Source organism: Excalfactoria chinensis, chromosome 13, assembly GCF_039878825.1.
Source record: "Excalfactoria chinensis isolate bCotChi1 chromosome 13, bCotChi1.hap2, whole genome shotgun sequence".
NCBI classification, from domain to species: Eukaryota; Metazoa; Chordata; class Aves; order Galliformes; family Phasianidae; genus Excalfactoria; species Excalfactoria chinensis.
The window spans coordinates 3,171,433-3,242,890 of record NC_092837.1 but is presented as its reverse complement, the minus strand read 5'-3'; the positions used below and the strand labels follow the sequence as shown (position 1 = coordinate 3,242,890).

Genomic DNA, 71,458 nt, shown 5'->3' with positions numbered 1-71,458 from the left:
ACCTTGCCACTCATACGTCCTGCATTACTGCCTTAATCTGCTCCAGCAAGGCCAAAAATGGCAAGCGCGTGGAAACCCTGAGCATGAAAATCGCAGCTCATTCTGGATGCACAGATCTTCGCCCATACTGAAACACATAGAGGTAGCACAGAGGGACCAACACTTGCCTAAAACCTAGAATAACGATGGAATTTTACCTCTGAGGGCTCAGCAATCCACAGGAGGAATAAGTATCTCATTACCCAAACCCCGTGAGATCTTACATTGTTTTTCCTTTGCAATTTCAACACCTCCAACATTTAATGTAAGCTATATCCCAAACATTCACTGTGTTCTTCAGTTTATGTTGCTTTCCATCTATTTTTAACAAAAAATAAACTCAAATGCATGTTGGAGAAGGATGTTTTTTCTCTTGAGTATCATAAGGCTGCTTGATCACATCTTTTCCTTGCACTCAGTTTGTTGGTTTACGAATTATTTCCTTACACTGAGTACATAGTTGATAGTTTAATGGTCGAAAGCGATTGTTCTTGAAATATGGATGGAGTTGTCATGGCAATACATTGCTAGGAAGATTAAGGCATGCTTAAATTAAAACATGCATCGAATTCTCAGTTGTTTTAGCTACTATTTCCTTGCCATGTTTGGAGAACATCACATCTAGTGAAATCCTCAAGGCGTCTTAATGGATTACCCGTCAAGTAGTGACTAACCAGTGCCTTGAGTCACCAATCTGCCATCCCTGGAGTCAGGCCAGTCCCGTGCAGCACGCTCTGGGCTTCAGGGGCAGGCAGGACAGCCATTAGGCTCCAGCACTGTGTTTTGCAATTCCAGAGATTCTTTCCACCCCTTTTGAACTGAATCTCAAGCAGACAAACGCTCTGCTGGAGCATTTGGCTCCAAGACTCACAGGAAGATTTTTGAGAGCAAAGTTCAGACAACGAGAAGAGCTGGGTTGTTGGGTTTTTTTTCCTTCTTAAAGGGTTTTAAGAGCATCAATAGCAATAGAGGGGGCATAGGAGACTTTTAGAATTGCTTATTGAAAGCATCGCCTCCAGGGTTGCCTCCTACACACCTTACACAGCAATTTGTTCAGCAGCTATCATCGTTAGTGATCTCTATCAGAAACTCTGATGAAGAAGATACTTAACCCAGCGCCTCGGTGTTTTTGCTAGCCCGATAGCATTTCCGCTTCAAAACACTGATGCCAGCTGAACATCTGCTCCTACATGACCTGTCACTGGGGATTTTCACACAGTGTGCTTTTGCACAGGCTCAGTGACAGCCCGAGGTCGAGGTGGGTAGGTGGGGAAGGCAAGGCATTGATTCCCAAAGCTCCCTGCAAGCAGCCCACCTGCATGTTCCTTCACAGCAGCTTAGTCTGTGCCTCCCCATCCAGGCACAGTGCTGAAGAACACATGGAAGCCTTATCCTTTACAATGTTCAAACTAGAAAGGAGCATTATTGCTAGTACAAGATCTCAAATCCACACTGGTAGATGAAACACGAGTTAATGAGAAATCTCCAGACAATAAAAAAATATAAAAGGTTTGTCTACTTATGAATGGAAATGCAATTTTCAGAGTGGACTAAATGAAACAGAAGCCCGGTATTTATTTCTGAAGCACCAGTCTCTATAGACAAAGCAAATCCACAGTGATAAGCATTTGCAAATAGAAGTTTGTTGTCAAACCCACCCATATGCAGTAATAACTTATTGCAACTGCCATAAACACCTCACTTGTCAGTCCAGCAACTAAACATTCACTGCCTGTACGTGATCTGCAGCCTGCAGCCAAGATGACCCCAGGCACATGGGAAAAGGATCAAAACAAAAGTCATGTGATGGTTCTTAACAGAAACTACATTATCCGTAGAAGAGACAAACACACATGGCCTTCAGATTCTTGTGAAACAATACCAGGGCTGCATCGGGACTGCGGCTGGGAAAAGCAGATGCTGCCCAAAGGAGAATACAGTGGAGAAGTTTAACATGCACAGCACATTGCAGGAAATGGTAGTGCTTTTGTGTGAGCAGAGAAGAGCTCATTGCGAGCTCATTTCCAGATTGCACTGATGAACCTCACTTGGGAGAGACTGCAGAGGCAGAGTGCAGAGCAGGGTGGTTGAGTTCTCTGAGGCTGGGTGGCTGCCCTCATGTTCAGCTGCTCCTGCAGGCAGGGGTCTGTGAGGATGGGGCTGCCTTCAGGTCAGGAGCTACTTAAAAATGTAGGAACATTTCTGCAGCATTTCCTCTTAGGAGAAGCTTTTATCCACTGCAATGACTAGACAGCTTCAGTTGGTGCTCAGTCATAAGATATGAAAGGCACAGAGCAAGAGGGTCCCTGAGACATAGTAAGGAAAAAATTTACCACATTTCTGACCACCTCAGAGGTGTATTCAGTTCACCTCCTGAGTTTGTTTCTACAAGTGCAAGAAAACTCCCTCTACTTAATGGTAGGCACCAAAACTGTTGTTTTGAATAGGACCTCAAGTCAGATTTGGGCCAGTAGGACAGAATACATGATCTGCTGAAGCTGTTTTTGCAGTGGCTCCCATAGTTTTGCACTCTACAGACTCATGCAGACCACATGGAAGCTAGCAATGTCATTTCTAAGGATGAGTACATTGCAATCCTTTTTGCTGCAGTAGAGCAGCCATTACCAATGTTCACAAACACACGTGAAAAATTTACAATGTGTTTATGGTTGATGTAGAAGTAAGACTTGGTTTATGGTTCAACCAGGAAATCTCATTAGCTGAAGCGGACATACATACGTGAGGTTCATATGAACCGTGTGTCTTCCATAGAAACATCCTCTCCTTAAAGCATTTCTGTGGTCCTCACCCCATCTCACTTCCAGCACTCCTCCAAACTCCCATACAGCACCATGTGAACAGTCTCAAGTGGACAATGGCCCAGCTCAAGCCAGAAGTGACGTTGCTGCTGGCTGCGTGCCCTGCACAGGGCAGGCACAGCATCATGCAGGGAGCAACAGGCAGCAGCTGCCTCGATCCTGGATGCGATCTGTCAAGGTGAAGGAAAGCAGCTTGTGCCCTCAGTCTATCCTCACCCTTCCTTCTTTAAAAAAAATAGATGAATTAAAACTAGAAAAAACAGACTATTACCACAATGGGGCTGACGTTTGCTCTGAAAGAACTCTTGAGATTTATCCTATGGGCATCTCACAAAGCTGAAAGTCCCCTCCTCGCTCAGAGCGTGACCATGCAGTGACAGACCCCACTGAGTGCTGGCACAGCATGAGAGCTGCCCGCCGGACAAACACGCGAAGCAGCCACTTGAAAAACAAAATTCCCCACTTTCTTGTGCATGTGGAATGAGCATGATTTATCCGGGAAGGAATTTGCCCTCGGCGTTGATCTCCTTAAAAGAGATGGTAACTAAAATAGCTACAGGCTGCTCGAAAATTAACCAGTTGTCGTGAGCAGGGACTTTCACAGCTTTTCCCCTCATCCGAAGGCTCCTTCAAGCACTGGTGCTGATGCCTCACAACCGGCAGCAAAGAGTGGCTCTGAGCTGGGCCAGCACTTCAGAGTGGTTTCTAATTGAGAGGTCCCAGGACACAAACATGCCCCCAAGACGAAGGAGTGCTGCAATGAAGCAGAGTTAAAATCACAGTTTTGCACAGCTGCTGTTGGCTTCGGAGCATTTGTGAAACCTGTTGTTAGTCACAAAATCTTTGTTTCAGTCTTTTATGGGGGAAAAAAAAATACACAAGTTTACTGTAGGGTTTAATGAATCATTGAAGACTGCAAGGATTGCCAAATTAACCTGCCAAACCAGCATTACTGAGCTCCTGGAAATTCATGACAAGGAAACTCGTGTTTAATGTGCCTCATTTAAGTCATCTTATTCAGAGGAAGCAGCAGGTGCGTCTCTCTGAAGCTCCAAGATGCTAATAGAGACAGCGTGCAGTCATTCCATGCCTGTGCCTTTCTAGAACTGAAGGAGAAGTCAGAAAGAACTCTTTTGCCCCAAAGGCTCCAGTGGGCATTCAGCTTCTCTTTAAAGATCCATCGCTTTCATTTTTTTCCCATAGCAGAAACCAGCATTTATCTCCCTCCTGCTTTGTGTTTCACCACAGCTCAGATGCCGAATTCCAGCAAACTTCCTTCCATTCACACTGCCTTAAACACAGAGCTATTCATGTACTGCGTTTGCAGTGTGGGGGGGTAAGGAATAAGTGACAAGTTCCTAGAGCACAGCTCAAATACCTGCCCTTAGCAGCTGCTCTCCGCAGATGTAGCACAGGCAGCCACAGTGGCACAAAGGCTCACAGCAGCCAGTACCAGGAGCACATCACTTAATTCAGTTGATGTTTATATATTTCCCCCTTGCTGCAGCTAGAGACGCACACACAAATAACTGAAAGTCCACTGATGCAGAGGGGATGGTGCTGTAGCTCACTGCCTGGCAGGGTGGAAGAGCAACCATTCTGGCCCTTGCTTCCAAAACTGCTCCATCTGACGGCGAGTTGGTGTAAGACACATCCTTAATACTACAAGTGAGAGTTCAGGTCCAGCTGAGAAGCTCCCCTCATCCACCCCAACAGCAGCTTCTTCAGCAGCATTGCAGCAGGCTGCAAGTGCTCACACCGAGACTCACATCTTCAGCACCATCTGCCTACATGACCCCCCCCCTGCACTCAGCTCCCAGCACCTCTACATCAACTCTGCTCCTCTATAGCAGAACATTTCTAACACTGTGAACAGTACATTCACTAAAGAGCTGATATCTTGCACAGAGATGGAACAAAGAAATGGCCTGTATCTGGGTGAGGAAAAAAAAAGGCTTAAAAACCTACAAGTTGCCCACCAATATATCTTCACTAGAATATAGCCACACGTGGAACTGACTTTCCAAGGCCACTGGGTCCACTCTGATATCCCCAGGGCAGCAACCCAGGAGCTGGACAAGGCCTTCAGACAGAGAACATCTCCATCCCTCCAGAACAGTCACTGCTGAGGCTGCAAATAGCCTGCAAACAACAGCAGCATCCTCTGGCTTTGCAGAAGGTACATGCTGCTGGGTGTATGAGATGGTGTTAAGACAGTGAGAAATCTTAAATGATCAGCTTCATAGTCACTATGGAAAACAGCACTGGGAAGCTCCCTCCAGCTAGCACTGGGCTGGAGCTCAGCACCCTGATGGCAGCAAAGACTGGGATTCCAAGCAGAGCCTCTCTCTTGCATTGTAACATAAGGTGATGGAGGCCACTAGCAGCAGCAGCAGCAGCGCCAATAGGCACGAGCTCCCAGCTAGCCGCCCTCATGCTACGGGGTTCTGGAAACAATGCTGGATTGCTCCTGCTTACTAAAACAGGAGTCGTTTTTACAGCACCATTTAAACAACTTCCTCAGGAAATTTCACAGGCACGCTGGAAGGCATTGATTTCAAGCAGAAAATATCCCAGCAGGAAACTCCAAAAGGAAAGATGTGCTGTAATTATATCTCCTCTGTGCTTGCAAGACAGAGGAAGACAAGACAAGGTAGCACGCGCACTGAAGCTATAATGTGAAACAGTGCTGCAATTAATACAATCAAAGCTCTCAGAATGCTTTTCTTGCAAGCCGATTTTCGGAGCCTAAGTGCACACTTTTCCATTTGGTTACACACACAATCGCAGCAGCATCGCCACCAGTGGGCACAGCCCATCGCAGCTCCACCATCAGTTAAACAAGCCCAAGCAATTAAGGACCCGTGATGGTTTCTGGTTCACAGAAAGGGCCTAGGATGCAAGCTGAGGCTTTCAGTCAACGTCTAGAAATAATAAATGCTTTAACAGAAGGAAAACAACAGCACAATAAACATGGATAATGGCTCCGAGGTCTTAAAGGGTTTCAGACTGCCACAACTATCGACATTCCTTTTATGCAGCTCCTCTGAAATGAGCCTTTCTCAGCTCATTTAGGATCTGCACACACACTTTCTCTCCGTAGTAAACTGGAGATTAACTCATGGCATCTTTTTGCTTCAGAGCTCACACGATTCACCAAGCATGGATGGGTTTTAGGGTAATTACTTAAGTAACTATTTTCTGGATATCCAAGCAAAATTGCCAATACAGAAATAAGGGATGGAGGAGGGACTAAATACACGACTTTCGGTTTGTTTGTTTCAATGAAACATTTCAGGTCCTGTGCTGGAGACACCAAGTATCTTGCTGTAGGTCTCCCAAAGGGCCTGCAATGGAATGATCCCTTGATCCCATCAGCCTCCACTTTACCTGCAGCACTTCTGAGATGCTGATGTAGGCAACACGGTTAGAAATTCTCTTGGTGTTATTTTGCACTCAGTCCCTCCATTGCAACAACCCCACCAAGACCTCTCCAACGTCCTAAAGCCATCACGCTGTGCAGGCAGGAGACAAACCACCCGGCTGTTTATTTAACAAGGGGCTGACCCTTGTGCCGAGGTCAGCCACAATGAGGTCACAGCCACAGACCATGCAGTGCTGAGGAACAATGACTGTTCTCACTTTCAACCACCCGGGCTGCCCTTGAACTCCCAATGCACGAGGCCATCACCCCCTGTAGTGCTCCCGGTGACTCCCCAAAGCATTCTTTCATCCAGTGGAAGAATACAAGGAGGGGTTTGGTTTCGTTCAGTTTTGACCACACCACTGAAAAAAAATCAAAGGAGAGGAAAAACAAAAAGAAAATAATCTCCACAAACAAAACCCATCATTACAACCCAATTCCTGCATCTGAAAGTTTGTCAGATTTATTTCTATAGACCTGATTTTGCAGGAGTATTATATAGGCTTTCATCTCCCACTACTGCGATTTAGTGCCCACTTTGCCTTTGCCACATACACATCAGATTTACTTATAAAGGGGGAAGTCGCACTTCTTTCCTCACATTTCTCCCCAGAGCATCTCTACCTATTGCAGCTTGCAGAACAAACAGAAGAAGACCCATTTTACTGGTGTAAACACAGAGCTTAGTCCTAACTTTGCATGTGCTGTGCTGATGGCTGAACACAATGACCTAACTGGACTTTTCCAGCCGTAACAACTCAGTGATTCCAAGTTCCACATACCCACCCTGCAGGCCGGGTGCCCCTGCTTTCCCCCATAGCAACTTGTCCCACTTTCCTTGCCTCGGAGCCAAACAAGGGCTGTGCTCTCACCACAGGGCTCGGCTTTGCGCTGCTGCCAGCAGGGCTATTAATAACCCTGAACAATAGCTGACCTTGGCCCGCGTGAGCTCTCGGCTGCCCTGAGCTCTCTTTGTCCTGCAGCTCCCACCCTGCTGCCCCGAGCACAGCCCTGCCATGGCCACCGAGCCCATGGGTACTGGGTAGGGACAGCCCCACCATCACTGCTGCAGTCGGGGCTTGGCCACAACGTGCCCAAGTGGACGCAGCCACTGTTCCAGCCCTGTAAGCACAGAGAAAAGGTCACCAGCTCCCCACCGAGCTCTGTAATTAGGCAGAAGCAATTACCGATAGCAAAGCAAACTTTGAAACACAAAGCAAACGGTTCTCCCTAGCGGTTTGCTTCCTTTCTTTCTGGAACACCGCACAGGTGGCTCGGTTTTCCTCCTCGGTTATTTTTACACGATCTTCCTCTGCTTGCTCCGGGCTCAGCCGGCCAAATCTTTTATGCTCCCCCTCTTTCCCCGCTGGGTTGCTGTTGCTGGGAGCGGCCCCGGGGTCGCCCAGCAGAGGGACCTCTCGGCCAGCGCTGCGCTGCGGCTCCCGGCCCTGCCCTGCTCTGGCAGTGAGTGTAAGGAAGGAGGCACAGCATTGATGGGATGCTCCTGAGCAAAGCTGCCTGTCCGTCAAAAACCGAACCTGGCCAAAAGAAAGCACGCGTGCATCTTTCATTGGGAATCGCGTTCCTTTTCTGACCGATTTTGCCCAGAGAGCTGAGCTTACACCTTAAATCCAAGAAAAGAACTTTTGCTCCCCCCCCACATGAACACTTTCAATTAGGAATTCAATTTAGTTCTTCCTGAATTTGAGACTTCCCAAAAAGAGTAAAACCAACACATTCCTGTTAAACCATCCGAGAGTCTGGGTTTCCCACCTCCCAGTATAAACCATTCTCCCCAGGGAACAGCCCACCACACGGGCAGGGAGGGACAAGCAGGTGCCCCTGTATGCACGCTCAGCCCCTCCATAGGCAGATCTGAAGCCTGCACAGAGCAGTGGGGCTTTATCAGAGCAGCTATTTGAGGCTGAATAATTTCCTCCTCCCTCTTCTAATAGCATCTTCAGCTGGCACGAGGCCCGGGGGCAGGAGGAACCTGCCAAGGAAGTAGTTCTGAGCTGCAGCAGCTCTGCTAGGAGATGGTAATTTCTCTCTAACATGACTCTGGGTATAAATAAGCTGCAACAACAATTGGATTAGAGGTTAGCTTGCCTCCAAAATCCCCAAGAGTGCAGCAAGAAAACAAGGAGAGGATACAGAGCTGCCCAACAGGCAGCTTGTGCCAGCATACAACCTCAAACTCACAAACAAAACCAGTCAGGTCCCAAAACACCAGCAGGATGCAGCACCCAGAGCAGCCACTTCTCCTTTGGGGCCATGGGAAGAGCAGAGCAGCAGAACACCTCCAGCCTGTGCTTCTCAACCCTGGGAAGTGGCAGACCACCCCACAGCCTTTTTGTTTTTTTTTTCTTTGCAAAGCTTGCTCCAGCTTTTGCAAAAACCAAGTGCATTTTGGTGCTCCATTGGATGTTCCTTTGCTTTTTCATGTTTGCCTGTGTTAGCACAAGCAGCCTCAAGGCAGAAATCCCTCAGAGGAATTTTACTGCTGACACTATTTGGAGGAAAAGTTCAGGGGCAAGTAAACACATAGAGCCATTTACAGGCAGAGACCTGCGATTAACCCCGGCTTCCTGAGGGTTTCCTTGGAAGTTCCTCAGCATTGCTACTGTGTGAGAATACACACAGTGTGACAGGGAGCAGCACCGCATTGCTACAATGAGAGGTAACGGCCTGAAGTTGCACTGGGGGAGGGTCAGGTTGGATATTAGGAACAATTTCTTCTCTGACGGAGGTCAGACACTGGCACAGCTGCCCAAGGAGATGGTGGGGTCACTGTCCCTGGGGGTGACCCAGAACTGTAGAGATATGGCACTTGGGGATGCGGTCAGTGGGCATGATGGGGGTGGGTCAGGGTTGGACTTGGGGATCTTAGGGGCCTTTTCCAAACTCAGTAATTCTATGATTGCACCAAGAGCCCCAGGACAGCAGCACTTACTATAAAAAAAGGTTGTTGTCTGGTTTAATTTTTCCACATCATAGAATCTAAAACCCCAGGAATGAAACCAGAGTGAAGAGCAAGAACTTTCCCTTTGAGGAGGAGCTGGAAGCAGACGGACTCATCTTGGATTGGTTTGGGGGTGGCTTTTTTTTGGAACCACGATGCCATGGTGATAGCTGTAAGAAAACCTCCCACAGTTTGGACACAGATCCCACTGACTTAAGCAATTTCAAGGATTCCCAGTACATTGTTGAGGCCTGGAATGAGCTTGGCTATGTTGGTGGTTTGCTCCATTGCGCAAGCAGGTCCATCCCTCATACCCACTGAACTGCAGCCACCTCCTGCTCCCACAGCCAAGCCCCATAACTGCCCCTGCAGTCCCTGTGGAGTGAGCTCTTTCTGAGCATGATCTCTTCACTTCCATTCCCTTCTTTCCATTCACGATTTAACTTTTCCTTCTTTTCCCTTCTCTTCAGCCAGATCTTTCTGTTTTCAAATACATCTCCATGCACCTTCATTACATTTTTCCTCCATTTACTGGTGGGAAAGATATTCCCAGGAGCAAAACCAAACCCAAAAGGCCCCAACAAACACTTCATTCCACCATTACAGCCCTGATAACACACTGAACTGGTTGGTCTTGCATCACATACCCCTCTCTCACAGTATCTGTGTGTGTTATGATGTTGCTTTTGTTAAGCCTCAAGTTTACATGGCATTCTTGTATACTCAAAAACAAACAAACAACCCCCCCAAAACCTATTCCTATCAGCTTTTAAACAAATTCCTGCAGCTCTCACAAACAGCTCTCACTTATTTGCACACAGCAGCAAGGCCAAAAGTAAGTGGGAAACGATGACTGCAAGCCAAATCACAAGCGCTCTGAATTATGTGCAGATTAATTCTCATATTGATGTTAAGGGGGTTTCCTTTCTTGATATGATCATTTCCTTTAACTGCTGAACTTGGAAAGGAGCCGTCCCCTCTGCCATTGTGCAGGGCTGAGCGGTCCCTGGGCGTGTGTTCTTATGTGTGTGAGTGCTGCCAGGTTCATCACTGCTCCCTGCCCCAAATGTGGCTCCCCATGGGCACAGTGCTCACCGTGCAGTGGCAGCCACCAGCCCCCTTCCCCCCCCCCCCCCCCCCCCCCATGCTTTGTTGCCCAGAGAAAATTCTTTACTCAGAATCATAGAATCATTAAGGCTGGAAACGACCTCTAAGGTGCCCCACCCTTGGAGGTGCCCAAGGCCAGACTAGACGGGGCCCTGGGCAACTGAGCTGGGGGTGAACCAGCCCATGACAGGGGATGGAACTGGATGGACTTTAAGGTCCCTTACAACCCAGCCATTCCACGGTATGTACTCTGGTTTCACCTCTTTTTGCTCACTGGTACAGGCATGCCTATCCTGTTCTGATGGGCCACAAGCATCACCTCCCCAGAGCAGGCTCCAGACAGCACCTCACTGACCCTGCTTTCCCAGTGTCCCAGACGTGATTTCAGCACAAAGCAGTTTCATCATCAGCAAGAGCTACTGTGCTCTAGGAATTCCTTGTCTGCCTCACCACGCTGCCACTGATTAATGCACCACAGTCTTGGAGGAAACAATTAAAAACAAAAATAAAAATCAAGGCATTACAGAAGGGAAAGATATTCCTTATGGCCAACTTTAACACCCACTGAAATTCCCGTAACTCTCCCCACTGGAGCCAGGAGGAATTGGACCAGTTTGGGAGACAACCTATGAATAGATGAGGTGTCTGTTTGAGTCATCTGTATACACACAGTCAGATATAGCTCCTCTCTCTGCTGGATCTCTTGTCTCATAAACAGCACTGATGTAAGGAACACTGCCCTCCCATCACCCAGCACTGCTGAGTACAAAGCATCACCTCCTGACCTTCTGTTGGACTACAGACTCAGTTTTTCCTCCATGTCAGCGTTTACATACAAGCATCAATTTCACAGCAAAATCTTCTCCCTCCATTTTGAAATAGCACATTGCCACCACTGCAGAGCAGGAGGGCTTCAGCAGGCTGTGCCCTCCTTGGTACAAGTTTGTGAGGGCATTGAGCCAGATGGCACCAACCCCTGCCCAGAATCACTGCATTCCCAGCAGGAATGTGCCATCACTGAGCCTACAGCAGTATAGGATTTAAGCAAGCTGAGGCCAGAAGAGCTCTTCAAGAAAAGCAAGGGAGTGTAGGAAGGTTTCCGCATCCAAATCCACCCTAGTCTGCCTGACCAAAGGACTGCTCAGGTCAATTGAAGGAGATTAGAAGCATCCTAATCTTTGTTTTAAGAATTGATGGCTGAAGGCACTGGCATAGAGAAGAAATACATAATGAAAGAGAAGCCCTTAAAAAGCACAGATGCCGCCCTCGCAACATGTTTGAGACGAGGGAACAACCCAAAGCTGTGTTTACTAGAAGGAAGCATTCCCAGAGCCAGCAGTTATTAACACAAAGACAGATATATACAAAATAGACCAGAGGGCAAGCAGCCAGTCCGTGTCCTCAGATCCCCCTTAGTATCAAGGTCAGACATGGCCATAAGGTCATTGCTTCACACTATGGAAATGGGGTACACAATGGCCTGCCACCATCTCCCAGGATCCTCCCTATGCATCCCAATGTCTGTGCTCTACATCTCATTCATTGGTCATAGAAATCTAATTGTCCTCACCTTAAAAGATGGGAGAACAGTTACAGCCTGCCAGTTCAGAGGGAAAGCAGACTGAAACATAAACACTGACGTAACGTTACCTCCCCAAAAGTGATTGAACTAAAACTGCTTTTTCTCCTGATGTAATTTTCAGCTTTTCAAAACCCTGTTTAACTAAATTCATTTCTAACAGCAAAATCAGAATCCGGATTATTGAGGAAATTTCCTTTCATTTCCAATTTTTCCACTCGTTTTATTGCTTGGCCCCAAAGCAAGCAGCACTTTCCTTATCAATCCTCCACACTTTCTACTTTTCTTCTATAAGCTGAACTCCAGATGCCTTCTCAGTAAAAGCACGCTGGAATTTACAGTGGCACCAAGTTGGTGCAATAACGCCTGCAGAAACCAAGCGGATTGCATTACTGTCAGCGTGTTTTTCACATCAGAGGAAAAAGGATGGTTCAAATGTCACAGAAAAGGTGGCTTCATTTCACTCAGAGAGCTGGAGGATCTCTGTCCCTTCGCTATTTCAGCAGCTGAGGGGGAAACTTCAGGAATCTGCAGAGAAAACACTGAACCAAAACCTCTCTCGCTTTCACCAGGATTCAGATGGGCACAGGTGTGCAGCAATAAGCTTGTTCTGAGTCTCACTCGGCTCATAGAGCAGGCTTTGGTTCCTATTTTAATCTGTTGCTGGGTAAGACAGGTCTGGAAAGAGGTTTTCCAAACTGATGGAGAACTTAAAACACCTCCTAAAGAAACACATCCTGAAGGCCAACATCTGAATTCCATGTTAATTCTCCTTGCGCACCCCCCAAGACATTCATCCAAGAGCTCTGGGATATTAGATCTTTCTTTTCAAATCCTATCAACGCTTCATTATTAATATTACTATTTTCCATTTAATGTTTAAGCAAATCTCTTTTCTCTTGCCATTTTCTCCTATGAACTTGTTGGAATGTTTGGGGGTGGCAAGACTGGGTCCTGCTGACCAGCCTTTCTTAGTTGGTGTGGAATGCTGCAGCACAGGAATAACAGACATCAAGAGCCCTTCGTGAACACAATGCAATTTGGAGGAACTAATGGAAGGAAAAGAAACCCAAAAAGCAACCAAGAGGCTATAGGAGAAACCCAGCACATGGTATATGGGAATATGGAAATACATATTTTATCCTCACACAAGAATACAGGCTCTTTCAATCTGCAGTCACTAACGTGGGCAGGCAAAGTCATGAAGACTCCTTAAGATTAAAAGTCCATTGGTAAAAAAAGCAAAAAGGTTTTGTATCTTAGTGAAGGAAGCCAGGCTCTTCGACCAGGCCCAGGTGTCATTCTAACCCCTGTGGGGACTGATGACCTGCAGAACAGCATTGATCCCATGTTCTGGCCAATAGTTTGCTTTCATCAGTATACAAAATGCAGGAATAATTCAGGTAATTCAGAGGTTAAGTTCAGCATTGATGTAAATGGGATCATCACCAGTTAAGTATGAAGGCCTACATCCATCCACCAAGAAGCTGGATTGATTTGCCACCATTCCTGTATCTGGCTCTATAGAACTGGAGGCTGAGGAAGGACCTCATTTCTTCCACCTACCAACCCACACCCATGTTCTTCCACTTCTCAAATGAGCACAGGAAATCCAGAAAGTTCTGACACTGTTATATAAGTAAAAACCATATTAATTACACAGCAATGGACATGTATTTATGGTGACATTAAGCAGATGATGAAGAATTGAAACTTGAGCTCTAGAGTTGATTAAGGAATATATGACAAGACCATGTGCTGACTCCAGGGCCTTTCAGTCCCAGAGAGACTAAGGCTCCTGTGTGCTTTAACATTACTACAGTGATTGCTAGAACTGTCAGATTAAGAGCCAGCTGGTGTGTGCATGGCTCATGGTCTGCACTAGCATTCCAGATTACACAACCAAAGGTGAAATAACAAAACCATCTGGAGAATCAAGCCATAGAAAACCACAGGATCCAGACAAGGGCTTACTGCTTTTTTTTGGTTGCAAGAGAATCACTATTGTCTGAGTCAAATCAGAAACAAACACGTTCTTCAAGACACTGGGAACAAGCTTAGAATTCAGCCTTTTGAATACAGCTAAGGTAAGGATGGAGGAAGTGTGGTCTTAAATGGCACATGGTAGAACAATAATCAGAAATCCTAATGATGGTTCTACACTCTTGTTTCTGACCATGAATAAATGCTCTTTGTCTCAACATCAAAGTAGTTCTCAGTTACTTTCTTTTGGTGTTTTTAAATTAGACTTAGCTAGGGAAAAAAAGGAATTAATATGCAAAGCACCAGGCACGTCTTTGCACTGCCACCACACTGAAGAGCATTTGTCTGACATTACTCCAAAGTGATTTGCTCCATGGGCAGCAAAGGTGATAGGAATGGCAAGACAGTCAGATGATGCTGACAGACCTATGCAAGATGTTGTGCTCCACTCAGGACCCTCTGGAAAGTTCACAGGAAAGAAAACTCCAGTCATTGCCTGCTCTTAAAGTTAGCTCTGAGGCCACCAACCCTGCAAGGCCAAGTGGGACAGGTTGGGCATCACATCACAGCTTAACACAGGGCCAGGTCTATCTCTTGCCCAAAGGGTGATTCCACTTAGATGACACCAACATCTCTGCAAAGACTGCAAGGTGGGGAAGATCTTGGGTCAAAGACTCCATTCTGGTACTGCACAGCCCAGCAAAGGCACTTTTACTACTTAGTATGAGGCATCAGTTATTGAGGAAATGGATCAAGGCACAGTAGCACATTGAAAACAACTTTGCAGATGGTGAGTAGGCTGCAAAAGAAACTTAGGCACACCATGTTATAGGCAAAACGAAAGCCTGAAACAGCAATAAATTTAAGGAAATGATTTTTGAAATCCCTAGACTGTCTGGATACAGTCTGGCCATATTAAAATGACTACGTTCATTCCACAACTAAAATACTTGACGTGCCTGAAGGAACTTTATGTAAGCAGGCTAATAATCTTGCTTACGTTCAATACAGCAAATTGGCGTCTGTTGTGGCACCGTGCTCTTAACGTTGGCACAACAATTAGCTTGCAGTTTCAAAAATGGAACAGAAAAGCGGAACAAGTAGTGGGAGAGACCCTCCCAGGAAAACCACACCAAAATACCCCGACCAGAAGGACTCTGCAACACCCCTGCTCTGCTTCTGGAGGAGAAACTGGGATGTCTGGGAAGAACGACCAGTTAACGTCCTCGGTACTAAGTCAGAAATGATCAAAATCAATCAGGCTGTGCACTGCTTGCCTTCCTGCTCCTTAGCTCATAATCCCTCTAGAGTGAAAACACCTTCATGATCTCTCTTTCTAAGGGTTTCAGATATATGCATTCCTTTTCCATTAGGTGCTTACTATTTACAGGAGATGGTTGCTTTGGAGAAAGCAGCAGCACATCAGAAGCCCATCCAAGAAGCTATGGTTTGGACAGCACAAGGAGAGAATAGCTTTCAGTATTAAAAAGCTATTTTCCATTAATATTTGGATGTCAAGTGAGTAATTTCAGCATGTGGAAGCTACTGATGGGAAAGGATGTTCATGTGTTAGTTAATGAGCAAGGGTCATCTATTCCACGCAGCCTCTCTGGAACAGGCCAGCGGCTGGAGAGGGGACAATTGGAGCTTGTATGGCCTCAACCCAAGCTCTGCTAATGAGTCATTCTGAGCTGGGAACATTTCTTCAGTACATCTGCTTCCAGATCCAAGTGTTGACATGCATGGTTGAAGCCTTCAAAGGCGTAGGAGATTCGGGCACTGTTTCCAACACCCCCCTCAAGAACAGGGAGTTCAAGTACTCCAAACATCAGGCTCCATGCACGGAGCCTTTTTCCTCAAGTGCCATGAGTGCATCCACAGATATTTCCTACACAGAAGTTAAAGAGGGCGTGAACAGTCAACATCTCAGATACTTAGGGAATCTGAGAACTTGGCCATCTCCCTGTAGTCAGAGTTTCAAGCAGCAGTAGCTCAGCTGCATTCCAAAGTCTCCGCACAAGAAGGACATTGGTAAGACCACAATCAGAGGGAGAGAGGAGGAGGACTGAAAAAGAGAAGAGATATGAAAGGAAGGACAATAAATTTGGCCAAGAGAATAAAGAAATTTAAAGTGGGTATTTTCTGAGGTGAACATGGGAAGAAAAGTGTGAAAAGCTGGAATGTGATTACAGATGAATTGGTGGATGCTTCTCAAAGCAAAGGTGCTCAGCCAACCCAGCTGGAGGTTGCTGAGCTAGCTCAATGCCATGCTCAGCACTCTCATTGCACACTGAGGCAAGAAAGAGGATGAGAAGACTAAACAAATGAAGGGAAAGCAGAAGGGCTGGCATTTGTAAAGCAGAACAGCACAGACACAACAGCAAGGTGAAGAAAGCTGCACAGCCGGTTCTACTTCAGCAGCCACAGAAGGCAAACTGAGGACCTGTTTTCAAACAGCAAGAGACCCCTGGAGACCCAAATGACCCATTTAAGAGAGCTTTGCTGCTACAAATTAAGAGCTGCCCTGTGGCTGACAAAGGTCTGCTCTACTCAGTCTGACTAGATTAGTTGTACCTATGTTCCCATGACTTAATGAAAGCAAGAGTAGGAGGAAAAACCCCAAGAACCTCCTACATTCACCCAAACCTTCCATTTGTCCTGACATTCCTCCTTTCCCTTCTCCCTGTGGCCTCCCAGGGAAAATAACATTTCCATGCTGCAAGCTGGAAACAATTAATGCAGAGACAACAGAAAAACATCCTTTACAGGTTTTAGCTCACATAAGTAATTGCATTAACGTTCTCAGCAAAGCTGTGTTGAAGCCAAAATGCTCCTGGCTTCAGTGAGTGCAGGTGGTTCCAATTATAATAACCCTCTTCAGAGGGAAATCATGAGCCTGCTTAGAGTGATGGCAGTTCTGTGCCCACAGTAAATGTGTGACACCTTGGATATAATTGACTGCCACAGACATGGCTATCTAATCTCCAGAAACCGATTACTAGAACCAGGAAAGTGTTCAGACAGACAATTATTCTTCTACCTTACAGTGGTGGTTCATTTTCTACATAAGGCTCATAAAAAGCAACAAAAATTCGCTTTAAAAGCCAGCAGATGAAGCACAGAACAAATTCCAGAGTCTCTGCCAATGCAAAGTGAGCAGTACTTACAGCCATCAAAGACTAAAACCCTGCAGCAGCCTGCATCCCATAAGCACACAGTTGAAAAAGGACAGATCATCTTCCACAGGTAGCTCAATTGGATACGGTGAATGGCATACAAATTCATTTAGGCAGTCTACTTAAATAGAGAGGTGGACCTGTGTGGCTGATAACATCAGCTGAGCTTCAGCATCATTCCAAGCCAAAGTCTGCAGCAGAGTGCTGTGAAGTTGGGATGGGGCAGAGATGGAGCTAGCCAGGAGCTGCCTGCTACCAGGCACGGCCATTGGAAGTTGGGCTGTGAGCAGGTGCTCTGCCTGCTACCTCACTGAATTCCTGTCCTGACTGAAATTAACAAGGGAAACAGAAGGTACAAGCTTCTTTCCATGATGGAGTGGTCTGGGAGTAGATAACTCAAGTACATGGAGTGTTGCATCTATTAGTAGATACCTGGTGGGTGGATGTCTTTTGCCACAGCAGCATTAATAAATATATTATACAGTTGCTTTTAGCCAGTGTGTGGCACGTATTGGTCCTCAAAGAGCATTACTGTTCAGGCTAGCCCAGCAAGGTGTACATCACAGTCCGGGTTATTAGTGACAAGACCAGAATTGCCAGGATGGGGGCATTCAGGCTGTGGCTTAGGCAGAGACCACAACAGTATCGTTCTGCCTTTGCTCCCAGGCCCATCTATCCTGCCCTACAGCCCAAGCTGCATATTGTTGTCATCGGGATGTGAGTAGGTGAAACTACAGTGTCAGCTGAGCAGAGCCTCACTCTTTCTAATGGGCACAGTTCTGAGAGCCTCGATTAATCTATAAGAAAATCTATTTCAAGGTGCAGTCTCACTTTCAGCAGGACAGACTCACTTGACATAGCACAGAATGAAGGAAGCTACCCTTTGCAGAGCAGCTCAAAACCAGGAACTGCCATTTCTTCCCCTTTCCCATCCTTTTCAAGGCAGTTACAATTGCTGGTGAGCACATGGTACAGAAATCAGGGAAGGTTGAGGTGAGCTTCTTTCTAGCCTAAATTCAGCCTGAAATACCAACCTCAGCTTCTCAAACCCAAGTGGGAGTTACGCTGTGATGGTCTCCATTCCTCTTACCTTGGGTGGAAAATTTGGTATAACAAGAGCTTGTCTCATATGTTTCACAAAGTTACGGTTTCACTGAATCCACGTTTCCCAGCAAAGGAAGGTTTGACTGGAAAATTCCTTAACCAGATCTAATTTGCTACTAAGTGTAGTAAAGATTCCAGGCCAGCTCAGTGCTGTAAGCCCAGAGCCTGAGGCATGGTGGAGCAATGCCGCCTCAGCAGGGACTTGGCACACAGGGCTTTGGCCAGTTGCTTTCACTCTTTATGGGCATTCCAGTTTGCGTTTACCTTAAACAACCCATGCTACAGTGGACAGCTGTAGTATTAGATCTGTAGCTTGTCCCTCTTTTCACGTCTCTCTATTCAAACTGTCATGGTGATGTCTTACACTGAACCATCTGTAACCTGATGTTTGGCAGTGGATGGTGCAAGCCAATGCATTCATGACTCAATGTTTGTCTCGGTTTGGAGTGAGTCAACTTTGCTTTTTGAGACACAGTTACCCACTTCCACGTGTTTTTTCCCCAAAAACCTGAAGAACAGACTCAGTTCCGCTCTATCTTTGCCATTCCCTATTAATCATGCAGAAATTGAGAGAAGCCCGAATAACACTGTCACACTTATTTACATTAAAATAAATAAAGAGGGGGGCTCAGGCAATGCCCTTTCAGGCTGATGGGCAGAGATATAAAAATAACCCCAATCCAAACAGCATTATGGGGGAAAAGCAAAGCTCTTAGAGCTTAATAATAGGCAACCGGAATGTTCTCATCAGTTATGCAGGAGGAGCATCTCACTGATAGCTTTACAAAACTATTAACCAGGCCTCCTCCTTGCCACAGTCCTGGTGCCTGACCTTAGCTCAGCTGCTTTGTCTTGCATCTGCATGTTGCTGAGTCCCTGTAGTCAGGGGATGAAGCTGACCCTGGGAACACCTGAACACAAACAAGAGGCAAAGAACAGCCAACTGTGAGGAGCTGAGGCTATCCCAAGGGCTCTGATGCATGAAAGCAGAGGAACAAATTCAGTCATCTCACCTGCACATGGTTGCAAGATCTACAGCAAGGCATCACACAAGGCATTGACCAGCCACCAACTGTCATCGTTGAAATGGATAAGGAATGGCTACCAAAGGAATTTCAAAACAATGACATCTCAGTATCAAAAGACTTCAGCAAACCTCTCTTTCCATTAAGACACTACCATAAGAGTTTACTGAAAAGCAAGCTTTTAGGAATAGTTGTGCATGAAGGCGATGGCAAAGATGGAAGACAGCCAGTTATTTCCAAGCACTCCTGGTATAGTTTATCCCTAAGCTGATTTGGAGAAGATGATTTCAGAATACGCACAGTGAGGACATCTGCTTCATTTCATCTCTATTTCAACACCTTTGTCTGTGAAGTGACACAAATCAGTTTTTAAAAGCTTAGTAACGCCTCTCGTCTGAAGAAGGAATTCGGTGACTTCATAAATGGCAGAAGTTGTTTAAAGCAAATAAATCCACTAAGATTTGGTGTTACATTTTTCTATGCCTTAACGCTCCAAAATATCACCTCGAACCCAACTAACAAACCAGCAGAAACCAGAAAATCCTAGAAAATAAAAACAGCTTCAGGGAAAAGAGCTCAAAACATGAAGGGCTGGTTTCCTCCTGGTGGTCGCTGCTCACACTTGGCTTCATCTCTAACTCATCATTTTCCACTCAAGTTCTGCATTGTTTTCACTAACAATTACATTAATAGCTCAGAATGCCAATCCACTGAGATGGGCTGCTACCACAAGAGCGTGTACAACACATACCACTACAGAAAGCTTCCCAACAGCCCATCTTGGGCCCCAAACAGCCCTAATTTATAGGCTGTATCGCTAGCTGGACTGCCACGCCATGCAGCACAAAGGCTTGTATAGAGGTCTGGTTTTAAGATATGTCAATCAAATAGCCACCTTCCACATCACTGTGCAGACACTGCTTACAGAAAGGCCAATCTGCAAGGCACAGAGATGTCAAGAATCATGAACCTTTCTGAGGATGTGGAAGTCAGTTGCTATTTAGACCTTTTTTTTTTTTTCCATTAAAAAGAAAAAAAAGATCTTAGCTACAGTTTACTTTTCTCACTTAGAAACGTGGAAAAGTTTGTTCAGCTTAAAATTTCCTGTTTGGCATTAGCAGCTGCTGGCTGCGGTATTTATAAATACTGCAGCAGACATTTCTTGGGGAGTCTGGTTACAATTAAGCAGGAACAGCGCAGCTCTGCAGCCCCCGTGCTGCAGGAGAAGAGGTTTTGCTGTGGGGTGAGCGTCAGCAGTGGGGTTGCAGCTTCGGGGGCTGTTTCTAAACAGGAAGGTGAAGTCACTTTGCTCGTGGTATCCAAATATAGTAGCTCAGAGGAACGTTTGGGCAGCAGGCCTGGGACCACCTACTCGGTGCATTACTCACTGTGCTCCCCAGTGCCCCTGAGCATCCCCAGGTTGGGGGTGCAGAAATACTTCAGCATGCAGAGCATCCCTCCCTGCCACCAGCCCCAAGCACCCCAGCAACCCACGCTCCCCATGAGTACAACCAAACTGTATCCCACAGTTGTCCCCTAAGTGACATATTAAAGCAAGAGCAGGAGGAAGAGCCCAGCTAAAAGCAGCACTTTGATTCTCCCAACACGTCCACCCACAGCTTTCTGAACAATCTCAGCACCTCCTTTCTCTTCATCAAGGCTTTTACACAGTAGGCACATGGCATCCTGACCCATTATGACCCTCAGTGCCTTCACCTTGGGACTGACAGAGGAAGAGCAGACAAACAGCTTCCCAATAGCTCAGGGGCATCAGGAAACCCAATAAGCAGTGAGGCAATGGGATTGCTTCAAGAACTGCTAAGACGAAACAGAAGCTGCACCTCTTGCTGTAAAGGTGCACTGGGTAAAGGTAACCAGACAGTAACTGTGAAGGTAATCAGACAGCTCCGAGACTGTCTGGTTTTCTGGTTATTTCTGGAGAAAGGGTATGTTCCTGTGTGTGTGTGTCAGTACAGCAGCCTGCATGACCCCATACGTGAGCTCACGGCGCAGTGCACCCCAGTCCTGGAGAGTTGCCTTGTTGGCAGGGTGCCCTTTCCCTGGGCTGGTGCTCTGCCATGGCCACTTGCCACCATTTTCCTACATTTCAAGCTAACAGCAGCAAGGATATGAGCTAAAAGCAGCCCTGCAGAAGAAAATCCACAAACAATCCTGCAGTCAAAAATCTATGAGAAATATGAAATATGACTTGAAGTTCCCTGTTTGCTGGATTTACGTAGAAAAAAGAAAAAATAATAAGGAAAAAAATAAAAGATGCTGAGCAAATGAAAGGCACAACTGCACCACCTCACCCCCAGTCTGTTTCCGGCCATGCACACTCATACCATGAACTCCACCAGGAGCAGCATTTCCTGACCCTGGAGTGCTCACAGATGGTGCTCCTAGAAGCGCTTTCTGCTGATGCTCCTTGGTTCCCTTTGCCTTGCGTGACTGCTCTGTGGCTTTGCTTTGTTTATTTCACTTTTTCCTGCTCTTTAGTTACAAGCTAAGGAAGGGAACCAGCCACATTTGCTGGTTTAATCACTTGCTGGTGCCAATCCACATCTGTGTGGGCAATCAGCAGGGTGTGTCCCCATCACCCATGGGAACCAGTGTTGCACAATCAGGTCCCTCCAGCTGGAGCACAGGGATGAATGCCCTGCAGTCAGGGACAAGCCTGCAGGTAGTTTGCTGTCTGCATGATAGGAGAAATGATGATCTGTTGCCTGCCCAGCTGTAGGATTACACTGAGCTAGTTGGGTGCTGGCCCATGTGTGCCAGCCCTGAGCTGGAAGCCATCAGCCTGTGAACCACATCCAAAGCAATGGACACTGCTAGAAGCATACACGCCATGCTGGGTACGGAGATCAGGAAGCCTGCAGCTTGCAGCAACTGGAGGTGCCCTCAGAACGGTGTTATAAAATCAGCTGTAATGGTAAGGTCATGGCTGCTAGCACCATCACTCTGCCACCTCACCTCTCCATGGAGCCATCCTCTGGTTCACAGCTCTAAGAGTGCTGTGAGGAAGAATAGCAACGCAGTATTGGAGGATCTACGGTAGGAGCCTTAGACACTGAAATGGAGCACCCATCCCCTTTGTGAAACCTTTGGACCAAAGGCAAAATGATGAAAGAGCTGCACAGGAAGCCCTGGTGCAAGTCCTGAATACATCCACCTGGATCCACGAAACCAAAAATGCAACAAGTGCCTTCTGAGGGCCAACAGGATCTGCAGAACTGATTTCCAAACTGGAGATCGTGATTCTCCTCCCAAAGGAGCAGTTATAATAAAACCAGGTTTGCATTTGTCGCAGACAATAGAGCTTGATGCACGGAAAAAAACCAGAAGGAAGTAGAGAAAAGGTGTAACTGAAAGAGGAAATAGGATGAAAAGCTGCAAGGTGCTGAGCTGCTCCCTCAGGAAACCCCAGCAGGAGGACCCTCCATGCCCTCATTGGCACCCTATACCTCTCTGCATAGTGCCAAGTGATCTTTCCTAGGAGCAGTTCCGGACTCCTGCAAACTGCTTACTCAAAAACCAAAACCATTACAAAACATGAAGGCATCACTAATCATTGCAAAGAATGTTTGTCTTCCAGGAAGTTACAGGTTTCTGCAAAGTCTCCCAGATGTGGCACCAGAAAGGGCTCAGAGACAACCCACGAGCTGCTGGAGTCGCAGCTGGCTGCCTTGAAGCCCATGTCTCAGTCGAGCCCATCCTTCCCCTGCACTGACATACTGACATCACACAAGCCTTTCCTTTACATGTCTCCTGAGACCACATCTTGCAGGTGTGATGACTTCCCATAAGCCATTTGCAAGCAAGCAGCAGAGCAGCAGCACGTTTCTAACAGTGTTGGCATGTGTGTGGCTCACCCCTGCCCTCGGCTCTGCCTTGGAAGGGTCACCCCACGGCGCATCTGGACGCAGTGCATGGCTGCATTCATCCCCTGCTCGCTCCGCCTGCCCTCTGACACGGGTGAAGGCTTTGCCCTTTCACACCCAGGTGGGTTCACACCCACCTCCCCCCCTTCTCCCCCCGACCACCCAAATTCCAGCACGGGGCGGGTTGGCTCTGAGCTCCTTTCATCAGCCAAACTCTGTGCTCCCAGATTTCCGTGCTGCTGGAGGAGCACATGTTTTCCACTGCAGCACTCCTGAGACAGAGCACAGCATTGCTTTTCATAAAAGAAATATATTTGCAGGAAGCCACCGGAAAAGTCTGACTTTTCTAGAAGGAAAGAGGCTCTGGTTCTTGTCTCAGGATGTAAATGCACAAACCCACTGCGCTAAGCTGCCCAAAATGAACCATTTCACATTCAGTGTGAGGCTTCCATCCCCTCAGTGATGCCGCTGCCCATCCCTGCTGGGACACTCACACCACTGTGCCCAGCAGATGGGATTTGCCCACTGCAGGTCAGTTTGAAGGCTGAGCACCAACAAGAAGTCAGCACCCAGCAGAGCAAGCACTTAAAAGCTATGATTGTCCACTTTGTTGAACTGAAGCCACTGCAACTGAAGGAGTTAGCATTATAGTAAAGTAAACAAGGGAGTCTGCACAGTCCTGAAAATATTCAATAGGAAAACACACTCTTATTTACATTTTTTTTTCCCTTTTAGACTAAAATCTCCTTGAGAAGGCACATACTTGCTCTCATTTTGTCTCCTTACTGACATGCCCCAGCCCTGGAAGGAGCTCTGGTACAGCACAGTCCTGCCTGCACTAGCTGCATGTACCCACACATGCTGGGTTTTGGGGTGGAAATGCTCCAACTTTGAGAACACAACAACACAGTGCAGCATGTCCATGGACTGCATACCCCAGGAGACCAATCTTACTGGTTGCTTTCCCATGGCACTGGTTGCAATGCCCAGGATGCTGCCAGCAGAAATTGCCCTAACAAGGCCCTTTTCTTCCCACCCCAGTGCTGCTGCCTGGAAGTGGGTGCAGAGGGGACTCCCAGCTCTCATCCCACTGCATCCCAGGCTTGGGACATTCCTCCATTTCCCTGCCTGGTGCAGCTCTGTGCCCTTCAGCCAGCTCTTCCCCACAGCAGTTATATTTCTCCACACCACCAGCGAGTTCCTTCCGCCTTTCACTTCCACCTTCCATTACAGTGCAAAAAAAACAACCCAATACAGAATTTCTCTTCAGAAAATGGCAGCTGAGTTGGACGTTCCCATGGCCTCAGCACTCCTCGTTTCCTCATCTCCCAGCTGCTTGTCTCTCGCTTCCTCCCTCTACGCCTCTGTCAGGGGAAGCAGTACCATCCCACTGTGGGACAGCTGCTGGCACTGCCCTGATTCTGCTCACAGAAAGAGGGGAAATGCTCCTGAATCGGGGCTGCTGATCAGGGCACTGGCTGCCCAGGGCTGTGGGTGCCCCATCCCTTCAGGTGCTCAAGACCAGGTTAGTGAGGCCCTGAGCAGTATGATCCAGTGGGGAGCAACCCTGTCCACAGCAGGGTTGGAACCAGATGATCTTTAAGGTCTCCTCCGACCTAAACTGTTTGTTCTATGATCATTGGAGAAGGGGACTATGTCACCTCCCGAATTCCCACCAATGCAAACCATTGTCTGGAGGCACCAAAGCATTGAGGGTTTCCAAGCACAGGGGCCACAGGAAGGCTCCCTAGAACCACTTTTCCCAGGGCATGGGATTCCAGGGAATCCAACAGACTGAGACAACAGACCTGCAGCTGGAATGCTTGGGAAGCTGCTGCAAGCACCACCACTGCTGGGATTCATAGAGTTTGCATCCCCTGCCAAGCAAGCCTGACAAATCAGGCCATGCACAGAACACAAAGACACCACCCCTATATCACCATTAGACCCAAAGCCTACCCATAAACCAGGAGGTGGGAGGCTAGAACTCTGTTCCTAGGAGATGAAGACTGCTCTCTACCAGCAGACAGGATGTTTATAGACACTTAGTGCATCCAGGAGAAGTTCATCCCTCTGTCTATTGATGGTTTCCTTTTTGCCAAGAAACACTCAGCATCACCAAGTCAGACACAAGGAAGGTACCAGCAAAAGGCACTCACCTGGAGGAGGTGCAGATCTGCATCCCAAGTGGTAGAGAGCTTTACATCACTTATTCTTGATGCATCAAGGGAGTAAACAAATGACACCAAACAAAACCAAACCAAACCAAAATGGGAAGACTGGCTCTATAACTACATGTTCTACTAAGGAACTTGCAGAAAGGCTTGTTTTCCTCTCTCAGGTTTTTGTATGAGCCCACAGTTAATCATCCTGATTGCAAAAAGCTGAGCCTCCCCCAGGAGCCTATCTCCTAGGGTTGGAATGGGCAGCTCCCAGCACTCCCCATCACTCCAGGCTTAAATGACAGAGGGCTGCATCACCCCAGGGAAACAAAAAGATGAGATGGGAGGCTGGGGAAGGGAAATAAGAGGCTGATTGTTTTTCACACATCTGAATTATGCAGATAGCTCCTGCACAGCAGATGGGATTTCAATTTGAGCTTTTATTGGAAGAAAAAGCACGTATCTCAGCCAAAGTGACCAAACCCAGCTGGGGTTTTGTGTTTTTTTTTGTTTGGGTTTTTTTTTTTAATGCTGCACTTGATACTCTTTGGTAATCACGGGTTTCACTACAGGTAATACCCACTCAGTGAATAAATACAGAGCCCCAAAAGGGGTGATGTGCTGCTTCCATTGTGATGTGGCCAATGGTGCCCTTGAGATGTAATGCTGCTGCTGGTTAGGGTAGGTGTGGGAGCACTTTAATCCTTAAATACATTTCCAGGACACCTTGAGCCCTCTGAGCTGTGTTAGATATCAAGCCCTGCAGTGCCTGGGGCTGCCCTGCATCCCTGCCCCCATGGAGGGGAGCACTGGAGCCAGCCCAGCCATTTCCAGATGCGGATGGCAAAGCCCAGCCTGCAAGGAGCCCCTCAGCTTGAGGGGAGGGCGATATTTTTGGAGATGTGAAATAAATGACTTATGGATTTACCTGCTTTCTGCTGCTATGGATGGTGGTTGCTCAGCTCTCTCTCTGCTCATCTGTTTGCCATACCCAAAATAATGCAGACACAGAGGGCAAGAAAAGAGCACCTCACTACTAGGTACGCAAACACCAATCTGCCCAAATGGAAACCTCCCTCCTCACCAACCACCACCAAACAGTTACACACGAACAATAGAAATCTCCCAAGGATTACCAGCGTTTCTCGTTATTTATATTTTTTGATTTTATTTTTAATTTTTTTTATTACAAAAGAGAAAAAAAAACCAACCCAACAACCATTATTACAAAGGCACCATTTAATGGAAGACTTCTGCCAGGGAGAACTCTCAATTCAATACTTTTTGTGAACAAAAATTAAAATCCAGAGGCATAAACAAATAAAAGAGAGATCTGTCCAATCCCATAGCTTATAATTACGCAGTTTCTTCAAAGTCAATAGAAGCTTCTGTTAGAAGCCATAGAATGAGAATCATATGGTTGACTTTTAAAGTAAAGGAGAAGGAGACCAATGTTTGTTAAAAAAAAAAACAACAAACCAACAAACTCACCAAAAACCAAACAATAAAATAATAATTAAAAAAATATAGAGATTGTTTGGGTACCGGGTATTAAATTCAACAAATTTACCTTCTCCAAACCAGTCGCCATTGGTGGCACAGTTGGCAATTCTGATGCCATTTGCTCAGAAAGCTGGACTTCCACAGACCATTCCAGCCAACATTTCCCACTTCTGGCCTTGGATTGGATGGGGGTTTCAGTGAGCTCATGGCCAGATTCCCACTTTGGGAGCCTGGTTTTTGCAGAGCCCATAGCTGACAGCTTGGAGCAGGGGGATTAATTCATCCCCAAGCAAGGCAGCCCCAGGGCAAGCATTAAGCATCTCTCTGTGCTGCTGAATCAGGCCTGAATTAGGCACCTGCCCTTGTCCATCATAGGGAGCAAGCCCAAAACCGGGTATATCAAAAAACCCCAACCCAACTATCCTCAAGGTGGAAACTTTGTGGTCAAAAACAAATAAAAACGGTCTTAAAAATATATACATATAGATATGGCTTTTCATTTTTTTCCGATGCATTCCATTGGAAACAAAAATAAACTTAAGGGCGATATTTGGTTTTCACCGATTCTGTCCTTCCCCCGTAACGTGGGCAGGGCGGGGGGATGGAGGCACAGGGCATGGTCAGAACCCACCCGAGTTCTCCTTCATCTTCGCCAGTAGCCGGGAGTAGACGGGTGCTGCAAAGGGGAAGAGAGAACGGGGTGGGACAGATGCATGGACACGCTCCCCTCTCGGGTATGCTGCATTTTGCTTGCAGCAAGGACATAGAATAAACTGTTCTTTAAGGGATGGGATATATGATGGAGCGAAGAAGTGGAGAAGTTGTCTTACCTAGCCGAGGATTCCTTTGAGAAACCTGCGTGGGGAGAAAACATTGTGTTTGAATAACTGCAACAAATCCCTGACATGGCTTTGCATGCCAGTACATTCACCCTTAGTCTCCAAAAAGATGTCCATAGTTACACGCAACATATAGAATATTTCTATTTCTGATGTTTAGCTACTTGCCAGTTCTCCTCACACTGCCAAAAGTGCTGAAGAAGAGGCGAACAAATGACTATTTGGTGCCATTTGCACTATTGGAGGTTGACATACACAGCAACGTGTCAAGGTGTACAAGGTATGCTATCAATGGTAGCCTTCATGTTGAAAAAGTATCACTTCTTAGACAATTAAATAAAGATGATGGATCAAATCAGAAAACATACACATTCACTCTCTTTGGAAGCCAAAATCTCCGTGTGACGTTATCTTCAAACCATGGTAACCAAAATGTTATTTCAGTAGCTCTACAACGGTGGATTTTTTGCTGTTTTTAACTTTTACCTTAGATAAAGCAGATGCCTGTTTGAAGATCTCTAATGCAGGGTCCGCGGGCTCATCACCTCTTTCTTGTGGCCTTGAAGCTAAAAGTGGGACAGAGACAGCACTGAAATACTAGACACATAAATACATATTCAGACATACAGATGGCATTCAAAGCACTCAGGCTGCTTCCTTAGAGTATCTCAAAGCACGTGCTGAAAATCCCATAACATCTACAATAAAGTAAAGTAATTGCTCCCTCCTAAAGCAGAGAGCACAGCTCCAACAGGACATGGCAGCAAAGCAGCCGCTCCAGCAAGAGCAGGCTGCGCTGTACACCCATCATGCATGCTCTTCTCCATGTTGTGATGTTGCTCACTTTACACACGAGGTAGTTTTGGTGACAGCTCTGCTGTGGTGGTGTGGCTCTAAGCACTTCCAAGCACCAACCTACCCTGAGGCTGCAGGACGGAGCTCACAGCATGAATCACACCATTTGTGGCCATGATGTCACTTTCAGCAACGGGCTCCTTGTTGACGTGTATTACGTGGTTTTTCTGTTCAGGAGAAAATAAAGACAAAAAGTAGAAAATGAGAAACTTTTGTCATCAGTGCTTTCCAATTTTATAAAACCTTCATTTGAACTCATTCATTTACTAGATGGTTGTAAGCATTTTCACTTCCCTTGCCAACCGAAAAGAGCATAAAACCAAATGATCAGAGCAGAGCAGCCAGCAGGTTTTGGAGCACAGGCTTTCTCTGTGGGCTGGGTGGAAACACTGCACATGCACCAGCATCCTGGCACAAGGAGGGATTACGATGGGGACTGCAGCAGGAGTGAGCAGACCATGGACATGGCAGAGGTCTGCCACATGGGTTGGCCAACTCAACACACTCTGGAACAGCAACCTTTCCATTTTTGTCCTGCATTTTCTTCCTTATGCACAGAGAGGGCTGTGAGTTACATATTTTCTGAGTTATATATATGTATATTTGTCCTCAATAGGGAATTCCACATTCTCTTAATGTAGTGCAGAATTTCTGAAATGAAATTATACATCTAAATAAATCCTGCTGTGTTAGAGGAGCCCATGCAGAGATCATTTTCATTACACTGAAAAAGACATGTTAGCTGAACAAGCTATTCATTTGATTTATTTATGTTTTTTTCCCCATGACTCAGGGTTAAATTTATAACAGCTCCTGGAAGTCATTTACAATTGGCCTTCTGGGGGGAAAGCTGAAGCAAACCACATCTCAAGGTTGCCAACTTGCTGACTTGAATACATGGCAAGTGTCCGTCCACTACAGCCCTAGAAACATGGCTTGGTGGGACTCGATGCACATGTAGGACAGGCTCCCACATCACCCAACTAAGCAGACATCCTTTGTGCCCTGACATGGGACTCTGGTCACAGACCACGTCCCGTCAGCGCTGACTCACCATGCTGACTTCCAGCTTGTCTCCCTGCATGGACTTGAGCCGAACAAGCGCGCTGACCGCGCCGCTCACCAGGATCTCATCAGCCATGTGGAACTTGAGGATGCTGGCAAGCTCTTTGGCATTACCTGGGGGAAGAAAACATTTACATTTACATCACAGCTTGCTTCCTGCGTTTCATCTGCTGGAATGACCCTACATGGAAAATATCATCATTTCCTAAAAGGGAAAGGAAACAACTTAAAACTAAAAAGAACTGTCGGAAACCCCATGGTTAGAGCTGGTTAGGGCACTGAGGCTGCTCCTGCCTGGGCAGGTCAGGATCCCTATAAGACCATCTTCCCTGAAAGCATCCCACCTTGACACATATCAGCCCTGCCCTACGCATGAAATCCTTTTCTCTTGGCGATGCAGTCTCCTGCTTTTCTCACCGTGCACTCTATGAACCTTTTTCTGTTGCTATTTTCACTTCTCAATGAAGTTTAGAGGGGAAAAATCTTCTGTTAATAGGAAATTACAGAGAGCACCCTGGTACTTGCAAACATTGATAGTTTCATTAACACTAATGATACTTTGCAATAATCTCCATAGGTGAAACTGCAAGATTCCCATGTAGGAAAGGGAAAAGTGCAGGAGAGACAGACCGAGCTTTGAGCAACCTGATTGAACTGTGGGTGTCCCTGCTCATTGCAAGGGACTCACACCAGATGAGTTTTAAGGGTCCCTTCCAACTCAAACCATCCCATGATTCTATCTCACTGACGGTACACAGACCGAGAGCCCGATCATCTCCCCAATGGGGTCTCTCTCTATTCTTTTAGCTGTCCTCTGAAACAGATCTTAGGAAAGCAAGAGTTTTTCCCACCACCACCTATTTTCCAAGAGGCAGCCATTTGCACAGCATGGGTCAGCAGCCCTCCTCCACATTCTCCTTTCCAGGCTGCAGCTAAAACCCAGAGCAAAACCCAGAGAAAGAAAAAAATGGCCTTCGCATAGGAAGCCTATGAAGTTCCTCCAGCAATGTGGACTTCCTGTTTTGCTGCCTATATCTGATATACACTCTGAGCTTCCTTCCCATTAAGTTTTTCTAGGGTGGTCACCACTCGCACTGCACAACCTCACCAGCGTGATTCACCTCTTCGTCAGAAGCATAAGCTAAATATTTGCATGAAAAAACAAGAACATCTGAAGTGCCCACATCTGGGATACTTCATTCCTGCAGCCGTTTATAATAGCTGCAGAACAGCTCTGAAATATTTATACATTAAGCCCTGCACTGGATGTGGAGTCTGATATCACCAATTCCTCATCCATGTACTTAAAAGGATAACCAGCCACCACGGGCAGATGCTTCCTGAATTATGACATCAATGTTTGGTTGGGTTTTAATGACGAGAAGATGTTACATTGAAATACCTGGCATTGTTTCCAACCACAGCCATTTTCCAGCACGAAGAAAATAAGAGATCCTGCTGCTTATTCAGAAGAAGGTTATTAAACACTCCCACGCTTTTCTCTACCACCAGTCTGCATGCCTGTGCTTTTCAGGATATTGGTCTCCATCTATGCTAGACCAGGGTACCAGTCAGACTTCCAGCTTTACCCGTGTATGCATAAATGGAACAACAGCTCCATTCTTTTAATAATTAAATTTCATAGAGCGCAACTTGAGGCTGACCATGGATGATGTTTGCTTTCTTTAGACACCCCAAGCCTGCGTTATTAAAAGCTACGTTCTCACTATCATCCCTGATGTGCAAGGCAGAGACCTCCTCAGTTTCTCTAGAAACACCTTTAAAGGTGTCTTGCTCACATGAGCCCAGCCAAACTGAAGTCATAGGAAGTTTGTAGCACACACTACAAACACATCTTCCCAGCACAAGTATAAGCCCATGGCCATGCTTTGTGTGAGGGCTCAGTTCCACTCCTTTCTGGGCACTCTCAGCTTTCTGCTGCACTGGGCTTTTCCAAACCAGTTGTGTAGGAGCTTCATGCTCCCAGCAGACAGGGTCAAAGAATGAGATATGGCAGAGAACCCAAGCTGTTCCTTCATACCACACCAACAACACACGGCAGCTGAATGCTCTAGAAATGCTCACCCATCAGTTTGTTGAGTTCCCCCTGTGGCATGGCTTGGAAAGCTTCGTTGGTTGGAGCAAACACAGTGAAGGTACCCGGCCTGTTCAAGTTCTCCATGAGACCTGCAGACTGGATGGCAGCCACCAACGTACTGCAAGACATGTAAAACATTGATGGCTTCACCAAAAACTACATTAGTTGGTCTTTGAGCTGTAAAGTTACAAATGCAAAATCCTGCTGGGGTCCAGAAAGTCAATTAATCAAGGAGTTGACCAGATAGGAGATGATCCTGCGAGGCCCAGCAGGAACAACTGAGAAATGACAAAGCAAGCTGGGGCTGCTGGACTGCTAGGGACAAAGTGGCCTGTAAGGAGACATGAAGGCTTGGCCACAGCAGTTCTGATAGCCGGAGGTGGCTACAGAGCTTCTTACTGTAATAATGTACTCACAAGGGGGACCACACACTCTTGGCTCACAATTCAAGGAAGCGTTATTTGAAGTCTCACTCCCTATAATTTCAGAATGAGACTGTGGTTTTGGGTGCTCTTCCCATGTTAAAAATGTTGTGTATAGTCAAGACTATGATCCGTAATAAATAGAATAGCAAATAGAAGCAGCTCTTCTGCTTCTAACTGGCACCCAGGAAGAGCAGAAAGGTCACCTGAAGCGATGGTCTGCCTTGAGAACATCCATCACTGAGCCAGTTGGTGGGGTCAACATCTTGTCCACACTAAACAGTGTCCCAAACCTTCCTCTCTTGTCGTGGGCAGCAATGCAGGCATTTTCAATGCACAGATTCTGCAAATGCAATTCCGGAAAAACAACTTTATCAGCCTATGCTGGGAAAGGGAGATTCGGGATAGGACAGAAGTCATCTGTGCGGAGCAACTGCCTGTATTTAGCATTGCAAGCTGCACAAACTCACGTTGCGGTACACAAACACTCTCAGTTCCTTGTCACCCAGCGTCTGCAGTTTCTGACCATGGTAGAGATATTTAGAGGAGAGCTGGTCTTTAACAATGTGGTTCAGCAGCAAGTTCTTCATATTGCTGTCAACAGTGGGACGTTTATCTGCAGCCAAGAAAATGAAGACAGAACTGGTGACTCACTCAGAGTGACCACAGAGACACTAAAAACGTCCACATGCAGATTACTACCCACACAAGAGTTTTTAATTTTGAAGCTACATGTCACCATCTACAGCTGAAGCATTTGAGAGAAGGTTTGCGTGCTTGAACACTGAAACTCAGCCAAAGAGTGGCAGCTCATAGCAGATGTGTGGCCCAGACCAATAGAAGAGTGGGATTTACCCCACATCTTACCTTTGAAGACCTCATTCACTGGGGCAAGGAGGGTCACTTGCTCATTGCCAGTTAGATGTGAACTTAGCCCAGCTTGTCTGAAAAGGTTCATAGACTCAGAAACTTCAGATTCCTGGGCCAACTCAAACAGGGTCTTAGCTGAAAAGAAAAGCAATGCAAAAGCAATGTAATATGTCATTAAATATAATCAACTCACTGCTACAAAAAAAAAAAAACAACCCTCACATACTCTAAATCTTCTTTGACAAAAAAAAAAAACAGACAGAAGAAAGGGAATGAGAGATGAAATAGCGACTCCCATACCTGAGTCTGGGATCAGCAGCTCATTGACAAAGTGGACAACACCGTTGGTAGCCAGGATGTCCTTGTTGGCAATGATGGGCTTCCCATTGAGCGTCAGCTCTTCCCCACTGCAGCCCACATCCAGGGTGGTTCCTTCCAGCGTCTCCATGGTCAGCCCAGCAATGATGGCCTCAGCACACATGGCTGACTTCAGGATGTGATGGTTCAGCAGGTCTGCGAGAGAATCAGAGTCTTAGCAAGCTGGAAATATCAACCCTGCAATTACTGCAGGTTTTTGGGGATAATATTCTAAAGATGAGGGCCTCTGAAGTACAGAGGGAGCACAGGGCTCCATGACACAGGACGTGCAGCTATTTCAGACTGTGCTGGTTTTAATTCAGCAGTCTGTGAAATGAAGTGTTCTAAATGGATGGTTTTTTAAATGCTTTTGTTAACTTCAGAAAGGTCTTGCGTGATTACTCAATTCATTTGCCAAAGGAAGTTACACTGATTAGATGCTAGCGCTCTTCTTGCTATAGACTGATAGAAATCATTACCACAAAGAGAAGTGCTAAGAAAGGACTTGGAATGTTACTTCTTTCTTTCCTCTGTATCTGTTAACACACTCTCTGCCATATCTACACAGCTACATCCAATGAAGCCTGGACTGTCCAGGCTTAAAAGATGGAGGATGTCAAATATGCTGACTGAAACTATGGTTAGACTGTACCAAGGAGTTGCTCAGATCTATTTGAAAAGGAATTCCAAAGAACTGCAGAATAAACTCTGATCTCTCTAAGCACTTACCCCTCAGGGCTTCTGGGTCCCCCAGGATCCTGTTCAGCATCTCTCGTGGGATCTTCTCAAAGGCTTCATTGGTTGGAGCCAGAAGAGTGTACTGGCCTTCGCTCTCCAGCAAGCTGTTGAGGTCAGAAGCAGCCACAGCAGCCTTCAGAGAAACGAGAAGAGAGGGTAAAATGCATCCAGCCAGAATGCAGAGGTCAGCAGCTTTGTCCAGGCAGTCACTGAGAGCCAGATTTATTACAGCTTTTAGAATTTCAGTGCACGTACAAAAGTCCTGAATAGCTTCTTTCAGCACTTTGGTCCCTCTATAAATTTGGCCAGGCCTCTTGGTTCTCTTGTGCTCCAGAAATTTGAGTACAAGAGCCTTTTTGGGCCAGTCTTAGAGCCGGTTCGAATACCCCAGTGTGCCTGGAAAGGGTCACTGCAGTTCCAGTAAATAATTCAGACCAGACTTTACAGCTGGCGAACTGCAGAACTCCTCTGCTTTCCTCTTTATTCCTTAACTAGGCAGATAGCAAAGCAAATATGTTGGTACGCATCAAATCTGAAGAGTTAACTGCTCCTAAGGCTGGTTTTGTGATACAAGAGAGAAGGGCTGGACTCGGTCTGTGTCTTCCTCCTGACAGCATCAGCAGGATGACAGTTATTCTCATAAAAATCAACTGATACTGAGCACTCTTCCTACAGCAAAACAAGCTCTATTGGTACAAGGATGTTATCAGTAGCTGTAGAGTTACAGCATTCACACACTGGCAGACTTCACTAGCAGTGGAATGAGTGAATATCTACAAGGGGCCCTTCAGCACACATGGGTCAGACTCACCCGAAGGGTCTCCAGGCTTTCCTCAGTCTCAATGATGTGCTGAATGCTGTTCGTGGTGGTGGAGATGACTTTGTCAATGACATGAACCACCCCGTTGGTGGCGTGGTGATCAGCTTTCAGCAGCCTGGCACAGTTCACAGTCACAATCTGCAGAGGGAAAGATGCACAGGGCGTTATGGGCACTAAAACAAGAAGGTGAAGCAGCCACCGCTGTTATTCCATTTCAAACACAGTGAGCACTCGAATATTGAACCAGCAGGAGCAGAAATGTGGTTTCCTAAGAAAAAAAAAAGACCACAAAGAATGAAAGTGCTCTTTCAAAAACCGTTTGAATGGTGTTGTGTTTAAAGAGCTCCGAAAACAATCAGTGGTTTTGTCTATGCAAGAAAATATGCAACATCAAATACCTACACAAGTATCATGTTATACAGCAACACAGGCAACTTCCCTGCAGCAGCATCTACCGAACCAACCACTTATAAATAGTCCTTTTTAGCTCCTTCTAAACTATCCTGAGTCAATAGTCTTCAGCCTAAGCATTACATAGGGCTGGAGAACAAAGAGCTGTACAGGAGCTGCAAGACAACACAACAGCAAGCCTGCTGTGGGCAGGTTGAACGCCAGCATCTTACCCCATTGGGATAGTGGTGGATCTGGATGGGCAGGTTCTGGTACATGGAGTTGAGCGTTGTCCCATGTTTCAGGTCATCCGTGAGGACCCGTTTGTTCACCATGTGGTAGCGGAGGGCGTTGAGCAGCTCAATGTTGACATTGCTGACCAAGGAATCCAGTGTTTCCTGAAAATCAGCAACATTCCTTTTTCAGCACTTGTTCATTGTTTCAGCTTGTCCTTGGGCACAGTCAGGAGGTTTGGCTGTACCAAAGGGCCACATGTGTGTGTGTGTATGAGGTGATGTGTTCAACCTTATGCCACCTGTGCAGGCTCAGAGCTCTAAATTCCATCAAAGCTCATCTTTTGCCTTAAAGCATCAGCGAGCACCTCTGGCAGCCCTGTTCTTGGTAGACAGATGGGGGTCATGGCATGGACACAAGCAATAAGGTGACCAAAGGCACTGACAAAGAGAGGTGATCTTCCACACCAGCTTTGCTGCTGCTGCTTGGGGGCAGAGGCTTCAAAATGACCAAGAATAAACAAAGCAGTAAAGAAAAACTGAAAGAGATGGAAAGTTCCTTGTTGTCTTACTGTAATGTCTAACACTAAGAAGCAGGGAAAGCTGAATAAGGTGACTGCTATATCCACCCCCTGCTGAGCACTCATATCACTGGGAAGTGCTGGGCTCTGTCAGAAGCAAAGCTCTGGAGCTGACAGCAGTTCCCATCTTAAAAATTCCCTGCCCTTCCTACACCAGGATGTGCCTGTTCTGCAGATGGGGCTCAGTCTCCATTACAGGAAGCCAGGGGAAGAAGAGAAAGAAGGAGAACAAACTCTTACAGCAGACAAGGAAGCCCAGGCCTCGTTACTTGGGGCGAAAATAGTAAAAGTTCCAGGTCCTTCGATTTCTGGCCTCAGGTTGGAGCGGTCGGAGTAGAGCTGCGTGGTGGCAGAGCCCACCACTCCCAGGGTCTCATAGATGTTTGAGAGCGGCAGTGCTGAAAGAAGACAGGTTATGTTCCCCAGACCCCATTAGTCCTCTCCCAGCCCCCACCAATGAATGAGCTTTATCTCCTATTAAAGGGAATTCTGCCCAACTCACGCTGGCCAAAACAGAACTGAGCAGAGACTGGCAGAACTGTTACTCCATCGTTACCTTGTATTGCATTTCCAATAGAGCTGTATTACTTGTTGGAAAGAGTAATTCCCTATGGCCCTCCCATGCTTGATTGAGTTTAATTATATCCAAGGTTTTAAGTTGTCTGGAATACTTTGCACGCTTTGAAGCTAATCTGGCACTCAGCTGGTGCTCTGCTGAGTCCATTTTTGACTCATTCAAGGCAATCTTGTGCACAAATTGCAAAACTCAAATCCACTCCGAGTAATTTTCTAGCATTCTCCTTAACTGGGCTGACGTAAGACTTTAAGGAGTCTAAAAAATGTCAAACATGTTTTTACCAGCTGGGCAGCCTTTTTCTCCAGGAACTTTTTCATATCCAGGACAGCACTCGTAGCTGATTACTCTGGAATAAGAGATGGATACAAGAGATTAACCAAAGAGTGTTCCACTGCTTTTCCTATATTAGCTATAGCCCTGCCTGCACTCATCCCTATTTGGTGACGTTTCTAAAGCAGATGCTTCCTCAAAAACATATACTTGAGCAAAAGACAAACCGTACCCATCATCTCCTCCAGGGCTGCACATTGCCAGCTTCTCCACAGAACAGAAACAGAAACTATTTCTTTTCAAAACCACCCTTGCCCAGCTATTTTGTTGGTCTCTGTATAAACAGCAATGGAGACTGATAACAACAGGCCTAGCAGAAAACCTCTGTAAGGCAGTGAGCTCAGCACCAGCTCAGGACCTGCACGGGACAGAGAGGTGAGGCACAGACCTATAAGTGATGGTGGACCATCTATATCTCCAAGTATCTCATAGGAGAGGACTCCGAAGAGATGATGATATATTCCTGCCTATGCAATAGGAGAGGAACTAGGGTGATCTTGATGGTCCCTTCCAACCCAAACCATTCTACGATCTCCAGGTATCTCCTAGTGGGATCTGGTTCCAGCTGCTTATTTCCCAGCTGTTTTGTTCCAACATAAGCCAGCAGTGAATACTGAGCACCCACATATAGCACAGAGGGTTTCAAACCAATGGCTGCGCACTCACTCAATGCACACAAGATTAAGGACTGAGGAAACTCAAGTGATTCTCTGATCCACGACAGAGTGAAGCAACGCAATACAAACCAAAACACCCAGTACCTCCGATATGTATTTGTATTTCTGGCAATGGGAATTCTGTTCATTGAGTTCATCTCCTTCCTCAGAAGGATCTTGGGATCTCCCAGTGTATCTACTGGGTTTGGGCAATGGACTACAACTCCAGTATGACTGCTCTACTAAACTAGCAAAGTGTTTCCCCAGTGCTTCATCCCACTCTTATCCACCCCAGAAACCATTTGCTTGTTTATAGCAACACTGGCATGACAGATCCAGAGGGGAAAGAGCATCTCTGATCTTGGCTGCTTGGAACCAGTGACGGATGTGCATCCACAGCCTGAACGCTGCACCCATTGTCTGCAGCTCAATTGGAAATAAAAGAATTCATCCAATTCTGGCCATTAAAGGGAACGTCACCATATAACCAGGAAAAAAAATATATTAATAAAAGTCAGTCTGGGAGTAGCCTGTTTATTTTTCACAGGAGCTTCTTTCACTTGTTGCTCTTAGGCTCAGTGTGAAAGGAGCAAGGCCATCTGATGGATGGGCTGGGGTAGTGACGGATCAATATTCCTCCTAAAGAGATGTGTTTCCTCTGTGCTCCCAGCTGGATTCGAGACAAGTCCGGTGCACACCCACTCAGAGAAAGCAAAATGCTCGAGCTTCAGATATTTGTCATCATTTTAACAGTGTTAACAAACAGTGGAAATGCCTGGGGTTTAAGAGGGAATTCTTCGGGGTAATTAAGAGCCGGCAAGTGAAACAAATACCTGCTTTTCTGTGACAGAAGCAAATAAATTCTGTCTCACGGTTTCCTAAGAGAATTACAAAGCAAACCCAGACTGATTGTCTAGACATTATATATTCCATGTGGGAAAGAGTTTGCCTAAAGCAATCCCTTCCTTTGACTACTGGAGATCTTAACACCCTGCTGCTCTGCTCTCCGCAGCCCCCCCGTCTCACGTTCATTACACTCACTTTCTCCCTCTGCCACCTCCCTCCCCCTACCTCTGATTTTTCGGTTTTTTTCCATCCTAGAAACTAAATCCAGTCTAGACAGTTCTCCTGGTTCAGAGCTGTAATCAAAGACGAAGAGCTGATTAAAAAGAAATCATTGCAGAGTTCAGCATAAATAATTCCTGAGTGCTGACATAGGCTTTAAAAGGCTTATTTATGGATCGATGGGAGCTGAACGAGCTGTGAGGAGTGGGAGGGATGTGGTGCACACAGGGCTCAGTGCCGGGGGCTGGAACAGGAGCTGAGGGCAGCGGGATGGGACAGGACCACACCGCCTGCTTTTTGGGGTGGGGGTCACTTCCTGCATCACCACACGGGGGCAGCTCATGGCAAGAAGCACCAAGGCCAGAAGTGGGGTCAGCTCCACTTGTGGGCAAGCTCCTTTGAGCCTCCAGTCTCACTCACTCACCAAAGGGAACCACCAGCATCACCTGGCCCTGTGCGCCAAGTTCACCATTCACAACCTCCCCTCCCATCTTGCCCTGTATGATCTCAATAGGGATTTTTTTAAAGCTTTCTGAATACCAGGAAAGGCTGGGTGGACACAGAGGTGCTCAGCCAAGCACTGGCCCCTACAAGGAACCAATCCCAGGGCTCATGGGACTGTCCCTTTGGGTCCCTCTGGTGACCTTGCCCATGGCAGGGGGGTTGGATCTAGATGGTTTTTGAGGTCCTTTTCAACCCGGGCCATTCTATCATTCTATGATCCCCACCTTCAGCCACGTACCCTGCTGTGGCTGATGGGTGAATCCATCCAATGTGACCTCCCAATGAGCCCAATGAAACATGGATACAGCTCGAGGGGCTGCTCATTGCTGGGGTCTGACTGGTACTGCAGCCACATCCAACCCCAGGGAGACACATGACTGTGGCTGCCCTGCCCCATTTTCAGGATACGGTACCTTACACATCTATATGGGAACAAGGGTGCTTCTTTGATATGTTCTTCTCCACAAGCCCCAGCTTCACAGGACAAACAATCTGACCCTGCTGTCCAAAGGCTTTGGCTGTACCAAACCTTTAAAATCCAAACGATTTGGCACAAGAACCAAATCCAGGTGCTGGTGTCACCCCAGCTGGCTCCACACAGCAGCACGGGTTCAATAAGCAATGCTGTCCTACAAAGAGCACTTGTCACCCACTCTACAACACCTCCAGCCACAATTTCCTGACCCCCTCACTGAGAACTTTCAACTTGAGCCTTCATAGCTCTTCAGCCTTCGGTCTGGAAATGCTGCACTCCTAAATGGCAAAGGGTCTGAGCGCAGGAGCAAGCCCCTTGTTTTTTATTAGTCATTGTTTCACTGCTGGGGCATTCTTAGGATCTGAAATTAAATTTTAAGTGCATTTTTCAAGGTAATAAAAGTAAGCTTAGGCACATATTAGTGAATAAAGATCCATTTGTAATAATTTCCTGTAATAAAACCCATATGTTTTGGTTTTGTAAAAAGTGTGCCAGAGATTCATTGCTTCTCCTGAGCTGAGGAAAGCACAAAAAATATAGTTAATTCAAAAAAAAAGAAAGAAAGAAAAAAGGAAAAGTAACGAAGGGCAGCTCACTGCTACCAGTTATTCCTATAATAACAATAAAACATGCATAAGTCATCCCATTCTCAAAGCAAAAAGCGTGTGTGGGAGGCATTCATTGCAACCCCCACTTCCAAAAGAATGAGCCCAGTGCTTAAGGGAGGCAGGAACATATAAAAAGCCCAGTCACAACGACGAGAATATACTCTAAATAAACTATTTCCTTGGCCTTGGAATAACCAACAGTGGAAAATTACCTAATTACCAAAACAATCTTGTTTCAGTGCTCATTAAAATCAAAGCAGTGTCAGACTTCTTGCCAACTGCCTTATCTCACTTCATCAGCGAGCAATGCAATGATAAAACGTACATAAATCCTTTATCTAATTTTTCCCTCTAACTGCGTGAGCCAGCACTTTAACAAAGAGCAGAAAAGCAGAAAAAAGAAGTGTAGATAAAGAGGTGAGAGTCCCCTTCTGATGCATGAGCTGGATTTTCCATCACACACATCCAGCTCTGGTGCAGCGCTCCACCCCAGTCCGCTGGAAGATGCTGTTCAAGAAGCAAGCCTGCAAAGCCACACCACCAAGGCTGGTGCTCACAGCCAGAACTTGGTTCTGTCAGGTGAGAGCTACAGAGCAATGCCACACAGCACACTCTGCACCTCTGGGAGCGGTACTGGAGCAGCACCTGGAAAGCGATGTGCCTGGAGGCAAGACTGAAGACCAAACATATCCTAAGTGTTGGGTTAGATGATCTTCTTCCAACCTTAAAGATTCCATCATTCTAATCTCTCCAGTTTCTCAGCATCTCTGGACATGGTAAGAGGATGGAAAATAAAAGAAACTGAAAAATCAAAGCAGTCAAATCTACCTTCCTGGAGCCAGGTATCTGCACCTGCAGCACACTTCCAATTTGTTATACCACCAACCCTTAACAAGCAAGTAAAGATAATAGGTCAAAAGCGAAGCAGATGCACTGCTTCACATTCCACTTCATAGACATGGAAAAAAACGTTTTAGGAAGAAGAAAGAAGTGATGATGCTTATCCAGAGAAGCTCTGGTAGGAGACAGGCAGTGGGACCCCACTGAGCTGAAGAAATGCATGCAGCCACCATGGGGAACACCCAAGCGAAGGCTGCAGCCTCCAGTTCTGCTGACACATGTGCCAAATCCTGACTATTTCTGGGACTTGAGGTTATTCTCAGAGCTCTGCCCCACGCACAGGCCCTGACACTGCAGTGAGAGTCCACTTGCTGCAGCACAGCAAATAAGATCCTTCATGAACAGCTCCTGATTGCTTCCATACGCCGGGAGCACCGCGTCCAGCGGGAGCCATCGCCGGCAAACGTCTGTAATCAGAGCTGTCCCAGGGTGCTCCAGAAAATCTGAGTGAGGCACACATCCTTTGTTCTGCATCAGCATATAAGGAGCAGAGCAAAGCCTGGGCTCAGAAAGGGCTGGGAAGGGAGAAAAGGACAGTAAAATCCATTGTTGGGATGACGCAAAGTGAAGAACAGCGAGCAAATTCCATGTGTAATGGGAACATTATCTCATAGGTTAACACACAGGTTAATGCTGCATGTGCTTTCTTCTCAGCAACGCATCATTGGAGAAGACATTTGGGTAAAAGCGGGGAAAAAAAGGCTGGAAGAGATCAGCCCATCTCCTCGAATGACATCACCAAGCACTGCCAAATGCCAGTCCCTCCAGCTCCTCCTGGAGATAAGCGGGTGAGTTGCTTACTGCAAATACACATTGGGTTACTTGAGGTTTTGTTTCTGATGTGCTTCACAGCTGAAGCAACCCAGGGCTGGCACCTCCTTGCCCTTCAGTGATTTTAAGGGCAAAGCAATCCCACACCCACGGCACTACCTTGTTTTGTTTGGCAGCTGCGCTACTCCCTTATCAGAAGAAGCGAAGATGATACCACCCTGCCATGCCAGGATCTGGTCCATTGACATTAAAAAAGCCACTGTTCAGCCAAGATGGGAGTCTGAATTCTGATCATTCCAATTAAATCTTCCTAGATTTGGTGCTTTCATAGAACTAAGGGGGAGCTGGTTTGCTCCACATGAGGGGCAATTCTGCCTCCCTCCTCATAACACCAACGCAGATCCATAAAACCAAACCCAACAGCCAGCAAAAACAGCTACACCAACAAAGGCAACAGCAGCACAGCTCACCCCCACTACAGACCTCAATGCCCGCTGTTTACTACAGAACCAAGAGTTTATTTAATCAGCAGTAAGGAGCAGCACGTTCCTATAGATCCAATTACACATCACAGGGGGCTGCACACAGAGGATGGTTCCTGCTGTTTGTTCTAGATCAGCGACTTCTCACAGCACATGATTTCAAGCGAGGAAAAGCTGCTTGGACTTTGATTTCATCTATCCGAAGCCCTGTTTGGACTCCAAAAGGCTTCCCTGCTCCCAGCTGCAGCCTGGCGCTGAGTCAGGCATGCACAGCCATCATTATCTGCTGACTGCATCACTTGCAGGAATGTCCCCGGGCTGCTCGTGCCCAAACTTTATACAACAGCTACTTGAATATTATCACTTAGATGTGGAATTGGCCCACGAGTGTAATTAACTTTCCTGGTGGAGTCATCAGAGCGCTGGCTAAAAGCAACACCTCTCTCTCTTTATTTGTTTCTACTTCCAAAGAAAACATGTGCAGATGAATTTGATGCTCTCTCCAATATCCACCAGGCTGCCTTTGCTGCTTAACCATTAGGAGACATCTCCATTATAGCATCCACACTTACAGCACCATACAAGTACATGTAGAAATGCAGCTAGCATAAATCATCAGGGTTTGAATAGCACAGAATCATAGGATGGTTTGGGTTGGAAGGGACCCCTAATGGCCATCCGGTCCCACTCCCTGCAGTTAGTAGGGACACCTGCAGCTCCATCAGTGCTCACAGCCCCTCAGCCCAGCCTGGGCCATCTCCAGAGATGGGGCACCCAATATATCTTCACCACCCTTCCTGTAAATAGTATTTCCTTATATCCAGTCTAAATCTCCCCTCTTTTTGTTTGAAACCACTTCCCCCTGTCTAATCACAACAGACCCTGCTAACGAGCCTACAGACACAGCGTTTTCCATTCTTAACATCTCAGTATTTCAGAATCACGTTTGTCACAGGGGAAAAACACAAGACAAAGGCATGTTTTCAGCAGCAAAAGGCTAAAACAGCTCTTAACATCCAACGCACACACCCAACACGCACTGCACCACGTGCCTCTCCATCCCAGCACCCAGCAGAGGCCTTGGGGCAGCCCTGGATGCTCCCCAGTACTCACGTTGCCTTCCCACAGATCTTCCTCTGGTACCACTGCTTGCAGTTGGTGAAGTATTTCCTGTTGGTGCCAATCAGCTTCTGCACGGCACAGACGTTGGGGCTGCAGGAAGGACAAAGCAGAGAGGGGTCCATCAGGAGCCCAATAGCAACCGGAGGGGTCAGTAGGGAGGGAGTGGGGTGTGTTGGGGAGGTCACAAAGCAAAGGGGGAATGGGGAGAGCTCTCTCTCCACTCTGCAATGTTGTGTTTTCTTCCCCATGTGCAAAAGCCCCACATCTCGCCATCTTCTACCTCTCCCCAAAGTATGTAGGAATAATGGTTTGGCTGAGATTTCCATGGCAAACAGCAATTTACAGCCCGGAGTCCCGACTGAAAACTAATACATTTCAGCAATAATTCAAACATTTCCCAAATGTTTATGGTTCAGGAGCTCACAGAAGACAGATATGGATCAGCAGCCAAAATGGGTCCTTCTGCTGTCTGATGGGCTCTACCTGTGCTGGAGGTGGATGCTGATGGGGAAGGGCAGCACTGCGTGGGGTGGCACAGACCAGCAGTGGCTGTGAGATCCCAACCTAGCAGCTCCCAGGAGCAGCCCCTCCACCAGCAGAGGCACTGCGTGTGTGAATCATCCCAGTGAGAGCTGACAGCAGCCTTTCAGCTTTCTAAGAAGCTGAGAGCAAAGCTGTGGTCAAACAGGAGCTGACTCGTGTCTGCTTTGGCCAGCACAGTGCTTCCCTGCTCCTCCCATCGCCACCACTTCGCACTTCGTGTGCCAGCAGCTGTGGCCACGGGCATGGCACCCTGTGCCCACAGCTAGTGTGAGTGGGCACACATGTCATTCCCTTGCTGTATGTGAGGAATAAGTATAGAGCATCTATTATAAAAGAGTAGAAATCACAAATCCGAGCATCCAGCTGGCACAGGCTGGCAGCAGCTCAGTGCTCTCCACACTAAATCACAGCTGAGAGACACGTCTGTGCTCTGTGACTCAGCCCACCTCAGCTCCCCTGGCCCCGCCGCACTGAAATGTGGTTCCAATTAGATTGAAATTCCAAATCTCGCCTCGATTTCAGCGTCTGGCTGACGGCGGTGGACAATCCCTCTCATATCCATCTTGACAAGCCTGGCTACTGAAGGATTTATTTGATCACTTCCCCCACGTCCCCGGGAGCAGCCTGCCAAGAAAACCCCAAACCGGTGCTACTTTCCCCCCCTCCTCCCTCACTGGGACCCAGCACTGCAGGGGGATGACCTACTGGGAAAAGCTCTTCCCTGGTTTTCCTCCATGCAGAAAGGTCCCCTCAGGGCTGTGCTGTCAGTGATTCCCACAGGCCGGCTGTAGTAGCGGCTCCCTGCTGTGAACATTCTGGGTCTTTGCCCAGTCTGGCTTAAAATGAATTTGTCAACACTCTCCCCTTTCCTCATTGGAGTTCATCACCTCTGCCATAGTGTTCCCAGCATGCCACGCTGATCAAACCATCCATTGTTGGGCTGTGCTGGAGCCCAGCGCTCAGCAGGCAGAACTGCTGGGTTGGGGACAGCCCTGGGAAGGGGCAGAACAGAGCGGGGCCCCTGCACAGCCCCCTGGGTCTTGCAGCCAGGCAATGCTCAGAGGTTTTCATCTCCAAGTGCTAATGCTCCCTCTATACTTTCCCCCTCCCAGACCTGAACTGATTCACTTAAGAGTTAATTAAGATGTCCGAGTGTTGCTGCAGAGCCCAGTGCTTCCACCTGGCTCTCGCTATGAGCACTGATGGCACAGGGGATGCTGGCAGCAGAGGTGCACTCCTCCTGCACATCCCTCCTGCAGCCACCAGCTTTGAGGTCTGACATCACTGCATCCCTCTGACACATCATCCATCGGCGTTCAAAAGTCAGATTAAAACTGAGCGTGGTGCAAGTCGTGCTCCCCATCAGGGAGGGACCCACGAGCCAAGTGTTGTCATCAACTACATGGGATTTATCCCAGCACAACCTCACCACCTCTACAGACCTTACCACATCTGCCCGTGTGCTGCCCTCAAGCAGTGCTTTACACCAAGGCTGCACCAACTCACAGCTCTGAGCAAACCTCTGCCTTAGGAACAGCACCAGTGCCGGGCATTTACTTTGTTTCTGATCACACAGAGATGAAGAACCAGGCTGTGTTTGTAGATCAATCACTGCGATTCGAGATATTACAAACAAACATCTGCTCAGAGTTCACCTGTTAGATTCTCTATCTGGTCAGACAAGTCAAAGCGTTCCCCTCCATGTAAATACCGGGCTGGATCCCTGCCAGGCAGCATCAACCTGCACTATTTCAGCCCAGGTCATGAAGGTTATTCATGACCGTTCGGCGATGCATTTCAATGGAGGTTACAGCTCAATCAGCGCCACCACAATGAGCAACAAAAGCCACCTAAAGCTGCTCTCATCGTTTCACTCCAACTCCTTCCCAACACCATACGAAAACAGTGGGAGCAACCATGAAGACCTGACAGGTTTTCTACCTGCGATGAGCTTGTTGCTCATCCAACAAGAGATCTACCTGCACTGCTGGGATACTCCGTATCTCAGAAGGTCTATGATTAAAGAAGTGATGACTTCAGTCAGGAAAACATTCAGGATGTTCAGTCAGACTAAACTGGTGCTCACCCACAGAGATATCTTTCTGCCATTGAAGCCATTCTCTTTTTCTATACATCCATGAAAACAATAATTCCTTCCATGGGATGCTCAGCAATTCCAAATCTGGGCTATTTCTTTTTTCATCCCTTTGCCTTAATGAGACTGATAGCACCGCTGAGTGACCCAACAGGGCATCGGGACTATGAAGCATCCCGAGAGAAAGGGGGAAAGCTGTCAGAGGAAGGAAGAAAAACCACGGGGGAAGGAAAGAAAAGTCCTGAGGGAAGAAAAGTCGCAGAGAAAGCAAGGAAAAGTCGCAGGGGAGGAAGCAGGGAACTGATCGCAGCCCGGCAGCTGCACCAGCAGAGGGAAAAAAAAGTTCTGTGGGTATTTCTTTTGCTTTTTCTCCCCCCTCTCCCCGCGGGCAGAGCGGAGCCGCCGCTTACCCGTGCTGCCGGCCGCGGAGGCGGCTGTGCTGCAGGACCTGCTGGTACGGGGACTTGGCGGCGGCGGCGAGCCCCAGCGCCAGCAGCAGCAGCGGCAGCGACGGGCGCCTCATGGCCGGGGCCGCTTCGGGAAGGGCCGGACGGGTCGGAGCAGCCGCGCGTCCCCGTTAAATGCGGCGGCGGCGCGGGGGCGGGGAGCGGCGGTGCGGCCCCGCGGGGGGAGCGGAGCCGCCGCCCGGCCCGGCCTTGCGGGAGGGAAAGCGGGGGGGGGGGGGGGAGAGGGAGGGGAGTGGGGGCCGCCCCGGGGACGGCATCCAACCCTCGGGCCGCCTGCCCAGCCCTCCGCCGGTCCCCGAGCACGGCGCTCCTCCAGCCTCCCGCCGGCGCCTCGCTTCGTCTGCAGTGTTTTTCTTTTCCTCCCGAACCCTTTATTCCGCCCCCCTCACCGCTTCCCCTAAGTCGGGTCCCTGTTGTGCTCCGGGGGGTCCCGTCTGATCCTACCCCCGAGGGAGCTGCCGAGCCGGCCCCCAAGGCGCTCCCAGAAGCACCTTTGTCCACCTGTGCTGCACCTTCTCACGTGGCTGCTGCACGCCTCCAGCTCTCAAGGCCGTGCTTGGTGAGAGGCTTCTTTTATAGCCCAGTAGGAGCAGTGAGGCTGCCGTCAGTACCCTCTGCTAGACCAGGTTGGTTGTTTCCCCTGGGTTAAGCCCGGGGCTGAATTCAGCAGTGAGCCACAAGCCAATCCCTTACACCAAAAGGCTTCAGGCACTGCAAGGTGCCAGCCTGTCGTGGCTGACATGATGGTGTTCTGGGAGCCAGCACAGCCCTGCAGTCCGCCCTGGTGTTCCAGGCAGCACAGCAGCTTGCATGGGAAATTTCCACCCGAGCTAAGAGCAGACAACAGACAACACTGCACGTAACAGCGACGACAGCAGAGAAGTCAGACCTGCACCGAAGCCATCACTGCACCCACCCCGTGGGTGCCCCATAGGAGAGGGGCTGAAACGTGGGCGGAGCACAAACCAGCGCTCCTCGTGCAACATCAGCACACTGACACAGGGAGGTGGTGGAGTCACCGTCCCTGGAGGGGTTCAAGAAACGGAGCTGTGGCACTGAGCACACTGGATCAGCAGGCATGGCAAGGATGGGCCAATAGTTGGGTTAGATGGTCCTGGAGGTCTTCTCCAACCTTAATGATGGGTCCAGGGTCATAGAAGCCTCGTGTCACCTGGCTCCCAATTTCCAGCCTGATGCACTGCAGCATCCTAGCCTCATTCCTGATGAACTCAATCCGGTTGAACCAACACCAAACTCTAAGTGCTCTTTCTTCCCTAAATCTTTCTGGAAGGCAGAAGGGGTCCTTTGTGGCCACTTGTCCTTAGGGACAGACTTAAAGCCTCGAGGGGATCTGCAGGCTACAGGAAGGGCAGCAGCTCAGCAATGGACAGGAACTGCAACGTAGCCAGGCAGCAGCCACTGAGCCAAACAGAAGAACTCTTTAGCAATAATAAACATTTTTTATTTACTGCAGTGGGAGAAGTATTTTTGTAAATAAATCTGATTAGTGTAAACAGCATTAATTCTCTGGGATAAAATACACAAAGCCTTGCCCCAGTGTCAGGTTTCCTCTCCTCAATGCTGCCTCCCTCAAACAGATGGATCTCAAAATCCTACCTGTAAGGGCTCTTGCCTCCAGCCTCAAAGATGAGGAATAGACTTCATATGTTACGGAGACAAAAAAGGTGAGATATTAAAGCCTGTGAGGTATTGCTTAACCCCAACCTTCCTCATCTAGATCTCATGTTTTTATCTCCTGCTGCAGCTTTCCTCCTCCCCGTCCTTCTCTCCCGGTCCCACTGCCTCCTGGTTCCTCTTCAGTGCATCCCCATTCATTACCCCATGCCAGCAGGACTCTCTGTACTGACCAAGCCTTCAATTAGTTCCCATGAATCACTTTGAGAGTGGTTTGCCTGTTTCAAAGGAATACTGCAATACACTGGGCCATCAGACTGTGACCAACCCATTTGTGAATGGCCAGCGCTTTGCTTTGCACTCGCCTTAACCTCTGCGTTCAGACAGATGCTGAGTTTGAAATGAAATCCATGTGCAGCGAGCTCTGTGCACACTCATACAAATACTCCAAAATCAATCACGTGGAAAATTGCACTTACACAAACAGACACCGGCATGCATTGCAGGGTAACAGCTGCTCCGCTGACAGAGGGGGATGGCAAGACATGCTCCAAAGCCTCAGCAAAGAAACCTACAGCAATCACAAACATCTATTAGTGAAAAGATTCGGCTGTGTAAACAAATCTGAAGGCTGAAATTACTGAATCATTCAGAGCATGTTTTTTGCTTTGCTCCATGGCTGCACAGGAAGGCCAACAAAGCACCACCTTCCCACCTCCCCAGTAACAGCCTTAGGGAAGGTGATGGGCGCCGTGGTGATGGGTCAATGGTTGCACTTGGTGGTCTTTTCCAACCTTAATGATTCTATGGAATTTAAAGGCTGCCATATTAAAGATCTGCTTTCCTCATAGTAGCACAGGCAGTCATTTCCATGATGAAAAGTTGTAGCTGTACATGGTACAACCCACACCCCTGATACAGACTGGATCTCCACTGAGTTTCACACAGCAGATACTCCTTCACACCAAGCTCTCTTTCACCACACAGTCCTCATTGTTTCCCTTTGTAGGCAGCTTCATCTGATGTGTCTGGAGGCTGCTGATAAAGGAAGAGGGCTAATCTTGCTTTCCTCACCACCCTTCATGCTGCAGGAGGGAACTGGTGAGGTTTATCTTTTGGCTCTTCTCAAGGCTCTGTCCAAAAGGCACTGTGTGTGTGCAGTGCTATAGCTGCACTAAGACAGGGATCAGCAATGCGGAGAGCTGGAAGCAGCACAGCCTGTCTTGGAAAGCCCAGTCCAGCCTGCAGCCTGCCTGGCCTTTGGTGGATGGTCAGAAAATCAGAATAAAATACAAACCAGAGTTGTGGTTGGAGACAGAGGAAGAATGTAGAAAACAAATGGAAAATAGAGAAGGATAGAGAGAGGAGAAAATGAAACATGCTTTGGCTGTGATATTTAGGGCCAGGGACCATTGTCTTAGAATGCTAGAAATAGAATCACAGAATCATTAACGTTGGAAAAGACCTCTCAGATCTCCTGGTCCAGCTGTTCATCTATCACCAATACTGCCCACTAAACCATGTCCCAAAGTCCCACACCTACATGTTTCCTGAACCCTTCCCAGGACAGTGACTCCACCACCTTTATAGAGCCTGAGAGAAAGAAACCCCTCTGACTTTATCCCCATCACAAAGCTCTGCCAGTTCATCAGTCTGCAGCACCCATACAGGGCCTTCCCAGCCCCTCTGGGTTCCCAGTGGCTTGCAGAGCTGCCATGCTCCATCCCAAACCCAGCTCTGCATGAGGGAAACCAGGTGGAACGACTGTTTGTTTGGGCTCTCCTTTCTCATTAAGCCCAGAGTTATTGCTGGATGCCTCATTAGGTCTGCACAAATTAATTAATGACTACCCCATGGACATTTAGCAGTGCAGCAGCCCTATGCACTGCAAGGCACCCTGCTGCCCTGGCCCTGGGGAGTGCTGGCCAAAAAGGCAATTACACATTATACTCTGCTTCCTTTTAGTGTGTCACTGAGATGGAAGAAATATGTGTTTCATCTTCTCTGGGATAAACAAAACAACTCTCTTACCTCACTGTGTAAGCTTGTAACTGTCTTCCCACATTAAATGCTTTGGGATAAATCTGTTTCAGAAGGTCTCTGCGTTGCTCCGTTTCTTCTGCGTACACCGATGGGCACAGACACAAAACAAACCCACTGAAACTACTGAGCAGCGCTGTGGGGCCAAGCTGATATCCCCCCCATCTGTTTTCTATTTCCCCCTGCCCATGCTGCAGATATACGATACAGTAAAATTATAGGGCAGGAAGTCGCAAGGAGCAGCAATCCAACTTTCAAGGAATAATTCAGCATCACTTAGTCAGATTGTCTGTATGTGAAAAAGAAAAAGGAGATAGAGAACAGCTCCCACAAGGCACTTCTTTAGCTCTCACATGTTCTCATTTTGTTCCTTATCCCACAATTTATCTTCTTGTTTTCAGCAAGCCAGCAACGAAGTAGAAAAACCCCAAGAAATCCTGGTCTGACGTATTGTTCTGGGGAGTATTCGTTTCCATGCGTTGCTGCATAAGCCATGGAAAAGTCTGTGCCATCACTGGAGAGCAAACCACTTGAAGAGCAGTCTGCAGCCCTTAAAATGGATAAAAGCAAGTTGTTTCTGGCCCACTTCGACTGATTTAAGGTCTGATAGACGCTCAATGTCAGCGCCGTAATCTGCTGGGCTTGGCTGCTGGCCACTTGGTAATGCAGGAAGAGAGCAAATGTTGGAGCATCCTGAGCCAAAATAGAGCAGAATGTTATTTTGGGATGCAAAGCTTTGAAATCTGAATTCATTTAATTTATTATGATATACTGAAACTTCCTTAAAAAAAGAAAAGCGGGGGGTTGGGAGGGAGTAGCAGTTAATTTCTGTTAAATACAGCAGGCAGATGAAATCACTCCCTGCCAAGAAGATACTGCAACGACGTTATGTCAATAAACCATCTTGTAATGGGACACGCATAGCCAGGAGGCTGCTCCTGTCATCCTACAGACTTCGGATGAAACTCAGCTCACTGAAACCATGACGGAGCTCTGACTTAAAGACCAACCTCAGAACCACCCCGCACAGCTCAGCACCATCATTTCTCCAACAAGGTTGCAGGAGCTGCTTTCTCCTCCACCTCTCTGTCAGAACAACATGATGCACTCAATGTGAGAAAGCAGACACTGCCTGTGCCATCGTGCCCTTGTACGTTTCACATGGTGGTAATGAAAGAGAGGAACAAAAAACATTAGAGCAAGAAAGTGCAAGTTCGCCGCTGTGTATTTTGCAATATAGTACCCACGTTTCTGAAGTAAACCCAAGGGTTCATACAAGCCCTGTGGGCTCTCACAGTTAGGAGCACACTAAAAACATTTACAATTACAGTGCTGAGAAGCCAAGCGCAGCGCTGGGAGAACAGCAGAGTGTTTCTCAGGGCAGAAGGCAGAGGTCGCAGTGTCTCGCTTCAGTCACATCCTCAACAGCAGGAAAAGATGCTGCATCTAGGAGAAATAGAAAGGACGTGAAACAAAAACAGCACAGAGGAACTTGCACCAAGCCAGTCGTGGGATGGTGAGATGGACACTGGCAAGACACAGACATCCCATTCCCCACTATCTGCTCTGGGTGACTGCACACCAAGCAGAGCTTCACCCACTGATGTGGTTCTGGGGCATTGCCACCCGTATACATGCACACACAGACAGAAACACATGCACTCATAAGTAGGTATCACTGCAAGGAATCATGGGGGACATATGGCTTCATTTAGTCACAGTGGTTTTGTAGTTACAGTCGAGTAGATAACATGACAAGGCTCGTAATCGTTTCTGAGAGGGAATGATTTAGTAATGCAGTCTACACAGCTTGTAAAGGCTCCTTGATAAAGGGCCAGGAGAGCTGGAACAGTTTGGACCCATTTCCTTACCGCTGCTGAGAACAAATGCTGCAATGCGTTCGGAGGGCTGAATGGAAAATAATTGCCTTCATTATGCAAGTTCAACGTACAGACGTGTTCCTGGACAAACCACTTCTACAACCAGCCAGGTCTACGTAGTTCCTTCTCTGTAGGATGCAAGGAGTGGTGTTTTCCATTGGTTTCAGTCAGGCACTGGGGCAGGCACACGCTGCTGTATCTAGCAAGGCACGCACACATCTCTGACATCCACATGCACTTGGGTTTGTGGCTTTTTACACGAGACACAGGTGTGGGAATAGGTCTGGCAGGGGATGTCTGAGCGCACACAGGAGCTGGGCATAGCCATAGCTGGGGGAAAGGGGAGACATAGACTTTTATGGGATACACAGCATGTTGTAAAGCAAGATGGTTTGGGTCAAATCCAGCCCCTCTTGCTCAGACAAAGCGACCTCCTGATTTCAGTGGTGCAAGGTAAACAGAAACCGAGCTTCTGGCACCGACAGGAGGAGTCACAGAAGCTATTTCTTCATGCGATACAATAGGACTTTATATTAGAATTAGCCCCAAGTGCCTGGAAATCTGGAATTCAAATGAAGCAAAACCTCACTACAACTAAAGAACGGCTTAAAACCAAAGCTGTTTCCACCACTGTTCCTACAGAGCGGCATTGCCAGCTACTAAGAACATGAATAAGTGATGCTCTAACCTGGGAGGATGCCAGCAGGATTAGTCTGGCAGTTGCAGCACAACCAAGACAGCCACATTTCTTCATTATTAGTTTTTAATTCTTCTACGTCTGCATTTCACAACGCTTTGGCAACCGGCTGTACTCATCACTCTGACTCTCAAGCTGGCAAGCAGACACATTCGCTTTCTCCTTTCAATTCAAGGGAGGGATGATGGGTTAATTGACACGAGGAGGAGCACAGGGAGCTGCTGCGGAGCCCCATCGCAGTGGGAAGCAGAGCTCCCTCCTCCAGCTGCTGCAGGAGAGACGTTTCGTCCATGAGCAGGAACAAATATTTATCAGACAGCCTTTCCAGTCATATGGTCCTAATCCTCGCAGCAATGTGAAACTCCCAGGATGAGGTCATGGTTGTTTAATCACAAATCCCAAACTGTACTCTTTTTTTTTCTCTTTTCTAGAGGCCAGGTCAGGAAGGTAGGAGAGCTGAGAGCAAAGAACCCAAGAACACGAAGCACAAAGTCTTACTCCAGGGCACAGCAAGCTGTCAGGATGCAAGATATACGTTTCCAGCACCCACACTGTTGCTCTGAATTTTCAAGGCTCGTCAAAAATTCCAGTTGTCAAACTCCCTGAAAGCTCTTTTAAACAAACAAACATTCTCCAAAGTGAAAAAATGAAATGAATTAAAATTGGTTCAGGATCATCCGTAGCGTATTATTGCTGGGAGTACTTTCATAGGCGGTTGTGTCTTTGGTCAGCTCATCAGCCTTACTCTGGATCTCAGTGATTTACTCTTTAAAATGAGAATCAGGGAACTCCTCAGCCATTTTCCTCCAGCGACTTCTTGGAGCAGGAATTTCCCAAATTAGGAATCATATCTGAATCCTACCAAGGTCTGAGCCAACAGGCTGAATTCTGACTCATGGACAGACCCTTATTATTTTAGCCCAGAGGGCACTAAAAGAAAATATCTCAAAAACACGAGACACCCAGTGACATATTCCAACAGCAAGTTAAACACACAGACCAGCTATTCTCCTTTAGACTTGTCCTTATGTAAAGAAGGCATGTCATGCATTGGATAACATACCAAATCTTATGGGATGTTAAAACATGTGGCTCATCAGCATGCTGTACGGCAGCATGGTGCCTAGGAAGGTCACCTCCAGCAGGACCAAACCAAGGGCACGAGCACAACACATCTCAGCCATGAATGCTGCGCTATCAGTTACAAGGCTTCCCAGATCCCAGACAGGGAGAAATCTCTGTCAGAATAACCCGACAGTCAAGCCACCATGCAGGATGGAAAGTCAGGTCGCATCTCTATAGAACCAGCCTGTTCCTCTGCAGCTTTCTATAAGACTGAGCAACCTCTGAGCACCACGAAGCCAGCAGCCTGCTGGCCTGCAGCCAAGCACCTCCTGAGAACCTTCAGTTTACTTTTCTCCTTCTACCTCATCCCCTTTGAATCCATCAGGCGGGGAGATGAACGGTGCCACAGGAACCAGACCTTTCTGCTAAATCCCTTCCAGATGTTCAGAGCTGCAAACACGTCTGTCATTGACAAGAGCTTAATGATGCGTTGCTCCCCATTTACCAGCAGTGGCTACTGTTTCCTGGCAAAAAAAATGTGGTTCTTGCCCCCTCAAGCTGTTGCAAGGCTCACAGCATTCATTTTCACACCATTCTTCAAATGCATTTTGATCAGTGCATGGCTGGTGTGTTGGATCTGCCTTACATCCCTACCTGCTCAAAAGCTCAGGAGCTATTTCTCCAGGCTCAGTCAGCCTCAGACAAATCAGCACCATTCATAGTGCAGATTCCTGATGTTTCTCTTTCGCCATCCTTTCATTTTAATTAGCGGACTGACCTTGAAAAGTGCTGCGGGCCAGGAAAGACTTTCTTCCATGGAAAGCATCAGGGATGGGTAGGCAGGACCGACTGATGCAGCGTGGCTCACCTCACTCTCAACCACACCACCACAAGGAAATGATGTCCAGCAGCTCACCCACCTTGGCACAGGGGCTGCAGAGAGGTGCCAAGCCAAAACTCGGGCTGAAGGCTCTGAGAACTTCTCTTTTCACGTAGGTGCTTATTAACATAACCCCACTTGGGGATATTTCTTCCCTTATCCTCTGAATTACAGAAACCATTTCAGAGTTTGATTCCCATGAAGTTTGGGCATCGTGTCAGCTTTAAGAAGCTGAAAATAGTGATGGGTTCTTTACAGTGAGCAGAAGAAAAACCACACACACTACTCACAGTCTGTCATTTAGAATTACAAATGTAAAGTCCACTTTTTTGACATAATCCCCTTGATTTAAGCATGTGGTTTCTGCACACAGTTTCCATTAACATTAGTGTAAGTCATCTGGGCAGAGCTCTCACTAGTTGACAGGATGAAAGGTTCAGGTTCAATTCATGGAGCTTTATCCCTCGTCCCTGGGTTTGGGGCTCACCTGGGTGGGATCCAACCTGGGCTGCAGCCTCTGTGGTGGGAGTGAGGTGCACATTCCAGGCACCCAAAGCACCAAGGAAGGTTTGCAAACACCTCTGGAAGCAGCACTCCTGAGTGCAGGCTGGGAACAAGCACCAAAGATCTGCTAGGTGAAGCACAAAGCCAGATGTTGCTCACTCCTTGCACTGCAGGAGCCGTGAGCTGATGTTCTGCCTGGTGCCAGGCCAACTTCAGCCCAGCTCCCACAGCAACACACCGCAAATGGGGGAAGTGGAAAACAGAGCAACTCAGCAAAATCCCAGGGAGGTTCAGTTGCAAAAACACAAACGTGCTGTAAAAACATAGAGCCATCTCATCAAAGACACCGCTGCCTCATTTTAAGTCTTATTCATCAGCGGAGGATGGTTCCCATCACAGTCAGCCCAATGGCGACACCACCAGCAGTGAACCAGCACCACTAGGAAATGGAGATGCCCAACTGGTACTCACCAATCCCTACGCATCGATGGCAGCTGGATGTCTGGCCCAAACACTGCTTTAAGCCCCGTGCATCTTCACAGAGGATTTCTCACGTTTTTAGAGCAGAATTGGACTTTCCCCCTTTGGTCTGCCCACTGGGAAAAGTCTGGCACCAATCTTAGTCCCCGGTGGTATTGCCTCATGTTCTGCTTGGTCTGTAAAAAGCAGAAAATGAGGAAGAAAATGTCCCAACCATTAAATAAAAAGCATATGGTGGGGGAGCAGAGTCAAAAGTGTATGAAACAATGAGTGGATGAGCTAAGGCAGGTGAAATCCAGTCCATAAGATACTCATCAAGAAAATTTCCTGCTAAGTCTTCGCTCAAAACTCTCTTTATCCAGAAAAACATTTCCCTTCCTTTCAAGGGCTATCGCATTTTTCAGAATAAAAAGCAAATGAAGTGCCTGACGTGGGGAATCTGAGCTACTGTTTGAACCCTGTAAGCCCTTAAATAATTAGAGACATTCACTGGTATTACGTTAAGATGAATGATTCCATATAGTCCAAATGTTATCTGTGCTCTTAGTCTCAGGGTAACAGTAGGAACAAAGAAACATTGTACAGAAAACTCCCCGTGATCTTTTCATATTAGAAAAATGATGTAGTTGGTTTTGAAGATCAATGGAGTTTGTTGTTGTATTGCTATTATTCATGTACACTACGAAGGAACTTGGACAATATGTGGCTTGTGAGACGCAAGAAATAAGTTTGCTGCCACTATAGTAATAATCAGGATTTCTCTTCCATTCAGATCAGTGCTCGTGTATTATTCTTTCACATAGACAGACATACATACATGTTTGCAGTGTGTTACCATAAATCACATGCAAACGTTGAGCAGCTGCTTTATGGCAGCCAGGATTAGTGTGCTGTGGTTGTGTGACCTGCAGCCAGCACAGCACAGCACACCTTGCTGATAGAGTAACGGGGCACCCTGAGAAGGACAGCTATACTGGAGTGAACCTAGGTGTGCTTTGTGTTTTAAGATGAGAGGTGACTTGCCTTGCTAGTCTGCTCTCAGATGAGTCACGCTGCATGCAGTTTCGTTGGAAGAATACTTTCCAGCAACCATTCATTTGTCACTGTCTGCACTCACAGAGCCCAAGTTTCCCAGCCATATCCCCAGTGGGTGCATGGGGTCCATCACAAGGACACAGGTGGCAGCTGGCCCTGCATGCCTGCGCTTTGGGATTTGTGTATCTGCATCCCAAAAAGGGAGCCCAAGAGGAGAGCAAGGCAACCCTTCCTCTGAATAAACTGCTTACTTTGCTCTTGCTTGGCTGGCCATATTGCTAAGGATGGAGCCGTGGCTGCTGCAGATCAGCACTGCATTGCAATTGGCATTTCTCTGCAAACAGAAGTTACAGTGATGAAGATCAACACACAGTACATACATAAACATATAGCAGTTGATAAGAAACTAAGGATAAATACAGCAAATTCTTTTGCTTTTCAGCCCTATTAGATAACATATGGAAACAGATGCAGTTTAGTGCAGCAAGCCACATACCTGGGGGACTCCCAGTGCAATGCAGCCCAAAACCTCTTGCTGATGAGTTCCTCTCCAACACAAGCACTAGGAAAGTGCCTCACTCCAGGAGGAGCTTTCCTAGAAGAGGAGAGAGCTGGCACAGACCTACCTCCAAAGCAGGTGAACCCGGGGCTGCCAAGAGCACATTTTTGCACAAAGAGAAGGGAGAGGGTTGTAGAGGTGACAAAAGGAAGCCCACTTGGCAGCACTCATGGCTTTGTGAGAAACGTCCATCTCAGCAAGGCGAGGTGGGACCACAAACAAAATGTGGGAGACATGGCAACATCCCTGCAAATATTTTCCACATGTCAGAGCAGACAGCTAGCAATGAATGAAAAAGTACAAGTTTCACATACGTGCGTGTTTGGGGGTTTACTGTTTGCTTGTTTTTAAAGTAAAAAAATAGCACCACTTTCTATGTCACCCTTGCCAAGGGGTAGCTCTAATTCATTCCTTTGGCTGTTTCTGTTGAATTTTCCTCTCTACAATTTGCTAAACAGCCACATTTCCATGGTTACCACAGCTCACTACTGATACTCCCCAAACATACCACACATTTTTGCTGGAGAGCCATGAATGTAGACACGATGCCGAGCCAGTCACGCTCACCCAACTGCCCCAATGCTTGTGGCCATGGCAGAGCTGGAACTTTCTCCTTGCTTCGGGCACAGATGCCACACAGCCATCTCACATGGACTGAAATACTTGGCACAGACCATAGGACTGCACTGTGGGAGCCCCTGGCTGCCTGCTTTGGTACATCCAGCAGCATCTCCTGCTTGGGAAGCAGTGGTGGTTGAGTGGCCAACTCCCAACCCTCCAGCCCTGCCCCTGGTTTTGGCACACATACAGACCCAAGCACACACACGGATGGGTGGTTCTGTAGGCCAAAATTGCTGTGTTAAATTCAGACTATTATTATTAAACAAGCAATTACTAATTTCCACCAAGAGATTATATATTTTCCTCCTTTTGATGTCTAATAATTTAATTTCAATCTAGAGGTCATATAATTCCCTGCTTTTGAAGTCTAATGAGTAAATTGCACAGAAACCTCTGCAAAGCACAGAACACGTTAATAAATGTATAGTCCCTTTGTCCACGACTTCCAACTTTAAATCAAATGCACAACAACCAGATGTTTTTCACATTACTGCATTTCAAGGTTTTACTGGAAGTGATCTCATCATACATACTTAATGTAGGTGTCCAACTGTGCATGTTATTCATATCATGAATGAGACCTTGCAGCTTTAGGACACTGTGTGGCAAACCCAAGTATTGTTTAAAGTGGATAAAGTTGAAGCTAAGCTTGCCACTGGGATATGAAGGAGACCAAATTGGATGCAGTATACTGATTTTGATGAGTGTCAGAAGCGAGGAAATTATATCGCTCAAACATTTGAGCTTATTGTTAGGAAACACTGAGCCACTGTTTCTGGGAAAGATATTGAATTTAGCCGATCTAGTAAATCAAAGACTTCACTGTTTTTCTTTGAAGTAGGCAATTAACTGCAAATGCAAAAGATTGAGACCAGAGCAGAGGCAAAGCTGAAGCTAGAAGTATGTTTTTCAAAGAAAATTAAAAGAAAAAAAAAGCCTGCTTGCAAGGAGGGTGGAATTGTATTTCAGTAGGAAAACATTGCTTCACCACTTTTGAAGAAAATATATACAGTTATGCTAGGATTTGAACTTTCTGTTAGGAAGCGTGGCGAGACGGCAGAGCAATGCTGCCTTCCCAAAGGGATGCAGCTCAGGCTGTGCACCGCAGCTTCAGCTCCTTTGGTCATCAGGGGAATACTCTCTGTGGACTCTGACCACCAAACACTAATTACTCACCTACTAATTACCGGCAAGGAGCATGCTGAAAGTTATTAATGTCTCGCTAAGGGCAAGCTCCCATCTCTGGTTCACTGCAGAAGAGCTCGTCTTCTCATCTGCCACAGCAGCCCTCCTCCGGAGCAAGATGTTGAGTTGGCTCAAGAACACAAGAAATCTCTCAGGAAGGATTCTCAGGGGCCACTGTATTCTTCTTGGTTCCTTCCTCTGCTGGAAAACCAACCGGAACTCAGAACATGCACCATGAGCTGCTCTGAACCATGGGAGGCAAGGAAGGAGGATAAGCAGTATTTGCTTTGAGAAATGGGTGGAATTGTCTTTCCCTTCACACCAATTCATTGCAGCCTGCTCTGAAGCTACCATCCTACAGAGAACACATTCCTGTGCTGCTCTACCACAGCTTTCGGGGTATGTTCGATAGCCAAGGATCCCCATAGAGGAGCAGCCAGCAGAATGGACACCACAGGCCCTTCCCCATGGGGCCCATCTGGGACTCACACTACAAGCAGCAGTGAAGCAAGACTTTGGTTTCCTGTTTCAGAGATGAGTGCTGTTCACCCCATTTCCCAGCTTCTTCACATGGAAGGAAAAGAGGAAGTTGGAATGACTCATTTTTACATTTTGCCATGAAAGGAGTGTTGTGGAGCAGCAAATTTGTGCCTCTTGCAGCTGGGTCTGAGCAGGATGGGTGGGAGCTGTCCAAGTCTCAGTGCAAGACTGAGGATTGCATCGGCACATAGGAACAAAGAGTCACATTTAAATGAGGGGCTTTAACTCTTTTTAGATGAAAAGAGTTTCCAAACAGATTAGTACACCCTTTAGTGACATCTAGAGATGGCTCAGAATACATGGGTAAAATCACACAGCCACAAGAAGAACAGCAAATTGTCCCATGCTGTACTTAGACCAGAGCTGAGACCCTTGGCATGGCCTTGGATGCTGGTAGAAGCACTAGGTCTGAATATGGGCACTCAGTGAAGTTCCTACAGCAAACAGATCACTTTTTGGCACTAATTAGGTTAATACCCAACAGCAGCTGAGGCAATAAGGGGTGCTCTGTCCCATACAGATGGCACAGCTGAGGGCTTGGCTCTCTTCCTTTGCAAGGGGAATAAATGTGGCACAGTGTTTTCATGCCACTCAACAGCGCCCTTCAATAATCTCTGTAAGCAGCATGTGGCAAGGAGAGTTTGCAAATATTTTTCACAGGGAGCACAATTTAATTTAGATCCGTAGCTCATTATGAAGAGAAGACAGAGACTGCATCCAATTAGGCTGCATTCAGTTCATGTTCCAGGTCTTAAAAAGACCATGAGATCCCCATTCCCATCTGAGATGTACTGTTTGCATGTTGAATATTTGCAGAGGAGGTTTTGCAAGCCATCAGATGACTTTTGCAGTCCTTGTTATTCCCATGCCAATTGCTGTCAATCATAACCGGCGCTGTAAAATAAATAAATCCTGCACCACTGCAAAGGGGTCAGGAACCTGCTGGAGCTCTGGCATTTGCATCACACTGCTTGCCAGTGAGTGAGCTCAGCACAAAGCCCACTGCTATGAGAGTAACACGGCCCTGAACCGCTCAGCCTCCAGCATCAGCCCTGGGTCTGTGGTCATATGAGAGCTCATAACGCAGGGAAAGCAATGCCCTACCCTTGTTACAAACACTGTGCAGACTCTGAGAACAAAGCTCCTGTCCACTGCTTGCCCTGCTGCCTACTGATAGGCATTCCATACAGTTGGATATTGAAGAGTTCCCAGAATGATCTATAACACTGTTACACTTTTCTCTGAAACTGAGAGATGTGGGCATTAAATAATTCTGGTTTTCAGACAGCAGAAAGCCCCTGAAATCTCTTCTCCCCTTCTTTTTTTCTTTTAAAATAAAGGGAAGCAAGGGCTGAGCACACCCTCGGGGATCAGCTGTGCAGACTCGAGAAGCAGCTGCACCCTCTGCTGGAAGCTCCGAGCAGAGTCGTGCAGGCCGGGCACACGAGCTTCCTGCATGATGTTTGTCCAATACAAGAGGTTTTCTTTCCCTCCACCCCAGAGCACCCACCAGCCACCTCAAACACAAAGGCTTTGGGACCAGAGGTTTTCCAAGGCCACGGCTCTCTCCTTTTACATGTTATCACTGCTAAACCAAAGCCATGTGTCCAAGCAGGGCCTTGCAAACAAGCAGGATTTTCTTATCAGAGCTGCAGGAGAAAGCAGGCAGCCTGCAAATACTTGATTGCTTCCTAAAAGAGAAAGGAAAGAAAGAAAGAGACTTCCCTAGCCATCACTGCATCAAAGCAATGGAGCCTGGGAAGGATTTAATTAACCCTCAGCAGCCAACAGAAGGAAATAGCATAGCACCACAGGCTGCTTTCCAAGAGAAGCCATACAGGAAAGCTATCAGCAGCCCAGCGATAAGATACGGGGCAGGGAATGAGCACAGATTTAATGGCACAAGAGGGATTTACTGCAGATCCTCTCTTAATGGCACAACATCGTTATCAAACCCAAAGTACACCTTCAGCTGTGGGTGGCTGATAATGCCAGTAGCATTTACAGCACTGCAAAGCAGCAGTGTCACCCCCAGGTATACCAGGAGGATGATGGATGTGCTCAGGGTGCAGCACAGATCCTCAGCTCTGATGCAGCCAAAATGGAAATGCTGCTCCTGGATACACATTGCTAGCCTTTAAATGGAATGCTCCTTCTAGTTAAAGCAAGAATTAATTTGGGTGACCTCAGCAGCCAGCTCTGGCCACAGCACTTGTGTCTCATTGCTCAGACCAGGAGATCGTTTTCTGGCTCATCCATGTAACCACATTATTGGTGTTACAACAGGTTAATGCCTCACTATGAATGCCAAGAGGTTTGTGCTGACACCAGCAATCAGAGCCTGTGCCCCAACACTGCCTATGGAAGCAGCTCCTTCACTGCTCATGCAAAAGCCACATGCAATGGAAATATCTCCATAAGAGAAATGTTATTTAGATAGACCACTAAATAATCGCACAAAAGAGAGAGGTTTCCACCTGAACACATTTGAGAGAATAGCTGCTTTTCCCTAATCAGAATCATGGCAGCAAGGAAGGATTAGTTTGATGTAGAGTCAGCAACTTTATCCACAAATACTAAAAATACCCTTGGATGGGTAGTGGAAATGTGATAGCTGAAACACTCTGCTGTACTTTAGGCTAGACAGCGGTTGCTAATGGTATGGTTTCTGCCCCAAGCCCTGCCAAAGGGCTCCTCCTACACGGCCCTCATTTCTGCAATGGCAGAACTCTGCCAGCCCCAACACAGCACTTCTTCAGCAGGTCTACAGGGATCCTCGTCCTTTCTACCTCATTTGTATTATCACTTTGTCCCATGAGGCTGCAGTCAGAGGTGGGACCCCTAACTCTGAAAATCCTATATACCTAGACTGTGCCCTTTTCCTTGTCTGAGCACTGAGGGACTTTCAGAGGGTTCAGCAAGAAGTTAGTCTTTCTCATGAGATCTGATGTGAGCAGCAGAAAGCTTTTCCTCTGTGTTCCTTTATAATCCCTACTAAAACCCGACTCAGACTTTACTAGCATATTGATAGAGGCACAGTAAATTCGAGGTGTTAGCTTCAATGGGAGCTGCACACCAGCACAGGGCATCTTCAGTTCTCACTGGGCAAAGAAAGGCTGTGCACTCACAGCACGATGCAAATGCTCAATGCCATGAGGCAGCGAGCCTGGAGGCTGGTTAGCTAGCACAGCCCAGTGGTTTCCCAGCGATACTACAACAAAAAGGTGCAGACAGAGCTCAATTCAAAAACCTCTCATCTCAGCCTACACTAGTGGTCAGGAGCCTGATTATAGATTAAGAGCAATTTGTTTTCTTTTGTGCCAGATTGTTTTTCACCATGAAAGCCCACATCAGTTGCACGGGTAAATAATTCTACAGTTAATTTTTAAGTTATAACTCCAATGTTAATGATGAGAACAAAATGTATTTTCTTTAATGGCATGATGCACAAAAACTCAGCTGGGAAGCAAAGGCCCAGCAGCGATTTGTTCCCAGGTTCAACAAGAAGGGCAAGGCCAAAATGTTCTTCAAAATAAATCTAGGAAGAGAACTGCAAACCTATAATTACCATCCCACAGCATAGCCAAGAAATAAGACATGGTTCTTGCTTATCCAGTTCTCTGGGACTGCACACCCAAAGCAGAAGGGCTTTATGGACCAAGCGATCAGATTTTGGGCACTGGAAGCAGCAGAACATGTAGAGAAGATGATGTGGCAAACCAGCCCTCTTACTGATGCTCCTACCCAGGGGATTTGCTGTCACTTCCCACTAGTATCTCAGCTCTCTGTCTTTTTCTATTTATTATCACATCTTTAGAAGAAAATTAAACCTTTATACCATTTGTACGATGGATGCACCACTAACTGTACCTGACTTCTACCTACAAAATGAAGCTTGACACGCTTCACTTACCATCTGTTCCTTCTGCTTGCAAGAATAGCAAGGAATATTTCTGAGCTGCTTCTGTACACATATGCCAGGCCCCAACCTGACAGGGCGAAGCACCCAGTGGAAGGCCCATGCTTGTTTTCAATCTCTGAGTCTCAGATATCTCTTCAGACACCCACAGAAGAATGAGCTTGAGCAGACAGTTATGACATCTAAAAATTGATCATACTGCAGAGTACATAGTGAGAATAGTTCTCTTACCACCTCCAATATGCTCTAACCATCTTAGAATCAATTTAAAAGTCATATGAGATATAACACTGAGCAGTTATGAGCAGAGGTACTTCTAAAACATAGGTTTGTATGAGCTGAAAAGGTTGATTAGTAACCCAGTTAAACCTTAGTTTAATTAATCCTCCTAAGTACTGGAGCACTGTCCTGAAAGCTGTGCAGAACTGCCCCTGAAGAAGGGAAGGAACCAAAAGTCTCCTATTTGCTAGGTGGGACCATTGGCTACTTGGGGGAAAACATGGTGAGGAACCAAAACATCATCACCAGCACAAACACCAGACCTAGCACCTTCATGAAGCTTGTTTGAAAAGGAAAAGTAGTTAAGAATGGCATTTCTTTCAAACCAAAGCAGCCATAATATCACGCTCACAAATAAAGCATGGAACAGTTCAGGTTGATGTTGGAGGCACATAGCAAGGCCTTAATGAACCCAAAGAGCCATTCTGATAACCAAACTCTGTCCTTCTCCAAAGTCTGTAGCTGTGAGCATCATCAGCCATGAGCACCTACCTTTGAGCCCAATCCTGTCAGAGGGGAGGAAGTAGTGCAACTGCAGCTCCATGCAACTATGTGGTTGGTTCCATATCCTTCTGTTGGTGTGTACTAAGGGCCCAGCTGGGCTCTTTCACAACCACACCTCCTGACTGTTGGATTAACGCCTCTGTTGCCCAACGCAGGAATCCCACCAGCATCAGTTCACAGTCCCATTGCCCAACAGGACAGGCCTGCAACTCCCTGAAAAAACAGAGTACTCACTGAGAAGCCTGAACCACCATAACACAAGCTTGAAAAACGCCTTTTTCTTTTATTAAGGATAGTCTACCAGAATTGCACTATATATGTTATTGTAGCAAAAGGCATTTTAACATGGTTTACAAAGAACAGTGCAAGATACAATATAATTAAGATTTCTCACAAAGAAAAATTTTAAAACACATACATGGCTACAAGCAATGCAAAGTAAATTCTGTAACACAAATGTGATGGGAAAAATGCAAAGATGGGACCTCAGGGCAGCACCTGGCATTGCACCACCTCCTGAATGGAGGTTCTGGGCTCTCTTGTCCTCTAACAGTTGTCTGGGGATTGAAAATAGGTGACAGACAGCAGCTATGGAAGTTTGTTGGCATGCACAAATATTGTTATGCAGACAGGTGCAGAGCTCTAACAAGTTCTGGAAGTTCCAAGTAATTTAACCAAGACATACAATCTAAGATCCAACAAATGTAGATGACAACCTGAGGTGTGTTGAAGTCAAGAGGGAGGGAGGGACCTAGGTCATAGAAAAGCACAAGCTGCCTCGTGAGGCTCGGGTCATTTCTTGCTGGGAGGGTGCAGCTCTCCATCTGAGCATTTCAATAGCTGGAGAAATGAAGGCGAGTAAGCCTGGAAAGATACAAACAAATTTATAGGAATACTTGTTTGGTGACTACAAGTGTAAAAAACAGTATTTCTTTCTGGCAGAACAGATGAGAAAGCAGCAGGGATAAAAATCACTGAAGTCACTTGCAACAATGCCAGGGAAGACCAAAATATTCCAAGGAGCTAATACCAGCTGTAAAAAAGGTTGGAAGCACGAGGCAGGAATTTGTCTCCAGCTGTTTGTTACATGGAGTTTTTTTGGGAAAACACAACATGCAGATGCTCTCTGTCAGCTAGAAACATCTGTTTCTCCTCTGAACAAAACATGCGGGCCTTCCAGGGGTCACTGTCTCTTGGAGTACTGGATAGCTTACGGGAAAGCTCCATGACTTCTTTAAATGTTGTGTTAACTAAAACGTATTCATAACGAAAATCTAATGCCCTTCTATAAGAAATACAGAAAAGTTGAATGGAAGGAACAATTAAAAGACATTTATCAAGGCATTAATCAGCCTGCCTAACAGCTCAATAGCCAAAGTTAAGCAGATGCTAGATGAACCACTAGAAAACTTATTCGTTTGTGTTTTTTTATTAAACTCCATGTCAGTTATGCAATGCAACTGTGGCTTGCAACCATCCCTTTCAGAATCTGAAGAGGTTCTAACAAGAATTTCACTGTCAAAAAACAGGGTTCCAGAGAAAAGATTCCACGGACTGGTGTCCAGACTAGGTGAAAATATCAGATGAACAGGAAATCAGATTTCTATGCAAAAGCATCTTCGCTTCTTAGCCTAAGTGAATACGTGTACTAAAACAAACGTTACACCTTGTGTTCTCTGCTGTGCTGTTAGAAAGCCATAATGGGCACATACAGCTGGGGAGGAGGTACTGGAACCAGCAGAGAAAGACAAACTGGTGATGCTCACAACAGACAATACACAGAGTTTTGCCCATCTTCTCACACTAGCTGAATCTTCTGGATCACATTCTTGTTTCCTACCATTTTTGGCCTAAGTGTGTCCTCACTTGGGGAAAGAAAGTGTTAAGAAATGGTTCAACCAAAGCTTCCTGAAAAGTGGGATGGTTCGTTTCCATCTGTTAATGTGAGCTAAGACACCCGTTACTTTACCTGTCTTTCCCAACCAGCTCTAAAAAAACCGTTATATTGTACAGATATCTTCAGTGCCTAATATGGCAATGCTGTCAGCCCGGAGCTGTAACACTTGGCTCAGGACTGATTGGCCAATACAACAGACTCACACTTTGGAAAACACATAAATACAACAGAGAGCTACTGTAGGATGTCTTTGACTCACTCAAAGGCACGAGATGCCAGCCCTCAGCCTGATCGCCCTGCTCAGCCTGGTGTCCACTGGTGAGTTGGGAATGCCCTGGTGTGGTTTGTCTTGAATCTGTACAGACAGACACTAATTACTAAACTGATTTCAACATAAAGCTAAGCTCTTTAAATCTGTTTTTATGATGAACTATAGTAATGTGTGCTAGCATAACTATTACAAAAAAGAAAAAAGGGAATGTTTTTACAAATAGAGCTATACTGAAGTATTTTGGTTTCATGGAAAAAGTAGTTGGTATTACAGCAGAAACTAATACTAGAAAGTTGTGTCTACAGCTTTACTTTTTTTTACTTTATGTACCTTTATCAAGGCACAAGGTTTCCAGGAAAGCAGTCAAATATGCATAACAGGTTGCTCAATGTTCTTATAGCTGCAGTTTGGGACATTATGAAAGTCCACAAACTGTCATTTACCTGTAATTAAGGAGGAAACCTCTCCTCTGTGGCAGAAGTCATGACAGGTGTCTTCCACCTTAAACACTGCATTTTGCAGCTTACCACTTTCAGTTGTACGACACTAACACATTCCTATTTCTTTTTTTCTCTCCTGTTTTTCTCTTCTGCATGGGCAGCTTTTGGCAGTCAGTGGGAGGTGCACCCTCCCCAGCAGCAGGGCAGGCACTGGGCACAGATATGCAGCGGGAACCCTTTCAATAAAATCCGGGGCTGTGACAGATATGGCTGCGGCAATTATGGAGCCAACAGGTAACAGGGTGGGCAGCAGGGACCTGGAGCAGGGAATGCATCGTGGCTTTCCTACACTAAATGTTCACAAAGAAAGAATGAGATTTAACCAACATGTAAAACTGAAAAGCTTGCTATTAGTTTGCCCTCCTTCTCCAAGATGTAAGAACAATATGCAAAATCACCGGTAGCACCTCTCATACATCATTCATTGATACTTCTGCTATACTCTGAATGAAAGAGAACTTCTCTGTTTTCTCTGACTCACTTTGAGACATTACTTAGCAATGTCACTAAAGGATATCAATGTGATTTTGACTAACAGATGTGTGGGTAAGTAGTAAAGAAGAGAGACCACTACATAAACTAGCAGGCTGAGTAGGAACAGTAATGGAAAGCATTCCAAGGACTAGTGTAATTCATCCTTGATTCTTATAGAAGAGATACTTTACTAGCAATCATCAATAGAGTTTATAGGAAGCCCCACAAATTACTTTACACAAGCTAAAGCTCTGCAGGCACCATAGTCACTGCATGGACACCTTATAACCGGGAAGGTTGTGCTGTCCTAAAAAATGCTCCCAGGCCCTTCCAGCTCAGGATATTCTGTGATTCTATGATTTCCAGCACAGAACCACATAATTGCTAAGTGAGAAAATGCCAAATATATCATTCTATTTGACATGGCACAGATGCACTGTGGGGTGGAACAGGGGTATTGTGATGGTCTGGCATCCTGTGAATTTGGGAGAATTAAAAACACTACTCATTAAAGTTGGAAATTCTGACCCCGTTTAAAGTGGGTCACACTAATACAAACACTTTGCAATAAAAATACAATTGAAACCACTAACTTCACCCAGTTTCACTGCAGATGTGAAGTCTTATATTTTTAGCACTAAGTACAAAGCTTCTCTAAGTGATCTATCTATTAGGCCTGACAGACTGCATAATTACTTCATTATATCTTCAGACAGGGTAAAGGAGAAAAGCACAAAGGCGTGGATGTCATCTGCACTGATGGATCAACAGTGTACGCTCCCTTCAGCGGCCAGCTCTCTGGACCCATTCGATTCTTTCATAATGGAAATGCTATTGATGATGGAGTCCAAATCACTGGGTCAGGTAAGTAAAAACAGCACATATGTCACAAAGCAGGCACAAGCAATCTTATTTACCCGAGTACGGTATTTCCACTCTTCTTCAAGTCAAGCAGATTGTTGATGTAGTCTCTCTTGTTCTCACACTGAAGCATAACTACACTGCTGTTCAGAAATACCAAGAGCTCCAGCAGGATACAGCCTTTTTCTTAGAGAGAAAGAGAAGAAAGCAGATGAAAAACACACAGCAGAAAAACAACCCCAAGTCAGACAAAGGAAACAGTAAAAACAAAGCATCTGAACTCCTCAGTTTTGCTGAGGCAACATTTTCCTGTCCCGGCTTTCCAACTTCCTCTTTTCCTTTTTCCTATAGGGATGTGAGCACTCTCAGGATTGCTGGTACCTTGACTCCATTTCTGCTTCACCACCATAGACCCCAATAACAGCCCAGTGAGGAAGATTTCTTGCACTCTGCCTCAACAGATGCAGCTAGCATCTCCTGACCTTTTCCTCTTCCTTCCTCTCTTTTCCAGGTTACTGTGTAAAACTAGTCTGCATTCATCCCATCAGATACCATGGCCAAATCCAGAAAGGGCAACAACTTGGAAGAATGCTGCCAATGCAAAGAGTGTTTCCTGGCATTGTGTCTCACATTCATGTTGAGAACTGCGACCAGTCTGATCCTACTCGTCTCCTCAGACCTGGTAAAAAAAAAAAAAAAAAGCAACAAACATTTGTGTTTTATCATGAATATGTTTAAAGACAAATAACAATAATATCAAACAACAGGAGTCTCCTCTGTCATAGGGTCTGCTTCAAGAGCAACATCCAAAAGAGAGAAGACATGCACTATAGCATAAAAAGGCCATAGAAAGCAAGGAGCGTGTATTAGCTTATCAAGCTTTGTTTCTCAGCCCTCACTTGTCTCCCACAGGACAACACCACAGTCAGATCTCTCTTGATTCTTCTAATTACTAGCAATGCCTCCTATATTACATCTTAACTTGATCAGACTTTAAATTTGCACTTTAAAACAATCACCCTAAAGATTTTGGTGATGATGCAGAATGACTTAAGGACTTTGATTCCATTAGCATAGACATAGAATAAGAAAATTCCAAATCCTCTCCTGCCCCTCTGTTTACACTCTAGTATACAACTGCGATAATCCTGTTATTTTCCCCCCCTTGGAAGCATGTTCTTTATATCAGCTCACCCTAATTACAAAGCACTAAGATGCAGTTTGAGGCATTCATTCCACTTACCAAATGGGTGACAAATTTTGTGGAGGATCAAACATCAACTGAACATACAAGATGTAATTCCAGCACGTTCCTTCCTAACTAAGATGAAAATGTAGTAGTTGCAAATATTAAAAAAAACCTACCTTTATTTATTTCCTGTTTCTGTATTTCATAGATGTTTCACCACCATTCCCACAGCAAGATACTCGCTGGGCTACAGTATGCGCTGGGAATCCTACAAATGAGATAAGAGGCTGTGATAAATATGGCTGTGGATACTTTGGAGCTCCGAGGTACTATACTTTGAACATGTGGGGTATTATTATTGCTACTGTTGGAATAGGATAGAACTCTGTTTAAGCTCTGAAAGTTTAGGTTGAACGTGAGGGAACACACGCTGCAAAAGTAATGTAGCACTAGAACAGGCTGCCAACATTGTTTATGAAACCTCTACACTTGGAGGTGTTGGGACAGACAAAGCCATGCCTGACCTGGTGTTGGGAACAATCCAAGCTGAAGGTAGGACTAAACATCCTTCCACAGGTACCTTCCAACCAGTTCTTCTATAGCTCCTGAGTTCTATTTCAAAGCTAGGGAGAAATATGTCTCCACCCACATGATTCCCAAAGCTGTAAATTTAACAGACTATATAACATTACCTTACCTATCAAAACAGAATTTCTACAGATTCTTCTGGTCAATCACAGCAGCACCATCTTACCACTACCAACCTGTTTTCAGAACTTGCTAAGCAACCTCTCTGCATAATGTTAGGTCTGGCAGACTTCTCTAATTATATATTTGTTTTCAGACGCAATGGTAAAGGAGAGAAGCACAGGGGTGTGGATGTCATCTGTGCCGATGGTGCAACTGTGTATGCTCCCTTTTCTGGTGAGCTGTCTGGACCCGTTAAATTCTTTCATAATGGAAACGCCATTGATGATGGAATCCAAATCAGTGGATCAGGTATACAGCTATTCTCATTTATTTTACTTAACAGTTCCTATCAACTCAAGCTCATGCAGGACACTTTCCCTCACAAGTAGATGAGTATATCAGCAAAGCACACGTTTCCAGGTGCTGTATCTCCACATTCAAAAATTTCTGCTCCTTTCTTAGGATGCAAATATAAACATTCAATCTTAAAGACAATAAGGGAAGATTTTGCTTTCATGAACTATTATTTTTGATAGTACTGCACTTAGAAAATTGCTATCCCGTGGAAAGGACAAGAGTTTTTCATATAGAATACAGCAGAACAAATGTACATCATCTGATTTTTTTTCCTTCCTCTTCTTTTTAACCAGGTTTCTGCGTAAAACTGCTGTGCATCCATCCCATCAGATACAATGGTAGGATTTCTAAGGGACAAGTCCTTGGCAGAATGTTGCAAATGCAAAGAGTATTTCCCGGGATCACATCTCATATTCATGTTGAGAACTGCGATCACTCAGATCCTACTAGAAATCTTGAAAGGGGGAAAGGGAGAAGAGAGTGAAATGGAAGTGTAATAAGTTCTGAATAAATACATCTCAGCATTCAAGGGCTGTTTTTGTTCTCACATGGATGGTCTATGTCAATGAAAGAAGAAAAAATGTACTTCACAAATAGAATAAAGTGTCCACAGCAGGCACAACAATAGATTGCTGATACAATATTTTGGGCCTTACTTAATATTGTGAGGCCCCAGCATCAACATCTCTGCCAGGTACCAGCGAGGTACTGATTTCTAAGTATTAGTAGTTGTGAATATTGCATCTTAGGCTATCTTACAAGCTTT

The 71,458-nt window shown here is 46.5% G+C and overlaps 2 protein-coding genes across 2 annotated transcripts; one reads left to right on the top strand and one right to left on the bottom strand.

The window, feature by feature from the left end:
* Positions 1-26,725: 26,725 nt before the first annotated feature.
* Positions 26,726-47,036, bottom strand: TGFBI (transforming growth factor beta induced). The gene is made up of 17 exons (XM_072348161.1): positions 46,574-47,036; positions 43,517-43,615; positions 36,894-36,958; positions 36,276-36,433; positions 35,455-35,619; positions 34,823-34,969; positions 34,003-34,144; positions 33,217-33,429; positions 32,914-33,051; positions 32,517-32,662; positions 32,253-32,389; positions 31,612-31,742; positions 29,516-29,640; positions 28,526-28,628; positions 28,093-28,172; positions 27,598-27,622; positions 26,726-27,443 (listed from the first exon to the last, which is right to left on the bottom strand). The coding sequence occupies exons 1-17, from the start codon at positions 46,684-46,686 to the stop codon at positions 27,388-27,390; spliced, it is 2,043 nt and encodes a 680-aa protein (XP_072204262.1). The 5' UTR covers positions 46,687-47,036; the 3' UTR covers positions 26,726-27,387.
* A 19,541-nt stretch (positions 47,037-66,577) lies between these two features.
* Positions 66,578-71,181, top strand: LECT2 (leukocyte cell derived chemotaxin 2). The gene is made up of 7 exons (XM_072348482.1): positions 66,578-66,668; positions 67,223-67,355; positions 68,308-68,459; positions 68,968-69,138; positions 69,854-69,971; positions 70,490-70,644; positions 70,986-71,181. Exons 1-7 carry the CDS (start codon positions 66,623-66,625, stop codon positions 71,174-71,176), a joined length of 966 nt encoding a protein of 321 aa, XP_072204583.1. The 5' UTR covers positions 66,578-66,622; the 3' UTR covers positions 71,177-71,181.
* Positions 71,182-71,458: the final 277 nt, after the last annotated feature.

Coding starts and splice junctions, on each gene's coding strand:
- LECT2 (XM_072348482.1), top strand. CDS start 66,623: ATGCCAGCCCTCAGCCTGATCGCCCTGCTCAGCCTGGTGTCCACTG. Junction 69,972..70,489: donor GGATACTTTGGAGCTCCGAG/GTACTATACTTT, acceptor ATTTGTTTTCAG/ACGCAATGGTAAAGGAGAGA. Junction 70,645..70,985: donor AATCCAAATCAGTGGATCAG/GTATACAGCTAT, acceptor CTTTTTAACCAG/GTTTCTGCGTAAAACTGCTG.
- TGFBI (XM_072348161.1), bottom strand. CDS start 46,686: ATGAGGCGCCCGTCGCTGCCGCTGCTGCTGCTGGCGCTGGGGCTCGCC. Junction 33,052..33,216: donor GCTGCTGATCCCAGACTCAG/GTATGGGAGTCG, acceptor TTTTCTTTTCAG/CTAAGACCCTGTTTGAGTTG. Junction 31,743..32,252: donor AAGGCAGACCATCGCTTCAG/GTGACCTTTCTG, acceptor CATGTCTTGCAG/TACGTTGGTGGCTGCCATCC.